We start from the raw sequence: 72,089 nt of genomic DNA on the forward strand, positions 1-72,089 counted from the left end.
GTATGAATCTCTTTACTTCCTTAATTTGGTGTTCAGTGTTTGTCCTCAAATCACTTAGTTGATTGGATATGGTTTCTTTGGACTCCCATTCCTTCTGTTGGGTTCCATTCAGCATTCTCTTTGTGGTCTCCCAGACTTCCTTCAGCTCTTTGGTAATGGATTCTATGGATGCCTTTAGTGATCTTTGTGTGTTCTCTACCTGGTCTCTCAATTCCTGTATTACTCTTTGTTTACCTTCCTCACGTTCATGGGATTCCTGCAGTTCTCTTTGAGTGTTCTCAGCCTGCTCACGGCATTCCTCCCTTTCTCTTTGAGTCTTCTCAAGTTGTCACACAAATCCTGTATCAGTTTTTGAGTAGCTTCCTCACGCTTATGATATTCCTGTATAAACTTCTGTAATGCCTCCTCTCTCTCCCTATCACGCTCATAGAGAGTCCTTTGTAAGTTGTCAAACTTCTCATTTATCATGTTTGCCACCAGTGTTTGTAGAGCTATTTGGGACCTCTCCTCTGGATTGTTCATTATCTGATCTGACCCCTGATTATCAAGATTGGGATTTGAGATACCCGAATTTGCCATTTTTCTTGTGTTTTTCCGGCTTACTCTGCCCATTTGAGATGAAGATAGTACCAGTTTTGTGCTAGAACACTATCTTAAGGCAAACATCAACCTAAGTTTGCATTTGTACAGTCAATAGTCTACAGATACAATCTAGTTCAACAGATACATCTATTCAACATCAAACAACTATATTTTAAAGGACTTCGAACCGCAGAAAAGAATTTGGATAACCAGAAATTATTAGGATTAGGGAGAGATGTGGGTGAAAAATAGGAATAGATTGGTGTGGGGAGGTACAGGGAGAGTTAACTATGTCCTAATCACAATGCAGGAAATGGGTTGGGTAGGATGCAAGTAGAAAGAGAGAGAGAAAAAGAAGAGAGGGATAGGGGAATGAAAAGAGACTAGAAAAAAATAGAAACGTAAAAATTAATGTTATTGTAGAGCTTAAAAGACCATCTATTTAGAGAGGAATGTGAATATGTTGTGAGAAAGGGAGGGACATAGAGGACATGTGAAAAACTTTAAGGATGGGAAAGGGAGAAGAAAAGATCAGAAGTTCAGTAGAGCTAGACAAAAAACAAAAAGATAATTATGAAAGAAAGAAAAAGATAAAGAAGATAAGAAAAGAAAGGAAAATTCTCATTTACATATTCCTAAAATAAAAATTATAAGAGGAGAAAAAAAAAGTTACTGGAAATCAATTATTTTTTCAGAAGAGGCAAAAAATTAAAGAATAATAAATGTTTTAAAAGAGAAAAAAAATTTATATATATATATAAGGTAACAAAAAACAAAAAACAAACAAAAAAAAGAAAAAAAAAGAAAAAAATTTTGGGGAGGAGGGGTGGGAAGAATCCTGTATCTCCCTTTTGTCTATAACCAGCCTTTTGTTGGAGTCTCTGGTCAGCTTGAGCTCCTGTGGCTTGATTGGTTTCTTAAGTCGGTTTGTTGGAAGAGGCAGAAAAATGCTCTGCTTTACCCAAGATTTTCAGATCCCCCTCCCAGGTTAGTTTTCTAGGAGGGTGATCTGCTTTGAGAATCACAAAAGAGGAGGATGCAGTGGTGAGGCTAGGTTCTGGGTAGAGTTGAGGCCTTTCAACAATCAGTAGCTTTTTCCTGGGACTGTTTTGTGCAAAACAAAATCTCCCATAGCCCAGCCTGGAGCCGTTCTCAGGGATTCTGTTTTTCAATTGATTGTTGAGGCTGCTAGAGGGAGGGTCAGCCTCTGGCTCTGGTTACCCAGTGAGGGAAGCCACTCCAATGGCTGGCGCCTGAGCTGGGTGACTTTTCCCTGGATGGAGCCGAGTCTGGCAGGTCACTTTGCCGTTAAGTTCTTGTGACCTGCTAAATGACTTGTTTTATTCCAAGGCCTGGGTTCGAGCTGGCAGCTCCTCCGAGCTTTGTCGGTATCCAAGATGGCGATCACCGGTGCTGGGGGGGAGGGGTGGCCTTCCCTCCTCTGCTCCCTGAGAAGGAGTGAGGACGTCGGGCTTCTACTCACGCCGAGTCTTGGATCCTGGGTCGTCTCTGGTCTGCAAGGTGCAGGATGAAGATGTCCGCTCTTTGTTGGTTCTTGCTGGTGTTGAGTAGAATCCGCTCGCCCGCTGCGTCTGGCTCTGTCGTCCCGGATTCTCTGTGTGAGCGCTCAGGTATGGCCCCTGGCTGCGGTCTCCGCCGCTTCTATACCACATATTCTTGATCCATTCATCTACTGAGGGGCATCTGGTGGGTTCTATATCTTAGATATGATAAATAATGCTGCAATAAACATAGTTGTGGTGGTAGCTTTAGTGTGGTCTTGTTAGTAAACATTTGGGTAAATTCCCAATAGTGGGATTGCTCGGTCATAGGGGAGCTCTATGTGGAGTCTTTTGAGGAACCTCCATACTACTTTATGAAGTGGTTGAACAAGTTTACATTCCCACCAACAATGAAGTACTGTTTCCGTCTGTCCACATTCCCTCCAGCATCTGTTGTTATTAGAGTCCTTGATTTTGCCATTCTAACTGGGGTGAGCTGGTATCTCAATGTTGTTTTGATTTGCATTTCTTTTATGTCTAGGGAGGTTGCGCATTTCTTCATGTGTTTATTGGCCATCCTTCTTTCTTCTTCAGAGAAGTTTCTATTTAAGTCTTTAGCCCACTTATTTATTGGGCAGTTGTTTCTTTGAGGATTTGTTGTTGGGGGTTTTAATTTTTACCCTAGGTCACCTTGGAGCAGGCCAATGTTCTCTTAATAGAGACCTGGAAACACAACAAATCAAAGAATGGTTGGACAAATGGGATTGCATGAGGTTCAGAGCTTCTGCATGCAAAGGGCATAACTAACAAGATCGATAGAAATCCTACGGAATGGGAGAAGATCTTCACTAGCCATACAACAGACAAGAGTCTCATATCTAAAATATACTTGTAACTCAAAAAATTAAATTCCCCAACAACAAATCCTCAAAGGTTAGTCAATTCTTATCAGAAAGAACAGCACTGGAGCAATAGTAGTTCCAAATTTCAAACTATACTAAAAAGCCATAGTAATAAAAACAGCTTGGGACTGGCACAAGAACAGTCCTGAGGACCAATGGAATAGGACTGAAGACTCAGCAGTAAACCCCTAGACCTATAGCCACCTAATCTTTGAAAAGGGAGCTAAAAAAAATAGAATGGAAGAAAGACAGCCTTTTCAGTAAATGGTGCTGGTAAAATTGGTTAAACACCTGTAGAAAACATTATATATATATAATGTATATTATATATATGTATATATATACATATATATACATATATATATATATATATATATATATATATATATATATATATATATATATATATATATATATCACCCTGCATGAGAATCAAGTCAAAACGGATCAAAGACCTCAAAATAAAAGCAGACTTCGTGAAAACATTACATGAAGGACACGAGAAACTCTAGGGCTCTTTAGCACAGGCCAAAAATTTCTTAAGAGAGAACCAGAAACAAAAAGAATTAAAGAGAGGTTGGACAAATGGCATTGCATGAAACAGCAGAGCTTCTGCAAGGTAATGTTCATAGATAGCAAGATCAATGAAAAGCCCAAAATTACTGGGAGAAGTTCTTCATGAGTCATAAAACAGACAAAGTCTTATATCTCAAATATACTTAGGACTCAAAATCATAAATCCCCCAACAACAAATCCTCAAAGGAACAACTGCCCAATAACTAAGTGGGCTGAAGACTTAAAGAGAGACAGACATCTTTGAAGAGGAAATAATAAATGTCCATTAGACACATAAAGAAATGTTCAATTTTTCTAGTCATAAAAGAAATTCAAATCAAAACTTTGAGATTACACCTCACTCCAGTTAGAATGGTTGTAATCAAGAAATATAATAATGACAGATGCTGGTGGGGATGTGGCTAAAAGGGAACCCTGCTGCATTACTTGTAGGAGTGTAAACCTGTTTAACCACTTTGAAAAGCAGTATGGAATTTCTTCAAAAGGCTCCCCAATGACCCAGAAACCCCACTTTTGCACACTTACGCAAATGATCACAAAACTACAAGCACAACCATGTTTATTGCAGTATTATTCACCATAGCTATGATATGCCACTCAGTAGAAGATATGCCACTCAGTAGAAGAGTGGTTCAAGAAAATGCGGTACACACACAAACACACATACACACACACACACATACAAACACACACACACACACACACACACAATGGAATTCTATGCTTCCATCAGAAAGAATGACATTGCCCCATTTGTTAGGAAATGGAAAGACTTGGTAAAAATTATATTGAGTGAAGTAAGCCAGATCCAAAGAAACATAGGTCCCATGGTTTACCTTGTTTTACCTTTGTTTGCAAGGATTAGTACATGTCTAGGACAAGCAGAGATCAAAGGATAGGTACCTATGACCATAAGAGATGATGTTAAGCAAAATGTACCCCAAGCCAGAGACAGAAGTGGTTTTTCCTTTCTTTCTTTTGTTTTTAATATGCTTATAGTACACTGTGTGATTCTTTTGTATGTTATTCCCCAACGGTAAACCCCTGTTTTCACTGAATTTGATTCCAGTGTTCTGCATCATATATATATATATATATATATATATATATATATATATATGAGGAGTGGAAGGGATATAGCAGAATGCTTAAATGGGGATGCAGGTTGACCATTGTGACAATGAGATGTACAGGACACTATGTTGAAAATGAATTTACAATGTCAGGCAGGGTTCGAGGAGGGAGGAGGTGGAGATGTGGGAAGAGAACGGATGGTAGGGGAAAAACAAAGGAGGAGGTAACAATGCTGTATAGTCATAGTCCTGTAACTCTGAGCCCTCTGTACAGTATTTTTACAATAAAAATATATTTAAAAAAATGTCTGCCTGCTGTAGTTTTCCAGTGCTGCCCTCGGAATTGCATTTTCTGCCTATTCTGGCTGTGGTTAAGTCCACCTGCCCAATGGATCAGTAGTCTTCAAGTCATCTTGGTCCTGCACTGGGACTTGGATTATCCAGTGGTGGTTGGAACCAGGCCAAGGACAGGACAAAACCACTTCCAGGCCATAGCTTCGTCATTGCCCATGCAACTAGGATTGCAAGCAGAATTTCTCTGAATTTGAGTTCAGAAAACAATCAGTGAAACAAAAGGCAAGTCACCAAACATCTCACTCCCCCCATTTCCTCCTTTCTCCCTCCCTGGAAAAATATATAAAATAATTTTGCAGGTTTTGACACACACAAAAAATGCCCACCATTTCCCCTGGTAAACTTGGTTTCAAGTCACTGAGTTATGTCAACTGATAATGCTGCACTCATTATTCTGGACAACATCTTCACGTTGTTTGATGCTTTAATTTTTTGTTGTTGTTGATGTTGTTGGTGGGGTGGCCTGAATTCTGCGTCTGGGTGCTGTCCCTGAGCTGTTCCGCTCAAGGCTAGTGCACTACCACTTTAACCACAGTGCCACTTCCGGTTTTTTTCTGCTTATGTGGTGCTGGGGAATTGAACACAGGACCTCATGCATGCAAGACAAGCACTCTACCACTGAGTCTTCTTCCAGCCCTAATGATTTAATTATTTAAAATTTCTTTTTTTTGTCTGTCATGGGCCTTGAACTCAGGGCTTGGGTATTAACATATCCTAGAGTTCTTCAGCTCAAGGGGATCCCTCTCTCAATTGAGCCACAGTGCCACTTCCTGTTTGGAGATAAGTGATTCTCAGACTTTCATGCCAGGATTTGCTTCGAACAGGTGAATTTTAAATTATATTTCTTCTAGGTGTTTATTGGTACATTACAGTTTTTCTGGAATTTAAAGTTTTCTGTAAACCCTTGTCTTCAAGTAATCAAACAGCATTAAATATTACATTTCTAAGCTATCCTTTAGCACATCCATTTTGAAATTATTATCTTAAGATGAAATTCTAATTCTTTGTAGAAAAGACCCATTAAGTCCAAATGGGAAATATGCTAATTTCAGCAGTGATGACTCTCCTTCCTCTTTTTTTTCTCTCCAGTATCTTTTCTTGTTTGGGAGTAAGTATCGTGGACTGTCCAACCATTCAAAAGGAAGATTATTCCGTTAATTTAGTAGAAAAGGAATCCAGCCTGCCTGCATCTCAAGGCAACGTTGAGAATAATGTTAATCTAATAATTCATGTCAGTGGATTTTTAGTCATTTCGATATTTTTTTGTTTAACCACTCAATAAAGAGGTTCCAAAAAGCAAGAATCAAAAAATCATGTTCGGCTTTCTAAGAATGTTTAAAAAACTATTAATTCAACAAGACACATTCTTTTCTTCCAAGAATTCACGGTGAAGGATTTCTCTTTTATCATAGCCCTTACCACTGACACCTTCCCTTCAAACTTGTAGCTTTGTTCAGTTTTCTTGTACTAGCTTTCATTTTGGTATTAGCCTCAGTTATATCCTTGTAGTATTTGACAATGAAATTCCATTTATTGTTAGAGAGCTCACTTCATATTGCCAAAGCCAGACTCATGAGCATATCATAAAGCATAAACTATTGAGTATCATTAACATGATCATATGCAACTCTTCCATAAATTAATATAAGTACCATATAAATGTGCATCTTCATATACTTTTTAAAATGCAAAGTAGTTACATATCTATGTAATAAAATAATTCAGATCACTGGTACAAGTGACTAAGCTAAAACTTTTATTTATATAATCCCCAGTATTTTTGTCAAATTTTCTTTTCTCATTAACTTTCACCTTAAGGCCTGCTTTTCCTAGCAACAAGTTATAAATTGATATCCTTGGATTTTAGTCCCCTCTGAGTAACCTCTTTTCTTTCCACCACTAGTTAGTCCTTCATGTTAAATACCCAAGGAACAACGTCCCATTGTGCCTGCAAGAGGATTACCCAAGTCGACTGTCTGTGCCTACTCTTGCCTTGCTTTGTTTAGGAATGTGGTAGCAAAGACAGGGTTGTCAGGGATCACGTAGCTGGAACCATGGTGTTAACAATTATGGGTAGAAAAATGAGTAGCAGAGAAAGGGAGTACCAGGGAAAGGGTAATTGTGACTGCAATTGCTGAGTTGCAGTGGCAGGAAATTGGGTAGCAGCAACAACTTTGCAGGGGTTGGGGTAGCTAATACAGGCATCCAGAACAATTTAGCAGTGACCAGGAAGCATAGACAAAGTGAAAAATAAAAATTATGCGGCATTGTGGGAATTATTTGTCTACCCATTCTAAAAACATGGAGGAGTGTTATTTTAAACTAAAACAAAAAAAAATTAAGGTTTTGGTGCTAACAAATATGTCCAGGTGTTCTTACATTAAACAGAGAATTCAAAATGGTTTTGCTTCATGAATACAGATTTCAAAGGTATTATAATTCTTATTTCTTTTTTTTAATTTTTAATTTAATTTAATTTTATTTGTGAACATACTGTACAGAGGGGTTACAAGTACATGGGCAGGATAAAGCGTGCATTTCTTACCAAGCATTGCAGCTTCCTCCTTTGGTTTACCCTTCACATCCCTTCCCAGCCTCCCCCCTCCCCCCCAATCCCAATCCTTCTCCTTTCCCCCTTCCCCCCCCCCAGCACCGACGTTGAATGCAAATTAAAGGGGCAAATTAGTCAGGAATTAAAATTAATATTGAATGTTAATATTTAAGAGGAAAAGAAGAACCTAGATGATAGACTAAAGACAAAGCTATATCAGAGCATTATATGTTCAATAATAATTAAGAAACTTTAATTGAAAAATTGAGCTGGAATGAGCAAATCAGGTAAAGGCAAGCAATGAGAGCTTACCTCCAACAAACAAACACCATAATGTATATATCAGAAAAAGGAACCAAGTTCCTTATCCTTGATTTCAATGATACACATAACACCCGTACACACACACACACACACACACACACACACACACACACACACACACACACACACACACACGAATGGATGCAACAGCTCAATCTATTCACATCCATTCAACATGAATCAAAGATCTTCCTATAATATTTGAAACTTTAAAAGTTTGAAGTCTTACTCTGAAAACATTACAGGACGGAATACGAGAAACTCTAGTTCTCCTTGGCACAGGGTGAAATTTTCTTAATAGAGACCCAAAATTAAAAAAAAATCAAAGGCAAATGGGATAAATGGGACTGCATGAAATTTCAGAGCTTCTGCATGGCAAAAGACATAGTTAGCAAGATCACTAGAAAGCCCATGGTTAGGGAGAAGATCTTCACTAGCCATACAAGGGACAAGGCTATCATTTCTAAAACAGACCTGGAAATCAAAAAATTAAATCCCCCAACAACAAATACTCAAAGAAAATACTGTCCAATAAATAAGTGAGCTAAAGACATAAAGAGAAACTTCTCTGAAGAGGAAAGGAGGGTGACCAATAAACACATGCAGAAATGCTCAACCTCCCTAGCCATAAAAGAAATGCAAATCAATCTGTGAAAGGTAAACAAATGAGGAGGCTGCAATGCTTGATAAGAAATGTACTCATTATCTTGCCCATGTAATTGTAACCCCTCTGTACAGTATGTTCACAAAAAATTAAAATTAAAATTAAAAAAAAATTTAAAAAATCAACATTGAGATATCATTTAACCCAAGTTAGAATGGCTATAGTCAAGAACTCTAATAACAACAGATGCTGGAGGGGATGTGGACAGAAAGGAATATTACTTCATTGTTGGTTGAAGTGTAAACTTGTTCATCCACTGTGGAAAGCAGGATGGAGGCTCCTCAAAGAGTCCACATAAGCTCCACTATGACCCAGCAATCCCACTTTTGGGCATTTACCCACATGATCACAAACAAGACCATACTAAAGCTACCAGCACACCTATGTTTATCGTAGAATTATTTACTATAGCTATGACATGGAACCAACCCAGATGGCCCTCAATAGATGAATGGATCAAGAAAATGTGGTATATATACACAATGGAATTCTATGCCTCCATCAGAAAGAATGGCACTGCCCCATTTGTTAGAAAATGGAAAGACTTGGAAAAAATTACATTAATTGAATTAAGCCAGACCCAAAGAAACATAGGTCCCATGGCTTCCCTTATTTGCAATAACTAGTATATGTCTGAGTCAAGCAGTTTAGGTCAGATAAATTGATGCTAGCGGAATGAACCCCATATATTCAATTTTTTTCTTCCATGCAGTTGTTTCTAACATATTTATAAGATGATTTCTATATTGCTTTTTATGTCTCTCCCCCTGCTTTCACTGTATTTGATGTTGGTACAAATTGTGTAGGGGAAGGGCAAAAACAAATCGTTTAAGTAGGGTTACAGGTGGACACATTGCAACAATGAGACATACAAGTCATTATGTCGAAAAATGAACTTTACAAATTTGGTGGGGGAGGAGGGGTTTGGCCATGTACTTTCCATCTGATGTATAGGTGTAGAAGCAAAACGTAATACAAAGCAATACAAACCAGTTCTTACTATAAAGAATTTTTCTCTGAACATCTTAAAAATCAATTCTGACAACATGAAATAAAAAAATCCCTAAGTTTAAAACATTCTTCTAGACAAGTTAAAGAAATAGTGAGAACAAGTATTTTAAGAATAATTTCAGAGAGCTTGAACTCAGGGCCTGGGTTCTGTCTCTGAGATTTATTACTCAAGACTAGTGCTGTCACTTTGAGCCACAGTGCCACTGAAAAGTCTCACCAATTTTCCTCTGTAGCCTGGGTTTGAACTAGGATCTAGAGGTTTCAGCTCTCTGAGTAGCTAGGATTATAGGCATGAGCCCCTTGCACCTGGCTAGAATAATTGCTTACCTGAGACAGAGGCCAGTTAGTATTAAATGTCAATCATGTTTAACTTTGTAAAATAAAGTTAACTGAAATGCCTTCCACTAGAAATAAGGAATTAAATGTGTAGTTGGGTTACAAAGTTCCTACCGAAAGCTACATATTTTCCTTGATTTTTTTTTTCTTCCAAAATTGTTTGCTTTCCAGAATCATACCTTATCTTTCCATGCTGGTTTCTTTAGTTTATTTCATACATGCCCACAGCTCCTTCAACTATCATTTCTTATGTAAAGACCTTGCACATATCTATTTTCAGTCCAAAATCCTTGAATGCACCTCCCATCCATATATGCATCTGACATAAAAACTTGTAAAATAGTAGTCATCCCTTATCATTACTGGGTATTAAAGTGTAAGAAAAATTTAAGAAAATAAAGAATAACATAAATAAATATAACATGATTTTAATAGTAATGCTAAACATAAATACAATGTCGATTATTTTCCCGAGCAATTTAATAAAAACCTCAAGGAAAACAAATCAAGTTTTTTGAGTGCTGATATTATGGTTTAAACTTAGGACCTTACCTTGTCACTTAGGCTTTTTCCCTCAAGAGTGGTGCTCTGTATTTGAATGACAGTTCTCCTTCCAACTTTGTTTGGGGGGATTATATAGAGATAAGAATCTCATGGAATAAAAATCATTTGTGTCCCTATCTTGGGGTTCATTTCACATAACATCCTGTTATATGGTTATATGGTACCATGTACTAATTACTCCAAGTAAGATTAACCATGGAACCTATAGTTATTTGAGCCTGGCTTATTTCACTTAATATAATTTTTTCTGCGTCTTTCCATTTCCTAGCAAATGGGGCGGTGTCATTATCTCTGATGAAGTCATAGAATTTCAGTGGTGTGTGTGTGTGTGTGTGTGTGTGTGTGTGTGTGTGTGTGTGTGTGTGTGTGTGTGTGTGAGTGTGTGTGTGTGTATGTGTGTGTATGTGTATCACATTTTCTTGATCCCTTCATCTACTGAGGGGCATCTGGGTTGGTTCTATATCTTAGCTATGGTAAATAATGCTGCAATAAACATAGTTGTACCGTTAGCTTAGCATGGTCTTGTTTGTGATCATTTGGGTAAATACCCAAAAATGGGGACTGCTGGATCATAGGGGAGCTCTAAGTGAGGTCTTAGAAAACATTATATCAAGTGAAGTAAGCCAAAACCAAAACATTGGTCCTATGGTTTCCCTTATTTGCAATAACTATTACATGTCTGGGACAAGCATGAAAATTCAAAAGCTATGTACATATAACCAGATAAGATGCTGTTAATGAAATGAACCCCAAGATAGGACTTATAATCTATCATGTGTTTCTTTTCTCCCCCATGGTTTAACGCTTGTTTTCACTGTATTAATGTCGGTGCCCTGCATCTTGTACACTCCCTTCTCTAGCTTGGAGAGGGGAAGGGAAAAAAACAAAATAGATAAATAGTGATACAGGCTGGGCCATTGTAACAATGAGATGCACAAGACACTATGTTGAAAAATTATCTTTACAATATAGGCGGGGAAGAAGGGAAGGGAGTAGAGGGGAGTGTAGTTGTGGAGGTGGGAGGGGAGGGTAGGGGAAAAACAAAGAAGGAGGTAACAATGCTTGATAGAAAATGTACTCATTAACTTGCTCATGTAACTATAACCCCTGTACACAGATTTTTACAATGAAAACCTCTTTTAAAAAACAGAAGGTGTGCCTGGCACCGGTGGCTCACGCCTGTAATCCTAACTACTGAGGATTCTGAGATCTGAGGATCACAGTTCAAAAACAGCCCGAGAAAGAAAGACCGTGAGACTCATCGCCAATGAAACCACTAGACAACCGATACTGGTGCTGTGGCTCAAGCCATAGAGCACTCTCCTTGAGCTGAAGAGTGCAGGGACCGTGCCCAAGCCCAGAGTTCAAGCCCCACGACCGACAAAAAAAATCAGAAGGTGTCATGTACACCAAGTGTAGTAGCCCCATCTGTAATCCCAGCTGACTGCGAAGCAGAAATGACAAGAATCTTGGTCTGAGGCCAGGCCAAAGAAATAACTGCCAAGACTCCTATCTCAACAAATGAGCTGGCAATAGTGGTTCACATCTGTAATCCTAGCTATTTATGTTTTGAGGCATAGGTAGCAAGGTTTCAGTCAATCTAAGATCCAACCAGGGCAAAAGTTCAAGACCTCAAATAAATGAAATGGACTAGAAGTATGGCAAAAGTAGTTGAGATGCTCGGTGCTATACAAAGTCCTGTCTAGCAAGCAGAGAACCCCTGAATAGAACCCTAGTAATATGCCTTTCTTCCACCAAAAAGCCTAAATAACTTTGTCCTATTTGAACATCTAATTTCAAGGCCAATGACAGATCAGAGATAGTGATATTATCTCAAAAATTAGTTATTCAAAAGAGACAAAGTCCTTTAGGTTTTGAAACAATTGAAAAGGTAGGAAATTGCATGGGATTTTTGTTAGCTCCATAATTCTTGAAAACATAAAATGTACTCAAGTATTTAATATACTTCCATATGTGTGCATATATCCATGTTTGTATGTATCATATATATACATACATACATATGTATGGTTAATCTCTTTTCTGTGTAGCAAATGGTAAAAATGAATCTGTACAATCACTATTCAAAAGCACGAATAGACAAAGACAATAAGCAGAGAACTCATACTCAGGAATCTATGGTTAGCCCATAACCCTGAAAATCTTTTATATCAGTTTGCATGTGTCAGTTTCTGCAGTATAGGGACAATACGACGGCAATGATATACCAGGCAGATGAAATGAGAAATGAGAGATACAAATGGTACAATATTCATTCTGATGGGTAAGTAGAATTAAAGTGTGTGTGTGTGTGTGTGTGTGTGTGTGTGTGTGTGTGTGTGTGTGTGTGTGTTTATTACATTTACTGGATTCATTTCTCTCTTGAGGAGTATCTGGGCTGATTCAGTAAGCAGGGTTGTGCTGAAACCATTACTATATCCTGGTTTGTAATCTTTTGGGTAAATGCCCAGGAGTAGAGTTGCTGGATCATAGGGAAGTGGGTAGTCAAAAGAGGAGTGAAGTGGGAAAAGGTAGAAGATTGAATAGGAGAAAAGGGAGAAAATACGGAGAGGAATCCAGTAAATATCCTACAAAATTAAGAAGAGTGAAGGAAGAGGTGTATAGGGGAGGGATGGATGAGAATGTTGAAAGAGTTGGCATTGATCAAGGTATATTGTACGCATAAACTGCTTTGTTTAATGATAACTGCTTTGCTACTTAAAATAATAATTAAAAAATCATGCCCCTAAAATGTTATGAAATTAGAAGCAAAGCATGAGAATCTGCTCAGATAATCTCTAGGGTCAATAAATCTTTTTTGGTTAGGATAATTTTAGAACAACACTAATGATCCATATCATCTGAAGAAAATTTAATGATTTCCAGCTACTTAAAATAATCATTTTTGAAGATATGTCTCAAGTGGCAGAGTGCTACTTAGTGAGCAAAGCTGTCAGATAATGAATTCAAGTGTCAGTCTCGAACAAAAGTAAAAACAATCAGTATAATTCAGGCACTTTCCTGGGCACTAGTAGCTCATGCATTAATCCTACCTTAAATCAGAAGGCAGAGATCTGAGGACCTAAGTTCAATGTCAGCTTAGATAGGAACATCTGTGAGAATCTCATCTCCAATTCACGGTCAAAGAAAGCTGGAATTGGACTCAAGTGGTACAATGCTAGCCTACAGCAAAAAGCTCAGGGGCAGAACCCAAGCATTGAGTTCAAGCCTTAGAATATTGCATATACATACACTAACTGTAATCTTGAACAGAACCCTTAGAGTAATCTTGATGATAATAGTAACCCTATCCTAAAATTAATGGAAATTACTCGAGTTTAGACACATTCTAACAGATACTCTTGTCTTTGAAATGATTTGCAGTTTGCTCCAAATCCTACAGATTCCCTCAAATCTTCATATCATGAAAACTATCACAGTTTCCACTGATCTTAACGTTTACTGAACTCCTATATCTGCAAGAAGAAGTTGCAGGTTTATTTAAAATCTACATTAGTACCTACCCCTAATATATAAACCTTACTAGAAACCTAACTCTAAATTTAACCCTATTCAACCTTGAATAGGAAACTTAGGAAAACTCTGTAGCTTTTGTTAAATTTCAAACTTATTTTACTTGAAAATGTTAGCAGAAAACTCAGTTTTACTAAAGTTTACCTTTCCCTAAGCCTAAGTCTAACCTGAAGTAGAACAGTAGCCCTAACCCTAGAACTAATAGCCTTTGGATTCTAAAAGCCATACAAATACATTAGTTTTTATTCATGCTCACTTTGATTCAACTCATCTTTCTTAAAATAGTTTGTAATCTTACTCATTATCTTGCCATTTTTGTAACCCTAAGCCTAACTGGAATATTGAGGCTAACCCTCACACTAATTATACCCTAATCTTAATATTATTAGCAGTTTCTTATTTCACATTCAACCTAATTCTAACTAGACTTTTTCTTCGAAGATTTACTTTGAGTTTGACCTTAAACATTCCATTTCTCTAAGGTTAACTCTAATTTCAGCTGGAATTGAAACCTAACTTTCACTCTAATGATAGTCAAATTCTAATGTTTAAGAAAAAGACTCTAGTTTTTAATCAGTCTAATGGATACTCCAGTTTGCACTCTGGAAATGCGTTTCAATTTGCCCTAATTCCCACAAATTTTCTGACTCTTCCTCTGAAGTTATCTTGTTCCCTAACATGAAGTATTATATTATTTGTCCTCAAATTCTCTTATCAGGAAAAATACTGTAGTTTCCAATGATCCTACCTTTACCTGTACCCTAAAACAATTTCCGATTTACTTACCATCTAATCCATTACTTAACACTAACTCTCAAGCTAAACCTGGCTGGAAAACTCTCATTAATCATTACAAGAATGATCACTGAGAAATAAATATGATGATAATGCTCTAGTTACTATTCAATTTCACATTTTTGCTCCTACTTGTTAGTGAAAACTGAAATTTTTTTGATCAGGCATGGGGCTGATCAGAGATTTTCAGAGTTTAATTGGAGATAAAGGGTTCTCATGCACTTTGCTGCCAAGAGTGGCATCCAACTGCAGTCCCCAGATCTCAGTCTCCTGAGAGGATATGATGATAGTCATTGAAAAATATGTTTTGCTGGGTGCCAGTAGCTCATGGCTGTCATCCTAGGTACTCAGGAGGTGAGATCTGAGAATCATGGTTCAAACCAGACTGGGCAGGAAAGACCCTGAGACTCTTATCTCCAACAAACCACCAGAAAACTGGAAAGGATGCTGTGGCTCAATTAGTAGAGTGCTTGCCTTGAGCTGAAGTGATCAGGGACAGCACCCAGGTCCAGCGTTCAAGCCCATAATCGAACAAAAAAGAAAGACAGTAAAACATCTTTGCTGCAAAGATGTGGAGTTGTGTGTGGGAGGGTGCTGTGATTGAGAGACCAGGTGCTGGCCTCACTTTACAGACATTTCTAAGAATTCCCCAAGTTTGAACCAGTTTTAAGCCATGGTAGAATGGATGGTGCTTTACCAAGAACACAAGTGGTCGAGGCCTAAGGCAGGCAGGGAGTGGGCAAATGGGTGCAGGGGTGGGAGTGTTGTGTCTGTATTCTCCCTAATGAAGGATGGATTTGGATGCTGGGTGTCAAAGTCTGAAGTAAAGGGTTGCAAGAAGTTTGTGGCCTGATGAATTGGGTTTCCTCTGGGTATATAAAGATGGATGAAGTCTGGCACCTCCGGTGGCTCACAACTGTAATCCTAGCTACTCATAAAGCTGAGATGTGAAGACCATGGTTCAAAGCCAGCTTGGGCAGGAAAGGCTGTGGGTCTTGATATCCAATGAGCCACCAGAAAACAGGAAACAGCACTGTGGCTCAAATTGTAGAGTGCTCATCTTCAGCTGAAGAACTGAAGGAGAGCGCTCTGACCGAGTTCAAACCCCATGACCAACCATAAACAAAGAGGTTGGCTGAGTTTTCGACATTGCAGTTTGTACGGTAGGAAATTCCATGCTGGGTAATGAGGCATTCCAGATCTGAGAGGCTCAATGCTGTGTCTACAGTTAGTCTGAGTATGATAGTGCCATCTTCTCCCGGGTTAGATGTGATACTAATAGAGGAAATTTATGGTTTTGTTCCCACGAACAGCTAAGGGCTTGGGATATCCGTGTGTGTGTGTGTGTGTGTGTGTGTGTGTGTGTGTGTGTGTGTGTGTGTGTGTGTGTGTGTGTGTGTGTGTGTCTGTGTGTCTGTGTGTTTGTTTGTTTGTGTAATTTTCTCTCATCTTTTTCTGTCCCCTTCCTGGTTGCTGGTCTGCCTCTTTCTGACCTCAGATGGTGCCCCTCCTTCACACAGACCTTGCCTTTAGCCCCCTATCAGGGTCTACAATGAGTCCTAAATTGTCACAGGTCTGTGTTCCAACTTTTCTCTGGGGTTCAAGTCTGGCTGTCCCAATATTTGGCTGCCTCCAAGGGATTCTGGGTCAGCGATGCCAGCTGGCATAGGGTCTCCTCTGCCTGAGAGGGAGGGCCTCAGTCATGCGGTGTCCTATCCTTTTCCTCATCTGGGCCTCTGACTGCACATCCTTCTCAACAGGCTGGCACTGGAATGCGGAATGGGGGATTGCTGGTGGCTCTAGCCCACTTGAGCTTGACAGCTGAATGAAGGCTGCCCAAGCAAGGAGGATCTAGGGCTACATGGGAGGTGAGGCCAAGGTGGTTTGGAAGTATAAGTCAGTGTCTAGGAAATGTAAATTTACTTTATCACAGGACTATCTTCCGGCCCGATCTGGGCCTCTCAGGTCCTTCTAGAAAATTCCAGATGCTCACAATACAGACTTTAGATTCCAGGGCCTGGGAACTGGGGGATGAGAGACTGGTATGACCAATAACTCATTGTTTTGGGGTATTAGTGTTGACCTGAATATGCACCCCCTTATGTACTTTCACTTCTTTTTTGGGGGGGTCCACTCTTGGGGCCTGAACTCTGGGCCTGAGTGCTTTCCCTCAGCTCCTCAGCTCAAGGCTAGAGCTCTACCACTGGAGCCATAGTGCCACTTCTGGTTTTTTTCTTTTTGCTTATTTGGTGCTGAGGAATCGAACCCAGGGCCATCGGCATGCAAGGCAAGCACTCTACCACTGAGCCACCTTCCCAGCCCCTACTTTCACTTCTTAACCCACTGTTGGCCACACACCGGTCACTAGTGGCAGTATTGTGGAAGTGGAAGGAGTGGAAGTGAGGTCTAGGATGACCAAAATCAGGATTTATGGCCTTTGGGGGGTGGCAAAGGATGTCTTTTAAAAAAATCTTAGAGCTGGGCTTCAGGGCCTAGGCAATGTCCCTGAGCTTCCTTTGCTCAAAGCTAACATTCTACCACTTGAACCAGAGCTCACCTTTCATCTTTTTTAATATAGTTTAGTGGAGATAAGAGTCTCATGGACTTTCCTGCCTGTTCTGGCTTCAAGCTGCCATCCTAATATTTCAGCTCCTTTTGTAGCTAGGATTGCTTGTATAAGCCACTGGCACCTGTTAAGGATGTTTGTGTGTGTTTGTGTGTGTGTGTGTGTGTGTGTGTGTGTGTGTGTGTGTGTGTGTGTGTGTGTGTGTGTGTGTGTGTGTACCGGGACTTGAACTCAGAGCCTAGGTGCTATCCTTTAGCTTGTTTTCACAAGGTTGTGGTTGTATCAGTTGAACTACAGTAGCTCTGCTATCCAGCTTTTTGGTGATTCACTGGACATAAGAGTCTGCCCAGGCTAGCTTTCAATTTTGATTAATCCTCAGGTCTCAGGCTTGAGTAGTTAGGCTGACAGGCATGAGCCACTGGTGCCCAGCTGATAATGGCCTTTCTCCACAGTGGACTGGGATCTCCTGAAAACTTCCTTTATTTTTTTCTGTGCCAGTACCAGGGCTTGATCGCAGGGTCTGAGCTCTGGTCTCTTAACTTTTTCCCTCAATTCTGGTACTCTACCACTTGTGCCACAGCTCCATTTCTGGATTTTGGTAGTTGATTGGCCAAAAAAGTGTCACAAACTTTCCTCCTCTGAGCTGGCTTTGACCAAAGATCTCTGACCTCAGACTTCTGAATACCTAGGATTTACAGGGGTTGAGCCACTGGGGGGATTGGGTAGAAGCTTTTCTTAAGCAAAAGTTCTTCCCTGCATTTGCCCTGACTCCTCCATGCAGAGGGGGTCTGAGGGTCAAGAGCTGTGAAAAATAGGCTTCCAGCCACAAAATTTGCTGGGGTCTTTGGTAAAAAGTCAAGCTAATCTTCCCCTGAGTCCCATTCTGGGACCCCATCCTCTGCCCTACCTGTGACTCAAGTACAAACCTTGACCCAGCCTTCAGTGTTCTGCCAGACTTGTCTGAGGCCACAGAACCTTCATTCCACCCACCCCACCTACTCTACACCACCCCTCAGCACCTTTGCACATGCTCTGTACTTTCTGCCCGAAGCCTTCTGTCCTGCTCCACATCTTAGAACTCCTGTGGAATTTTGGCACTGGTCATATCACCTCCTGGAGCAAGTCTTTCCTTCCCTTCTCTCACTTTTTTTTAATACTGAGTTGCTAGAGATCAAACTTGTGCAGGCTGACTCTCAAATGCTCTATCTTGATGTGTGTGTGTATGTGTGTGTGTGTGTGTGTGTGTGTGCATGCGTGCGCACGTGCACACCTGTCCTGGGGTTTGAATTCATGGCCTGGATGTTATCCCTGAGTTTTTATGCTCAAGGCTAGCATTCTACTACTTGTACCACAGCTGTGGTTTTATGGTGCTTAATTGGAGAAAAGAGTCTCATATAAACTTTCCTGCCTGCACAGGCTTGCAGTTATAACAGATCTCAACTTCCTGAGTGCTATTATCACAGGGGTGAGCCACCAGAACCTTTCCTCTACCTCTTACCTATAACCTTGGCCCTCCTCTGAGTCCCAGAAGAGTATCTCTCACCAAGCTCACATTTTTTTTACCAGTGTTTTGGCTTGAACTCAGGGTGTAGGCATGTTCCTGAGCTGCTTTTGTTCAAGGCTACATTCTATCACGTAAGCCACAGTGACACTTTTGGGTTTTTCTGTTTATGTGGTACTGAGGAATCCAACCCAGGACTTCATTCTTGCTTGGTAAGCATTCTACCACTTAACCACCTTCACAGCCCAAGGCTTACTTCTAACAGGAACTATGAGGGTGGGATTTATTAGCATAAACTTTTCAGCACAGAAATCGCTGGTCATTTCATATCTTTGCCAGGATTTGGGACCAGAGTGAGACTCAGCAATGAGGAATGATGAATGAGTGATAGCCACCAGGCCCCAGAGATCTAGACTCATGTCCTACAGAGGGACTGGGAATATGGAGCCAGAACCTTCCACAAGTCCTACAGCCTAGGAACAGTGGTCTCCCTGGAGGCAGTGGCTGGCTGCTAGGTGTCCCAATGGGACACCTCAGCCAGAATATAATGAACCCGTTGCATACCACAGACAAGGCAAGCCTTCTGGGCTTCAGTTATTAAATGGCAGAAAAGGATGCTTTGTTCAAGCTACTGGCTCAGACAGTACTCTCTGAGGTTTTGTGCCAGCTTGCCCAGGTTGGTGGTCCCATCATCCATACATCATCCATAAATACACAGAGACATGGAGTTACTGCCTTCTTTTTTTCTTTGGCAGGTCTCAGGTTGAAATATGAGCCTAGTCCCTATCCCTGATCTTCTCTTTCTCAAGAGTTGCGCTCTACCCTTGAGCCACAGCCCCAACCCCTGGGCATATTTTCCTGTGATCTCTTAGAAATAAGAGAGTTGCAGACTTTCCTTCCCCTCGCTGAATTCACATTGGCATTCTCTACATCTCAGCCTCCTGAGGAGCTAGGATTACATACAGGAGCCACTGACACCTGGCTTTCTTTTCTTCTTGATGTTATTTTTTTAATCATGACAATCTGAAAACTTCAGTGTCATTCCAATGGTTTGCATTCGTAGTAAACTTCCCAGGCCTGGAGTTCGAATCTCAGGACTGCCACACACAAATGGAGGGAGATCCTGACAAACTCATTCCTGTTTATGTGAATGCTAATGGAATGTTATAAAAGTAATTAAATTTGCAGTTAATTCATGATTCTATTTTGAAAGCCACAGAAAAATCATTGGATTTACATCTTCCATTCTAGCACCAAGTTATGATTCCCCTAATGGAAGGATATTAATTTTTAATTAATGCTTTTATAAGTATTCAACCATGATACTTCATTAAATGGAGACATAACTTAATAACTAATTAGTGGTAACTATATCTACATATATATAATTTAATAATATCATCACATTCTCTCTCTACATATATATATATATATACAGCAATCTACACACACACCCACACACAAGCACACACACACACACACACAAACACACAAACATACACACACACACACACACACACACACACACACATATATATATATATATATATATATATATATATATATATATATATATATATGGCACTACTGTGGCTTGATAACAGGTCATCAGAACTTCCTGGCAACTCAAGTGGCCAGAGGTTCGTGTGCTAAGACTTTGATCCCATTTAAGGATTGGACATTGTAGGCTGTGAATTGAAATCCCAGCATTGCCAAAAATTTATTCATGTAGTAAGAAGCCAATTTTGACACATTCTTTTTCCTGAAAAAAAATCCCGGGTCTCAGTATGATGTATAATTCATATGCAAATACATCCTGTATGATAGGTTGTAATAAATGAAATGTTATATGTGTAATAATACTAAATGAATAAGGGTAATAAAAGTAATACTCACTAAACTCATGTGTGTGTTTTTTCCAGTGCTGGAGCTTCAATTCAGGCCCTGGGTACTGGTCTGAATTTCTTGTCTTCAAGGACAGTGAGCTTCCTTTCACCCACAGTGCCACTAGATACCCAGATGCTGAGTTCAAATCCCAGGCTTGCTAGAAAAATGGTGCAAATTCCAATCCAGGGCCTTATTTTATTTTATAATTTTTTTTGCCAAGCACAGGGCTTGAACTCAGGTCTTGGCATCTGTGCCACAGCTGGCCCAGGGATTCTAGGACCCACGTTGAAATCTCGGGGTTGGCAAGAAATAAAATATAAAGGAAAAAGATAAAACGGAGAAATTCAAGAAGGTGGTTTTACATTTTTTCCCTTTGCATTGTGACCATCTTGCGTGTAAATGACAAAGCCCAGAAAGTGTACATGACATTGCATGCTGATGTTTGGCTGGCTATTAGGGAAGCCATAACCAAAACCATAACTTAGGCCTGGAGGTCGAATCCCAGGGCTGCCACTAAGTATTGGCGGGAGATTCTAAGAAACCCATTTCCATGTACATCCATACGAATGGAATTTTATAAAAGTAACAAATTAGTAGTTAGTGTATGAGTATACTATAAAATTATACACAACGATTTTATTACATTGACTAATTTTCAATTAATACTTTATTATGTATTCAAACATGATACTTAAAAGTGGAAGGAATAATTTGAATGTCAGTAATGGATAGTAATATAATATATGTAATTTCATAATATACAGACAACTTTCTCTTGTTTTATACATATATATGTGTACATATATATATGTATATACATATATGACAATATACACATTTATCTGCTCATACACTTGTCACTCCTGGGGCTCAGTGGTATACTGATGGTTACTACATACAAAACCCTGGATTCGATTCCTCACTACTTACATGCACATAAAAATCCAGAAGTTGTGCTCTTGCTCCAGCAGTCGAGGATTAGCTTTCAGCATAAAAGCTTAGGGACTGTGTCTACACTCATACTCAAGGTCCAGAATGGGCATGAAAAAAAGTTTGAATGTTGTGACTGCAACTCTATAAGGATAGGACTTCAAATACCTCATCACAGAGCAAGCCGGGCGTCTGGTGCTGACAGCTGCCATCTAACTTGACTTAGTCAGAGGTATACAAGTGCAACTCAGCCCCACAGATGCTGCTGGCTTGCTCACCCCTGTCATCCAAGATACTCAGGGGCTTAGATCTTACACTGGTGGGTTTAAAACCCAGCCCTGGCGGGATGTCTGTGAAACTCTGAGCTGTGGATCAAAGTAATAGATCTCTAGCTTTGAGCAAAAGATCTTAAGACAGTACTCCCAACATTTAATGCAATCCCTGTGGCTGACTCCCCCCCCCAAAAAAAAAATAACCCTCTGAATCATTAGATGTGGACTTTGTGCAGTTTGTGATGTGTTTCTGAAAGAATGCTGATACTGATTAAAGCACCCTAATACTAATGACAGCTTGTGTGATACATCTATTTGATGAGTCCTTCCTGGGGTGCTGGGGCCCTCAAAGGATGCTGTGTGCTGAGGCCTGCACAGAATGCTATGTGCTGAGTCCTTCGCAGGGTTCAGTGTGCTGAGTCCTGCATTGGGTGCTGGGTGCTGAGTCTTTCACAGGATGCTGTGTGCTGAGTCATGTAAAGAGGATTATTTGGAGCAGGGCACCAGTGGCTCACGCCTGTAATCCTAACTACTCTGGTGGCTGAGATTTGAGGATAGTGGTTCAAAGCCAGACCAGGCAGGAAAATCACTGAAACTCTGACTCCAATAAACCACCAGACAACTGGAAGTATCACTGTAGCTCAATGGTAGAGCACTAGCCTTGAGCTGAAGAGCTGAAGGACAGAGTTCAGGCCCAGATTTCAAGTCCCATGACTGACAAAAAAAAGAGTGTTATGCATTTTGTCCTTCAAAGCATGCATTCTTTCATCTTGTCTTTATAAGAACTCCACAACTGACATGACTATGCAAAAAAGAATATTGAAGCTCAGATCTGTCCCCATGGCAGGGACAAAATTTTGTATTACTGAAGACTAGTGAGTTGTCTACAGGAGACAATTGTTTTGTCTTATTTTTTCTAAATCATGAACCTTGAACTCAGGGCCTAGGCACTGACCCATACCTCTTGGGCTCATGGCTAGCACTCCAGCACACGGAGCCATGGATCCCCTTGCAGCAGAGTGCCATGGCTTAGGGTTCTATAACCGAGGTCTGTCATCCTGCCTTCTCAAGTAGCTGAAATCTGGGTTCCAAACTATCCCTGGCACAAAAGGTACCATGATACTATTATCTCCAGTTCACCACTAAGAAACTTGAAGTGGAAGTTAGGTGCTTGTGGCTCATGCCGGTCATCCTAGCTACTCAGGAAGATGACATCTGAGGATCATGGTTCAAAGCTAGCCTGGGCAGGAAAGTCCTTGTGGCACTTAGCTCCACTGAACCACCAGAAAACCGGAAGTGGCTCTGTGGCTCAAGTGGTAGAGCACAAGATTTGTGCTGAAGAGCTCAGGGACAGCACCCAGGCCCAGATTTCAACTCCTACAATGACAACAACAACAAAAAAGACAGAAACAAATTAACAAACTTAAAGTAGAGGGCTGTGAATAGGCCTTAGGGTAGAGTGCTTTGCATATATGAAACCCTGGGCTTGATTTCTCAGAACGACAGCACTAGGAAAAGCCTAAAGGGGCTCTATGGTTGAAGTGGGAGAGGGCAAACCTTGTAAAAGAGAAACTAGGTACAGTGCTCTTGTCTTGAGTTCAAGCTCCAGGACTAGTGTATGCACACACAGATGCATGTACACACACTCACACACAGAGAGAAAGCAAAAGTGAAGCTGTGACATAATGGTAAAGCATTAGACTTCATCTCTGAACTCATGGTCATCACCCAGGCCCCATGTTCAACCACAAAACCTAGCCACCAGTGCCCAACTAGGAGAGGTCAAAGGTTTTAAAAGATGATGAGATTCCCCAGTTCTAGATGACAGGAAGGTTTGTGATATCCAACATGTGCTTGGATTTCCCAAGGTCTGGAAACCTAGGAGAGGCTTTATATGCCCATCATTGCCAGCAATGAAACGTTTCGTTATGTTCAGTGCCCTAGTTGTCTGCCTGAAGGACTCCTGAATTATATTGAGCACTGTATCTGAACACCGGAATATTGTCTCATAAAGGCAGGATAAAAGCACAGAACTTGGCCTGCCATGCGAGGTGGCAAATGTGAAGGTCTCCTGGTAAAACAGAGCACTGGGAAGAGAGATAGCCTTTTTCTCCTGACCTTCAGAGCCTGCCCACACATCCTCACTAATTGGCCCAGATGGAGTTACTTGGTACACAGCTCTACAGGAGTGAGGCCTTTTGTGTGCCTATCCAGGCAATGAAAGAGACTTCTCCCAGCTGGCCTGGGATGCAGAGAAACCCTCAGGCTACGTTGGAAGCAGTGAGGGGAGCCCTGGAATATACAATATCATAAAAGCAGTCTCTGTGTTATAAACTCATTGTATTGAATACAATTTTTCTTGCTTGGTGCCCTTCATCATAGCTACTCAGGAGTTTCACCTAGAGGAATACATCCATACATACACAAAGCAATTGAGGTACAGGTTTTTTTTAGGGGGCAGGTCCTGGCGTTGAACTATGAGCCTAGGCCTTGTCCAAGACCTCCTTTTGCTGAAGGGTACTGCATTAAGCTTCAGTCACAGCCCCACTTCTGGGTTTTTCTGTGATCTCATTGAAGTTACATTGTCAAGGACTTTCTTACACTGGCTGGTTTCAAACTCAAATTCTCTACATCTCAGCCTCCTGAGGAGCTGAGATTACACTCAGCAGGCACTTTCACCTTCTTTCTTTTCTTCTTTGCTTTATACTCTAGACTGATTCTTAATAGGGTCATTCCTATGGTTGGGACTTATAAGTAAACTACCAAATGTTCTTTAAAGCTGCTTTCTCTGAGAGTATTTTCTCTCTTCATCTTACCCTCTGGTCACAGGGTTGAAGCCAAAAGTGAGAAATGACTGTTACAGGATTTAGAAGCAAATATCCTGAGGAAATGAGAGTTCTGTCACTTAGCATTGAGCTGCAGTGAATTTACTGTCTCAGGATATGAGGACCGAAAGCTGGAGTGATCCTCATACTATCTGCATTGCTCCTTTTGCCTATAAAATGATCTAATAATTACGAGTGTTTTATAGCTCCAACCTTAATTATCTAGGACACACTAGAAGCATGTTCCTGTTTCCGTTTTTATCAAGTACCTCTCGAGATTTAGACTAAAGGTTTGGGTGGAGCGGCTCTTAGGTGAATCCCTGAGGAAATCCACTTGAAGCCTCCTCAGGTGATCTCCATTCAAAGCCAGCCCTAGCAGGAAAGGTTTATTGTCTCCAATAAACCACCAGAAAACCAGAAGTGGAGCAGTGGCCTAGAGGGTAGAGCTCCAGCTTTGAGAGAGAAAGCCAAGCAGGAGATACAGGCCAGACCAGGCAGGAAAGTGTGGGAGGCGCTTAAGTCCATTGAACAACCAGATGGCTGGAAGTGGAGCTGTGGCAGTGGTAGAACCTCAGCCTTGTGAAAAACAGCTGAGGAATGCATTGCATCCTCAGTTTAAGCCATGGGATGGCCACAAAAAAAATTCAAAAAGAGAAGACCAAGTTTATGTATCATTGTCCTACTTACCTATGTGTGTATATTACTTCCCTAGGTGCAAAGAGGCTGTATGCAAAACTTCTGCTTTTATTTACTGATTTATGTTTTATATATGCTCATTGTACATACTGCATCATTCTCTTCATTTCAGCCCCATTGTTTTTCTCTTCCAGGGTTCTAGCCCTGTTCCCTTATATGATGCACACTGAAGCTCTCAGCAGCCTTTATTTACAATTTATTATGAGGCCAATGCAGGAGCAAACACAAATCAGGCAGGGGAAGAGAAGGTCAGGGTTCATAGAAATAAGCGATATTCAGAAAATTAGACTTGGGGATGCCAAATGGTAACATATATATGTAAAAACTACCATTAAGAAAAAAGAGGAGGGGCTGGGAAGGTGGCTCAGTGGTAGAGCGCTTGCCTTGCAAGCCTGAGGCCCTGGGTTCGATTCCTCAGCACCATATAAGCAAAAAGAAAAAAGCCGGAAGTGGTGCTGTGGCTCAAGTGGTAGAGCGCTAGCCTTGAGCTGAAGAGCTGAGGGACAGCGCCCAGGCCCAGAGTTCAGGCCCCACAACCAGACCCAAAAAAAAAAAAAAAGAAAAAAGAGGAGGGGACTGGGAATGTGGATTAGTGGGAGAGTGCTTGCCTAGCATGCAAGAGTCCCTGGGTTCGATTCCTTAGTAACACATACACAGAAAAATCCAGAATTGGTGCTGTGGCTCAAGTAGCAGAGTGCTAGAGACAGTGCCCAAGCCTTGAGTTCAGCCCAAGAAATGTCAAAGGGATAACTATATAGGTAGGTAGTTAGGTAGGTTGGTAGGTAGGTAGGCAGGTAGGTAGGCAGGCAGGTAGGTATGTTGGTACATAGATAGATAGATAGATAGTTAGATAGATAGATAGATAGATAGATACATACATACATACATACATACATACATACATACATACATACATACATACATACATACATACATACATACATACATAGAAAGACCAAAAGAAAGAAAGAAAGAAAGAAAGAAAGAAAGAAAGAAAGAAAGAAAGAAAGAAAGAAAGAAAGAAAGAAAGAAAGAAAGAGAAAGAAAGAAGAAAGACAGGAAGAAAGAAGGAAAGAAAGAAAGGAAAAAAGAAAGAAAGAAAGAAAGAGATAGAAAGAAAGAAGGAAAGAAAGAAAGGAAGGAAGGAAGAAAGGAAGGAAGGAAGGAAGAAAAAAGAAAAGTAGATAGATAGATAGATAGATAGATAGATAGATAGATAGATAGATAGATAGATACATACATACATACATACATACATACATACATACATACATACATAGAAAGACCAAAAGAAAGAAAGAAAGAAAGAAAGAAAGAAAGAAAGAAAGAAAGAAAGAAAGAAAGAAAGAAAGAAAGAAAGAAAGAAAGAAAGAAAGAAAGAGAAAGAAAGAGAAAGAAAGAAGAAAGACAGGAAGAAAGAAGGAAAGAAAGAAAGAAAGAAAGAAAGAAAGAAAGAAAGAAAGAAAGAAAGAGATAGAAAGAAAGAAGGAAAGAAAGAAAGAAAGGAAGGAAGGAAGAAAGGAAGGAAGGAAGGAAGAAAAAAGAAAAGTAGATAGATAGATAGATAGATAGATAGATAGATAGATAGATAGATAGATAGATAGATAGATAGATAGATAGATAGAAAAATGATAGCTGAATCTGGTCTTGGACTTCAGGAGGAAAGAAGGGAACAATTCCCAGTCATGAGGCTTCTGTAGTGTGCTAGGACACCAGCATCACCTTCACACAACCACAGAGCAGGAAGAATGTCTCTTTCCCACTTCTCAGGTAGCCGAAGGCCCCAGAACCAACAGGGCAGAGCCAGGTTCTAACTCAGCTGCTTGGAGACAAAAGAGAAATGACTCTGCCTTACCTTGGACTGGGGATTAGCATTAATGATGTGGAGAATGAAGGAAGGAGAAAAGACTGTCAGAGGTAGAAGAAGGGCCTTCAAATATGATAGATGGAGAGTAAAAAACCCACTCCCTAAGACCAGAGAGCAGGGTTTTTCTACTCTGTTCCTCCCCTCTCCCTCACTAAACTGGCTCTCTATTGGTAACCTAAAGATCGCCTGAGGGAGGAAGGTTAGTCATTGTTTGAGGAAGCTGAGAAAAGCCTGACCCTCATGTAACTCTAACAAATGTTTCAGGTTTCCCCCATTGCTGGCTGTGCCTGGAATGAATGAAGTGATTTTGCAGCTCACTTCCCTGTTGAGTTTGTATATTCTACCTCCTTGTTCTCTTCACCTAGCCTGGCTTTTCAAACTGTTTTCTGTCCTTCAAATACAGTGTTATACTGGAGTTCTTCCTACTAACTGTGCCAGGGCTTGGATCCTGAGAACTTCATTTGAACCCAGGATGGGTCAATGGGTCAAGAACACTAAGAACATTTAGAGTAACTTCTCATCACCAAGGGAAAAACAAGAAGCTCTTGAACATCTGACATTTCAGACGTGGAAGTCAGGGTATCATAGACTTTCCTGCCCTGGCTCTCTTCAGTGTGATACTGAGACCTCAGCCTCCTGAGCTAGGGTGATGGGCAAGAGCTACTGGTGCTCTGTTAGGTTCAGACGTGTAATGATATTGACAATACAATTCAACTGCTTATCCCAAAGGGCTTGGGGAGCATATTAAGCCTTTCAACATTGAATATTTCAGAACCCTGTGGACAAAAGGTTACAATGCTAGATTCTGTGAGGCTGGGCATATGGATCTGCTACACTTAAGCCTGAAGGTCTGATTCCATTTTCTGGTGTATATCAGCGTTGATTTTCCAGAGAATGTTCTCATAATTAGCAAATAGGAAAAGTACTTTGATTAACCCTCAATTTTTTTCCAGTTGTGTGTATTGTATCTACCCTAGGCACTGTCCCTGAGCAATTCAGTCAAGGCTAACTCTCTACCACTTGAGCCACAGCTCCACATGGGATTTTTTAGTGGTTCATTGGAGATAAGAGTCTAACAGGCTTTTCTTGCCTAGGGTCTCTTTAAACTGTGGTCTTCAAATCTCAGCCACATGAGAAGGTAGTTTTCCAGGTGTGAGCGACTGGTGTCTGGCCTATTGTTTTTGACACTCTTGGGGATTGTTTTTCTCAAGACTAGCCCTCTAACATTTGAGCCACTCCACTGCGTCTAGCTTTTTCTGAGTATGTGGCACTGAGGATTCAAACCCTGGTATTCATGCATGCTGAGTGAGCTTTTTACCACTAAGCCACATTTGTAGCCTCCCCCTTACAATTTTATCCCACAACTTGCCTGTCCTCAAGAAAAGGCTTCTCAGTATAAATCATGTAAAGACATCCCTATAGGAAGGTGTCCAAAGACAAATAAGACAAAGCTCATTCTTGGGAGAAACTCTAAACGTGAGAAGACTGTGACAAATATCTCCATTTAATTATATATCATGTTTCAACACAAAAAGTTTTAATGATAAATGAGTCAATGTCCTAAATTATTGTGTATAATTTTGTAATAGATGTGCAAAATGTAAATAGGAATGATAATACTAAATAAAATAAATAATAAAAGAATGAATCAAATAAAAATAAAATAAATACAAAATCAATAATGAAAATTATAACATGTAATAAACATGCATATGTAAGGATATATCATATATTACACATGTATAGAAATATCTTTTCCATTGCAGGGCCTTCATTCAGGCCATGGGAACTCTAGCCTGAATTTTTTTTCCTCAAGGACAGTAAATTTTTCCTTCACCCATGGTACAAAAGAATTACCTGGATGGTGAGATAAAATCCCACCAATGGTATAAATACTGACCCCAGTTCCAAGACAGTGACTTAATCTTTTAATAGAAGCAGTTAAGTTTATTCAGTTCCATACTGAACATTAAATAAAAAGCAGTGTAGAATTTTGTACATCTATTCAGACATCCTTCCCTTAACCCCAAAGTGCTTCTCAGAATACTACATTGTTTCTTTTTTATATGTTTTTTTATTGTAAAAATGTTGTACAGAATGGTCACAGTTACTTGAGCAAGCTCATGAGTATATTTCATATTGAACATTGCTACCTCCACCTTTGTTTTCCCCTACCATCCCTTACCTCCCATCTCCACTACTAATCCCCCTACCAAGCTCAGTGACTTAATTTTTTAGTTTTGACTTGGCATGGGATTTGAACTCAAGTAGTAGCAAATCTGCACTTTCCCTCACATTGCTACAATTCCCTGAGTTCAAATCCCAGGCTAGGAAAGAAAACTGGCAGAAATTCCAAACGAGAGAGCTCTATTTTTTTAATTTAGTTAAATATTTTTTTCTTTTTTTTTCTTTTTTATGCCTTTTTTAGTACTTGAACTCATGTCGTGGCAACTCTGCCTCAGCTTCGATCATTCTAGGCTGGGTGCAGCCTCAGGACCCATACCCAATCCTGGAATCCTAGGCCCAGAGGGCTTGGGGAAAGAAAAAACATGTGGGATAGTACAAAAAGTGGCAAGCTAGAGAGAGATGGGGGTTTAATTTTTTTTAAATCTTTGCACAGTGACAATCCTGGGTCTGAATGCCACGGGTGCAAAGTACACCTGACCTGCCATTGCTAAAGGCTGGCGGGCTAGCAGGGAAGCCATAAGCCAACCTGTCAACATAGGCCCTGGGTTCAAATCCAGGTCCTGACAACTACCAATGACAGGAGATCACAAGACACTCATTTCAATGCATAGGAATATCAAATGAAAGAGAAGTTTGTGCATTGGTTGAGCCTAAAATTGAATGCAATAATCCTAGGACACTGATTGATCTTAATTTCATGTTTTATTAAGCATGAAAAGAATAGTATTCCTTTAATTGTGGTATAATAAATACCCAAGAGTTAGTAGGAATGTAGTATATGTCATTGCATCATAGATAGGCGGCTATGGTGCTTTTTACCAATATATATTAATTTGTATACTACTGTCTGCTTATCCTTGTATGGCTGTTTTGGCCAATCCTGGGTCACAATCTCAGCACCTAGGAACCACCTCACAGCTTCATTGGCTATAGGCTGTTGTGCTCACACTCACCCATTCATGAATTGGACCTGCTAGGCACTAAGTTCAGATCCCAGCACTGCCAAAAATTTAATCTTGGAGTAAGAAGCCAAGTGCGACACCTGTTTTCCTTTTCTGGGAGAGTCCTGGGTGTCAGGCATGATGGAGAACACATCTACAAATCTATATGGTATGTGATAGGATGTAAACAATGTAATACATAGGAGTCATCACAGTCAATAAAATAAACGGTAAATAAATGAAAAAATAAAAAATACAATGAATAACCACACCAAACATAATATAGACTGAACATGTGTATGGAAGTTCAATCCTATCTTTAAAATGCATATAAGGAGTACGTTTTCCAGGTCTGGGGCTTGAATTCAGGCCTAGGGAACAGGAATGACTTACTGGTCTTCAAGCAGGGCGAGCTTCCCCTTCCCCCAGAGTACAACAGAGTTACCCAGACCCCGGGTTCAAATTCCAGGACTTGCAGACAAAAAAATGGCACACATTCCAAGCCAGGGAGCTTCTTTAGCATTTTTAATATTTTTTTAAGTTCACTTCACATTTATTTGATACATATTGATTTTATAACATGAGAGTTTTTCAAAAAAGGGGTCTAAACTTTTACATTTCAGCATAGCACATTGGTATTTCTATTTTGACCATCTGCCCTGAACAGTGAGAATGAAAATAAGGACATCATTTCTCCCTAGAAGGTCGGGACAGTTGAGTTTATTTCTATTTAGAGTTATTTCTACAATTATAAACTGTCTGCATTTGTGTCATATGAGTTTTCCTCAGTGCCTACCACGAAATACACTAGGGGAGTCCTCATAGCACAAAAGGTAGGGTTTCTGAATAAAACCTCACTTCTGTGAGGACAGTAGGTAATTCTAAGCATTTTGGGAATAAACTGGATCGTAAAATGAAAAACAAAAGCAATGGAACTGTGATGGTATCTCAATAGTGGAGTATTTATAAGACCCTGGCAGAAAAGTTTCCTAAAGCTCAGCATGTTAGAATTTTATGATCTGCATGAACAAAACTTTTTTTTTTTTGGTCCTGGGGCTTGATCTCAGGGGTTATTTCTGTGCTCTTCAGCTCAAGGCAAGTGATCTACTGCTTGAGTCACAATGCCACTTCGGTTTTCTGGTGGTTTATTGCCGATAAGAGTCTCACGGACTTTTCTGCCTGGGCTGACTTTGAACCGCCAACCTCAGAGCACAGCCTCCTGAGTAGCTAGGATTATAGGCATGAGCCACCGGTGCCAGGCATATGAAAAAACTACTTAAAGATTGATTCTGAGAAAAGAAACTTGGAAAACACTTTTAGTATAAATAATTTATAATGCCATGGTTAAGGCACTAATTCAGAAGTATTTATTCATTGGCTGGTTTATTAGTTTATTTAAATATATATATGCATTATCTATCTATCGATCTATCTATTTATATATATATATATATTATTAAACATAGCTTTGAAGTGTACTTAAGAGCATATGTGCTCATGTAAAGTTATACAAATGAAAAAGCTTCATTTTTCTTTTCAGTTTGGTTGGTACCATAAATTAGGTAGGATTTGTGTATTGTTTTGTACTCTGTTTTTGGAGTATTTCTCTCCCTTTTATCCCCGTACCCCCTCTCCTCACATTTGAACTCAGCTTGTTCTTTCTTGATTTTCTACCACTTCAGCTATACCTGTAGCCTGGTTTTTTGCCAGTTAATTGGAGATGATGTCTCTCAGGCTTTTCTGCCTTCACTGGTTTTGACAGTTAATCTTCCAGTTCTCAGCCTCCTGAGTAGCTATTATTAAAGATGTGAGCCACTGGGGTAAATTAGACTTTGGTTGGTGTATTCTTTCTGTTTTTCTTAGCATGGGATCATCTACTATAAAATTTCTGTGAATGACCTGGGTCTGAAGTAAGATATATATAATACATATGTAAATGTGTATAATTTTCATAAGATGTAATAAATTTAATACCTGTTATAAGTGTAATAATAATCAATAAATATAATGAATTAATAACACAAAAAATAAATACACTCAAAGCAATATGCACTAAATATAAGTATGTAGATATTAATCATTTCAAATGTTGATGAATATTAATTAACAGGGCTGGGGATTGAATTAAGGCCTAGGGAACAAGCCTGAATTGCTTGTATTCAAAGAGGGTGAGAGTTTCCCAGACTCCAAGAGCAACTCCCAGGCCGGGCAGAAAAAAAACGAGCATGAAATCCAACCCAGGGAGCACCACTAGTATTTTTACATTTTTAAAATTCATTTTAGTTTATTTTCTATATATTTTATTTGTTTGTTTGTTTGTTTGTTTTGCCAAGCACAGGACTTTAACTTAGTTCATGGCAATTCTGCCTCAGCTTCCATCACCCTAGGCTGGGTTGGTGCAGCCTTTGGATCCATAGCCCATCGTGGGATCCTAGGCCTCAGGGGCTGACACGAAAAAGAAAACAAAATGGCAAGGAAAAATAGCCAGGAATTGTGAACAGTTAGAGGTTTCTCGGTTTTCCTTCCATGCATGGTGACCATCCCGGGTCCAAATGACACAACTGCAACCTGTAGGTCACCTGGCATTGCTTTCAGCAGGCTGTCAGTGAAGCCACAGGCCAATCTGCACACCTAGGCCCTGAGTTTGAATCCCAGTCATGCCACTTACAAAGGGCTGGAGAGCTTAAGAAACTATTGCCTGTCCATAGGAACACCAGAGGAATGTGATTTATGTCATGGTTGGATGATTAGTTGGTCAATTCGTCTAGCAAAAATTAAATCCAGTATTCACAAGATGTGGATTGATTTTAATTTATAGTTTATTATGCATTAAAAGAATACATTGTTTGTGTGTGTGTTTGTGTGTGTGCGTGTGTGTGTGTGTGTGTGTGTTTTGTCAGTAGTGGGGACTGAACTCTGGGCCTGGGCGTTGTCCCTCAGCTTTTCACCTCTGGTTTAGCGCGGTACCATGTGAGACACAGTGCCATTCGTGGCTTTTTCTGATCATGTGTTGCTGAGGAATCGAATCCGGGACTCATGCATGCAAGATAAGCACTCTCCCAATGAGCCACCTTCCCATCCCCTAAAAGAATACTATTGATTAAATGGAGTCCTCACTAAATACCTGAGAATCACTAGGAAGGTAGTATATGCCATTGAATACTAGATAGACATCACTGGCAGTATCTAAATATCTAAATATATATTTATTTGTATACCACCCTCTGCAAAGAAAGGTATTGCTATTTTGGCCAAACCTGTGTCTCCATCCTAGGTCCTGGGATCCACCTGGCAGCTGAATGTGCTAGATGCTGCCGTGCTGACATTCACCCATTCATAATTGGGCCTCTAGGGCCTCAGTTCAGGTCCCAGCATTGCTAAAAATGTCTTCCTGGAGTAAGATTGCAAGTGTGATACCTGTTTTCCTTTTCTGTGCAAGTGTTTGGTGTCAGGTATGATATTTATAATATGTCTGCAAAGCTACATGCTATGGAATAGATTTGAATGAATATAATAAATGTTAGAGGTGCACTCATAGTCCATAAAATAAATGGTAAACAAATAAATATATAATAAAATATAATGAATCATTCCAACAAACAAGATATAGACTGAATGTATGGATGTAAGTATAAATGATAAAATGAAAATGCCTATAAATGTTATGTTCTCCAGGGCTCGGGCTTGAGTTCAGGCCTAGGGAACAGGCCTGAATTGTTTGTCTTCAAGGGAGGAGAGCTTCCCTTTCCTCCCCCTCCCCCAAGTGCATCAGAGTTTCCCAGATCCCAAGGTGACAGCCCTCGCCTGTCAGATAACAAAATGGCATGAAATCCAAGATAGGGAGCTTCAATAGTGTTGTTAATTAATTAATTAATTTATTTATTTATTATTTTTTGCCAAGCACTGGGTTTGAACTCAGGTTGTGGCAACTCCTCCTAATTTTCTATAAACTTGGCCTGGGATGGTACAGCCTCTGGACCCAGAGCCCATCCTGTGGTTCTAGGCCTCAGGGGCTCACAGGAAAAGAAAATGAAAACAGCACCGAAAAAAAAGCCACAAACCGCAGATGGTCAGCAGTTTCTGATTTCCTTCCTTGCATGTTGACCATACTGGATGGTAATGATATGGCTGCAACCTGTAGTAATCTGGCATTTCTGAAGGCTGGTTCTATCAGCGAAGCCATAGGCCAACGTGGACACTAGGCCCTGAGTTCGAATCCCAGTCATGCCACTTACAGGGGGCTGAATAGCCTAAAAAACTAGGCCTTGTCCATAGGAACACCAGAGGAATGTGATCAATGTCATGGTTGGATGAGTAGTCCGTCAATCAGTCTTGCATAAAATTAGACCCAATAATCACTGGACAGGGATTGACTTTATTTCATAGTTTATTATGCATCAAAAGAATACTATTGATTAAATGGAGTTCTCACTAAATACATGAGAATTGGTATGAAGATAATATATGTCATTGAATACTAGTAGACAGACATCTATGGCAGTACCTAAATATCTAAATTTATATTTGGGCTGGAAAAGTGGCTCAGTTGTAGATCTCTTACCTTGCATGCCTGAGGCCCTGGGTTCGATTCTTCAGCACCACATAAGCAAAACGAAAAAAGCCAGAAGTGACACTGTGGCTCAAGTGATAGAGTGCTAGCCTTGAGCTGAGGGACAGCACCCAGGCCCAGAGTTCAGGCCCCATGACTAGACACCAAAATAAATATATAATTTTATTTATTTATAAATCAACATGGTCATAGAAAGTTACTGCTGTTTTGGCCAAACCTGGGGCTTCATCCCAGGTCCTGAGATCCACTTCGCAGCTGAATGGGCAAGAGGCTGCTGTGCTGACACTCACCTATTCATGAATTGGGCCTCTCAGGCCTTCTTCACATCAGGTCCCATCATTGCCAAAAATTTCTTCCTAGTATAAGATTTCAAGGTTGACACCTGTTTTCCTTTTCTGTACAAGTTCAAAATATGTCTGCAAAGCTACATGCTATGGGATAGATGGGAATAAATGTAATAAATGTTATAGGTGCACTCACGGTCCATAAAATTAATGCTAAATAAATAAATGATAAAATATAATGTGTCACTCAAAAAATATGTTATAGACTGAATATATTGATTTAAGTATAAATCATATATTTAACATGTCTATAAATGTTATGAGGTGCTTGAATTCAGGCCTAGGGAAGAGTTTAGTTCATGCATGATTCTCATAGAAAATGATAGACAAGATGTATGGTACAACAATTAGTTTTAATTAAGAGTTCATGAAGTGTGACAATAGGAATCACATTCAGGAATTGGAGGCATTGGGAAAGATCCAAGAATCAGTACTCAAATGGTAGATAGGATTCGAACACAGATGTCTACATCTCCTACTCTATCCAAATAGGTAATTAGCATACTAGCTTTAGCTTAGGAATGGATGAATATTGTGCCCCATCCCCACCCTCTGGCTCTATCTCAGGTCCTGTGTATGGCCTAGCTCCTTAGTGGCTCACAAGTTGTTGGGCTCATATGGACCCATTTGGCTTTTGGTATTCCTAGACCCAAGTTCAAATCCCAGCACTACCAAAAGGTTTATCCTGACGTGAGAAGCCAAACCTTGCACCTGTTTTCCTGTACTGTGTAAGTGCTGGGTCTCAGCAAGAATCAAGAAAGCACGGGCATAAAAACAAACACATTTTCAAAGTTAAAAGCTGGAACAAAATCTACCAAGCAAACGGCCCCCATAAACAGGCGGGAGTTGCAATCCTAATATCAGATAAAATAGACTTCAAATTAAAATTCGTGAGAAGAGATAAAGAAGGTCGCTACACATTAATTAAAGGATCTCTCCTTCAGGAGGATATTACAATTCTAAATATCTATTCGCCAAAAAATGGAGCACCCAAATTTATCAAAGAAACACTACTTTCCCTCAAATCCCATATAGATCCAAAGACATTAATTGTTGGGGATTTTAACACACCACTCTCCCCACTAGATAGATCAACTCGGCAAAAACTCAACAGAGAAACCGCAGACCTAAACAGCTCCATAGATCAACTAGACTTAACAGATATCTATCGAACATTTCACCCAGCAGCATCAGAATACCCGTTTTTCTCAGCAGCACATGGAACATTTTGGAAAATAGACCACATTTTAGGCCACAAAGCAAACTTGTCTAAATTCAGAAACATTGAAGTTATACCTTGCATTCTCTCTGACCACAAGGGAATAAAATTAGAACTCAACACAAAAAGCCACCAAAGAGTGTCCGGCATCACATGGAGGCTCAACAACACACTGCTGAATCATGAGTGGGTCATGGAAGAGATTAGAAAGGAAATTCAAATGTTCATGCTATTCAACAAAAATGAACACACAAATTACCAGCTCCTCTGGGAAACAGCAAAGGCAGTACTCAGAGACAAGTTTATAGCTCTGAGCTCCTACATCAACAAATTGAAGGGATCTGAAACTAACAATTTAATGACACATCTAAACCACTTTGAAAAAGAGCAGCAAGATAAACCCCAATCCAGTAGATGGAAAGAAATAATCAAAATTAAATCAGAATTAAATGAATTAGAATACAAAAAAACTATAGAAAGAATCAACAAAACAAAGAGTTGGTTCTTTGAAAAACTTAACAAAATTGACAGACCCTTAGCAAATCTTATCAGAAAAAGAAGAGAACACACCCAAGTTAATAAACTCAGAGATGAGAATGGAAACATCACCACGGAAACAACCAAGATTCAGAATATTATAAGGGAATACTTCTCAAAACTTTATGCTAATAAGTTTGAGAACTTGACAGAAATGGACCTTTTCCTAGCAAATATTGACATGCCAAAACTAAACCATGATGAGTTAAACTATTTTAACAGGCCCATATCAAGCACTGAAATAGAAACAGCAATAAGAGACCTCCCAGCTAAGAAAAGTCCAGGACCAGATGGCTTTACAGCGGAATTTTACAAGGCCTTCAAAGCAGAGCTCACACCAATTCTCCTCCAACTATTCAATGAAATTGAAAGAGAAAGCTCACTACCGAACACATTCTATGAAGCCATCATAACCCTCATCCCAAAACCAGGCAGGGACTCATCAAAGAAAGAGAACTATAGACCCATTTCTTTGATGAATATTGATGCAAAACTTCTCAACAAAATTTTGGCCAATCGACTTCAACAATTCATCCAAAAAATCATACACCACGATCAAACAGGATTCATTTCAGGGATGCAAAGCTGGTTCAATATACGCTAATCAATTAGTATTATTCATCACATCAACAGAAGCATGAATAAGAACCACATGGTTATCTCAATAGATGCAGAAAAAGCATTCGACAAGATCCAACACCCCTTCATGATGAAGGTTTTGGAAAAATTAGGAATCCATGGATCATTCCTCAATACAATAAAGGCTGTATATGACAAACCTACAGCCAGCATTTTACTCAATGGTGAATAACTAAAGCCATTTCCTCTTAACTCAGGAACAAGGCAAGGATGCCCACTCTCTCCACTTCCCTTCAATCTACTATTAGAATGCTTAGCTGCAGCAATAAGACAAGATGCAGAAATAAAGGGGATCCAAATAGGGAAAGAAGAAATAAAACTCTCCCTCTTTGCAGATGACATGATCTTGTATTTAAAGAACCCCATGGACTCCACTCCCAAATTACTCAAGCTGATTCAAAACTTTGGTAAAGTAGCAGGTTATAAAATTAACCCCCCAAAATCAATGGCTTTCCTGTATGCCAACAATGAGAAAATTGTGGCTGAAATTAGGAAAGCAACTCCATTTGTAATAGCCCCACAAAAAATAAATTACCTAGGAATTAACTTAACCAAAGAAGTGAAGGACCTCTATGATGAATACTTTAAAATCTTGAAAAAGGAAATCAACACAGAACTTAAAAAATGGCAAAATCTCCCATGCTCCTGGATTGGAAAGATTAACATCGTGAAAATGGCAATACTTCCCCAGGCTATCTACAAATTCAATGCAATACCTATCAAAATTCCACCCTCATTCTTCAAGGAAATAGAAGAGGCAATCCAAAAATTCATATGGAACAATAAAAGACCGCGAATAGCAAAAATGCTCCTCAACGGAAAGAATACTGTTGGAGGAATATCAATACCAAATTTCAAACTCTACTATAAAGCCATAGTAATCAAAACAGCTTGGTATTGGCATAAGAACAGACCTCAGGACCAATGGAATAGAATTGAAAACCCAGAAATGAACCTACAGACCTATAGCCATCTAATCTTCGATAAGGGAGCTAAAACAATAGAATGGAAGAAAGACAGCCTCTTCAGTAAATGGTGCTGGCAAAATTGGTTAACTACATGTAGAAAACTAAAGCTACATCCTTATATATCACCCTGCACTAGAATCAACTCCAAATGGATCAAAGACCTTGAACTCAAAGCAGACACTCTGAAAACATTACAGGATGGAATAGGAGAAACCCTAGGTCTCTTTGGCTGAGGCCGAAATTTTCTGAATAGAGACCCGGAAACACAACAAATCAAAGAAAAGTTGGACAAATGGAATTGCATGAGGTTGCAGAGCTTCTGCAGGGCAAATGACATAGCTAGCAAGATCAATAGAAAGCCTACGGATTGGGAGACGATCTTTACTAGCCATACAACAGACAAGGATCTCATATCTCAAATATATTTGGAACTCTAAAAATTAAACCCCCCAACAACAAATCCACAAAGAAACAACTGCCCAATAAATAAGTGGGCGGAAGACTTAAATTGAAACTTCTCTGAACAAGAAAGAAGGATGGCCAATAGACACATGAAGAAATGTTCAACATCCCTAGCCATAAAAGAAATGCAAATCAAAACAACATTGAGATATCACCTCACTCCAGTTAGAACGGCAAAAATCCTGAACTCTAACAACAACAGTTGCTGGAGGGGATGTGGACAGAAAGGAACCTTACTTCATTGTTGGTGGGAATGTAAACTTGTTCAACCACTTTGGAAAGCAGTATGGAGGTTCCTCAAAAGACTTCACATACATCTCCCCTATGACCCAGCAATCCCACTTTTGGGCATTTACCCAAATGTTTACAAACAAGACCACACTAAAGCTACCAGCACAACTATGTTTGTTGCAGCATTATTTACCATAGCTGAGATATGGAACCAACCCAGATGCCCCTCAGTAGATGAATGGATCAAGAAAATGTGGTATATATACACAATGGAATTCTATGCCTCCATCAGAAATAATGACATTGCCCCATTTGTTAGGAAATGGAAAAACTTGGAAAAAATTATATTAAGTGAAGTAAGCCAGGCCCAAAGAAACATAGGTCCCATGGATTCCCTTATTTTCAATATCTAGTATATGTATGAGTCAAGCAGAAAAGGTCAGTTAATGTGATGTCAGGAAAATGAACCCTTAGATATGTATTTTAATTTTTTTTTTCTTTCATGCATGTGTTATTAATGCATCTATAAGATTATCTCTTTGTTGCTTTTATGTCCCTCCCCCATAGTATAACCCCTGCTTTCACTATATTTGATGTCAGTATAACTTGTTGAGGAGATGGGGAAAAACCAGTTGTTTAAGGATACAGGTGGACCTGTTGCAACAATGAGAAATACAAATTGTCATGTCCAAAATGAGCTTTACAACCTTACAACGTCAGTGCGGGGGGGGGGGGAGGGGGGAAGGAGAAGGATTGGGATTGGGGGGGAGGGGTGAGGCTGGGAAGTGATGTGAAGTGTAAACAAAAGAGGAGGCTGCAGTGCTTGGTAAGAAATGTACGCATTATCCTGCCCATGCAATTGTAACCCCTCTGTACAGTATGTTCACAAATAAAATTAAATTAAATTAAAAAAAAACAATACAAAAAAAAATAAAGCACGGGCAACTCTACACCCATGGGAATTGGTTGTCATCTATGTCAGCACAGTTTTATATGTCATTCTATGCTCAATAAAATATACAACACATCCTTGAAAAAGACACAAAATAAAAAGAATAACCAAACTGAATGCAAAATGCATACCACACCTGTATGTAAATAGAGATCCTATGTTTAAAAGAGCTGGGCTTCTTACTTTGTCCAGTGCTGGGATTTCAAATCAGGCCCCGGACCTGGCCTGACATTCTAGTCTTCAAGGATGGTGAGCCTCCCCTTCCCCCACAGTGCAACAGAGCTATCCACACCTCAGTTCAAATCCCAGCACTGGCAAAAGGTTCATCCTGATGTCAGAAGCCAGTCGTTGCACCTGTTTTCCTCTCCTGTGAAAGTCTTGGGTCTCAACTAGGCTGGAGAATGAATGCATAGGCAACATGAGAACAGGTTGTGATCCATGTCAGCACAGTTATAGCTGTCACCATACTCAGTAAAATACACAATACCTCCATGAATTAGACACAAAATAAGGAGAATTGCACCGAATGCAAAATGCTGTCTGCACATGTATGTCAGTATAGATCCCATGTTTAAATTATGAATTTAGTACTATCCTGGCCCTCCCTGGGGTTTGATGTCAGGTCCTGGGAAAGGTCTAGCTCCTTAGTTGCTCACAGGCTGGTATCCTCACCTAGACCCTTTCGCCAATTGGGCCTGCTAGGCTCTGAGTTAAAATCTCAATAGTGGCAATAGATGAACCCTCATGTGAGAAGCCCATCGATACACCTGTTTTCCTTTGAAAGTCCAGGTTCTCAGGGAGGATGGAGAATGCTATATAGGCAAGTCTATATCCATGGGAATAAGTTGTCATCCGTTTCGGCACAGTTATGTCTGTCATCATGCTCAATAAAACACAAAATGCATACATGATTAAGACACAAAATAAAAAGAGTAACTACACTGAATGCATGAGGCATTCCACACATGTATGTAAATAGAGATCCTATATGTAAAATAGGTGGTTATATTATTTTTGCCAATACTGGGGCTTCAATTCAGGCCCTGTGACCTAGCGTGATATTGTAGTCTTCAAGGATGGTGAGCTTCCCTTTCCTATACAGTGGTATAGATTTACCCAGACCTGAGTTGGTAACCCAGCTGTGGCAGAAAAATGGTGCGAGTTCTGACCCAGGGTGCTTTATTGTTGTTGTTGTTATTATTATTATTATTATTATTATTATTATTATTATTATTATTATTATTATTATTATTATTATTATTATTTGCCAAGGAAGGGATTTGAACTCAGTTTGTGGTAACTCTGCCTCAGCTTTAATCACCTCAGGGTGACAGGCTGCCATGGGCCCACAGCCAATCCTGTAAACCTAGGCCTTGAAGTCTTGCAGGAAAACACACACACACACACACACACACAGAAAAAAAGCCACAGGATGGACTTTTAAAATTAATTTTTCCTTTCCATGGTGACCATCCTGGGTCTGAATGACACGCCTACAAAGGGTACTTCACCTTGCATTGGCAAAGGCCAGTGGGCTATCAGGGAAGCCATAGGCCCATGCCGCAATGTAGGCCCTGAGTTCAAATGCTGGTCATGACACCTACCAGTCGGGGGATTTTGCAAGAGACTCATTCCTATGCATCGGAATACTGATGGAATTTTAGCAAACTATGATTGAGAATTTTCTGTATGCAGTGGTCTAGTCTAAAATTAGACGCATTGATCTTATTGAATAGTTTATTAAGCATGAAAAGAATCCTATTTCTTCAATGGTGCATAATAACTACCTAAGAGTTGGTATGAGTGTACTTGATGTCATTGAATCCTAGGTAGATGTCTCTGGCACTCTATACAAATATATATTTATTGGTACACTATCACCTGCCTATCCATGTATGGCTATTATGTCCATCCCTGTGGTTCGATGTCAGGGTCTGGGAACTGCCTGGCAATTCCTAGGCTAGAGGTTGCCGTTTTGACACAACCATTCATGAATTGGGTCTGCTAGGCCCTGAGTTCAGATCCCAGCACTGACAACAATTGGATTGTGGAGTAAGAAGCCGAGTGTGACACCTGTTTTCCTTTACTCTGAGCGTTATGGGTGTCAGACATGATGGAGAACATGTCTACAAACCTAGATACTATGTGATAGGATGTCATCAAAATAATAAATGGAATGTGTGTTATTACAGTCAATAGAATAAATGGTAAATAAATGAATAAAACAGAAATACAATAAATAACCACAACAAACAGGATATGTACTGAACATCTATAAGTAAGTACAAATCCTATCATTAAAATGTATATACATAGTATGTTTCCCAGGGCTGGGGCTTGAATTCAAGCCTAGGGAGTAAGCCTGATTTTCTTGTGTTCAAGCATGGTGAGCTTCCCCTTTGTTCACAGTGCTGCAAAGTTACCCAGACCCTGTGTTCAAATCCAAAGCCTGGCAGAAAATACAGAACCAATTGCAAGCCAGGGAGATTATTTATTTATTTATTTATTTATTTTTATTTTATTTTTTTGCAAAGCAAGGTCTTGAGGCAACTCTGCCTCAGCTTCCATCATACTAGTCTGGGGTGGAGCCACTGGAACCACAGGCGATCCTGGGATCCTAGACATCCAGGCCTTGTGGGAGGGAAAACGCACAGAGAAGTGGTAGGATGAAGTTTTAACATTTTGTAGCATGACCATTGGGGTCTGAATGACACGGCTCCAAAGGGTATTCACCTTGTATTGCTGAAGGCTGGCAGGGTACTGGGGAAGACATAGTCCTGCAGGCAATATAAGCCTAGACTCGAATTCCAGTCATGTCACTTCCAGATAGTGGAAGATCCTAAGAGACTCATTCCCATTTATAGGAATAATGATTGAATGTTGTAAGTGTCATGGTTGAATGAGTTGCTCATGAGTGATACTCGTATAAAAATAGACATTATGATTTCAGTAGGATGATTGATTTTATTTAATATGAAGCATTAAAAGACTACAGACTACTATTTCTGGAAGTGGTGCTGTGGCTCAAGTGGTAGAGGGCTCGCTTTGAGCTGAAGAGTGCAGGGACAGCGCCCAAGACCAGAGTTCAAGCCCCACGACCGACAAAAAAAAAAAAAAAAGGTTTCTGTTTCTAAAAAGACTACTATTTCTTACAGGGACAAATTGATTTCACGACACTGATTTACTTAAAAGTTTATTAATGATGAAAACAATAACATTAATTATATAGAGGCATAAAAATACCCAAGAATTGTTAGGATTGTAGTCTATATAACTGAATAATAGATAGACATCTCTGGCACACTATAAATATATATATTTATAAACATACTACCATCTGCGTGTCAATCTGTTCTTATTTTGTCAATCCCTGGGGCTCAGTCTCAGGTCCTGGGAAATGCCTGTCAGCTCTGTTTGCCCCAGGATGGCATGCTGACACTCAATCATTCATGAATTTCGCCCTGTTGGCCATGAGTTCAGATGCCAGCACTCCCAAAAAATGAATCGTGGAGTAAGAAGAAGATTGTGACACGTTTTCCTTTTCTCTGAAAGTCCTGTGTGTCAAGTATGAAGTGGAATACATATGCAGACCTATATCCTATCTAATTAATATTTTATGTGCCATAATAGTGAATAAAATAAATGGTCACTACATGAACAAAACAAAAAATAAAATTAATAACTACACTAAATGCAATACGGAGTCAATATATGTATGTAAATATAAATCATATATTTAAAATATACACAAATTGGATGTTTTCTATGGGTGGGGATAAATTTCAGGCCTAAGGAACAGACATGAATTTCTTGACTTCAAGAAAGCAAGCTTCCCCTTGCTACACAGTGCAACAGATTACCCAGACCATGAGTTCCAATCTCAGTCCTGGCAGAAAAAAATGGCATCTCTATGCCAATTCTTAGGTATTTCATTATTTCTCCATTTAATGAATGTAATTTTTAAATGCTCCATAAAGTGTTGATTAAAATCAATCAGTGTCCTAGAATATAATTGTGTATAATTTTATCCTAGAATCATTCAAGAACTGCCCATTCAATCATGGTATACATCACATTCCATTGGTATTCATATGGATAGAAATGAGTTTTTTAGGATCTTCTGCCATTTGGAGGTGGCAGGACCAGGATTCGAATTGTGGGCTCCAGCTCCCACCACTTAAACCCAAAGATAGGGAACTCACCAGTCTGTCCAAGAACATTATCAAGACCAATGATTAAGCAGACACCAGGGGCTCTCAGCAGTCCTCCATGATACTTACAAGGCTGTGAAAAGAGATTCATGGTCAAAGTCACCCTAGGCTGGAAAGTACTTGAGACCCCTGTCCAACTTCAGTGTCAACAAAACCAGAAGTAGAGCCATGTGGTTCCAGTGGTAGAGGGGTAGCCTTGAGCAAAAGCAGCTCACGAACTGTGCCTAGGTCCTGAGTTCTATGTCCGGGACTGGCAACGGACAGGCATACACAACAATCTGTGCAACTATCCTGCTAAAGCAGGTCACCCTCTTGTTCCAACTGTATTGGACAGAGTTCCCTGGGAAAGGGGCTGCTGTCATCTTGACTCTCCCCATTCTGCCTGCATCACAGGATACCAGCCACACCCCCATTCTTTCAGGGTTCTTTCTGACCAATGGGATAGAAGAATCGTGGCCACACCCACATTCCATGCTGCCCTGTAGCACCAAGATTCCCTCTGTTGGTTGACACCACTACCAGCAGTTGAGGAAGGTAGAGGTAACTGAGTGCTAAACAAGAGTCTCGAGGCGAATTTGGAGTACAGTAGGAAATTAATGACCTAGTCAGAGAGTGGGAGAATAGAGGATTTCCCAGAGCCTGGGAATGTGGCCAGCCAATCTTTCCCATCCCAGCGCTCAGATGTCTCAAACATCAAGACTCCATGAGAGAGCTGCGGGCAACAAACTACTGCCAGAACACCAGCAGAGGAATCCTCCAATCAGACCTTCAGCATTTAAGAAAACAAAGAATACATAAAAGGGAAGGATCCCAAAGACAAATACCACTGGACAGGGAGATTCAACGGACGGTCTGGCCAAAGGTGATGCCGACCACAGGCCTCCCCTGCCTTTGGACACAGTCACAGCCACCAGGGTCCAGAGTGTCAAGGGTCCCAATACCACCAAGAATATGCAGAGGTGCTACCGACATGTGGTGCCTGGCCTGGACCACAGCAAATGAAGGAACCAGGTGCTATATGCCAAGATCCAACCACTGAAGCAGGAAAACACAGACCTGCAGGATTGACAAGAGAAAGAGAAGGAGAAGGTAGTCCAAGTACAAGAAACACCAAAAACAGAGCTAGATATCCACAAGCCACCCATACAGAGGTTGGTTTCAGCAGAAAGTGATTTACAATTTGCACCAGCCCACATGCAGCTCACAGCCAATGACAGAGAAATGGAGCACAAAGCTCTCACCAGCTGCCTACAGGCCACAGAGCAGCACATGGCAGAGCTGGAGATGGTTGCTTCTGTGGTTATTACTTACAGAAGGAGACCGAAATGTTGTTTGAACAGCTGAATGATGTAACACTACAGCTCAAGAAAGAGATCAAAAGCTTTTATGACCTACAGCAAGTGAACACAAAGTTTTAGGAGAAGCAGGAAGCATTCTGGACATAGAGGAGCAACAGGAAGAACAGAATCTGCAAGTTCCAAAAGTGCTGGAAGGGTGTGAGGTACGAAAGAGACTTCAGGACGACCTGAGCTGAATGGTGACCACAGCGAATCTGGAGGCAGACACCTTCTCGCAGAACCTGAGCATTGAGAGGTCCATGCAGAAGGAGGAGCCCTGGTGGCTGACCGAACAGGTGAACCAACTGACAGAGGAGAAGGAGTGAGAATGGGGGTAGGTGCTGCACCTAGCAAATGAGCTGGGGGAACTGAGAAGGAAGCTGGCAGAGCCATGGCCCTCCACGAGTCCATCTCAGGAGGAGCAGCACCTGCAGGCCCATGCCTACTGCACGCAGATGGGGTTGAAAAACCTGGAGGTACAACTTCACATCCAGGTCCAGGAAAACTAGATGCTACTTCTCCAGAATGCAGAGCAGCGGGAGCAACTGGGAAGATTGGAGGAGAAAACCAAGGATCGACAGGAGACCCCGAGACCCCACGATGTGCATGTGTGTGCAACCCACAGGTGGAGGAACAGCTGGCCTTGCTGCTGGACACTGTCCACAGGGTGAGCAGTGAGAAAAAGGAGCTCACCAGTATCGTGGACTCAGAGCAGCAAGTGAAGAAACATCTGCGGCAACAGCTGCACTGCTCAGAGGAGAAGATAGAGGAAGGGAAAGAGGTGGCTGAGAGAGAGAGAGCCAAACGACTCGGGAGCACCAGGAGCAGCACGAGCAGTCCCTGGCCCAGTTTCCAGAGCTCAGAGTCACCTGTGAGCAGCACATCGCCTCCAATAAGCAGCTGTGCTCCAAGTAGTAGGTCCTGCAGTAGCACCTGCAGAGGCAGACCCAGCTGTTGGACCAGCTGAAACAAGTGCAGGGTCTGACCAACTGGGGGGCCTAGGTGGTGCCCCCAAAGTGGCAGGACAGTTTCAAGTGCCTGGAGGTGACCAGTCCACAGGAGGAGCGCCTGCAGGCACAGCTGAGCTTCCTGGCTTTCCCTGGGGAAGGGGAAGCTGTGAACCCTGGAGAAGCAAAAGCTGAGGAATAGACTCTCCTCGAAGTGCCCATGGCAGAGGATGGAATTGTCCCTCAAACTGAGTGGGACATGGCTGGGATAGTAATCTCAGAGGCTGAGATCCACAGGGGGAAATTCCTGCCACAGGAGCGGCAGGACACTTGCAGGCACTCCCCCCTCCCCTCAACAGCACAGTGCCAGATAGAGCTGGAGCCACAGGTCCCCCGCCTCATGAACTGCCACCACAGCATGTGTGAGGATGGGAAGTAGGACACATGGGTGTCCGAGAAGAAAATCTGCTTGATCCACAACCTGCCTGATGAGGTGCACTTCCAGAGTCCTGCAAATGAGCTCTACCATCAATGCAACCAGCTGTCCGCATATATCTGCATCATCCAGGAGTCCCTCCTGGCATGTAAAGGACAGATATTCATTCTGGATCAGCTGTGTCGGCTGTCCCAGGAGAAGATGAAGAGTGGATAGCTGCAGGAGCTGCTGTCGCTCCTACACGGGGCTTCAGATGCCGACACAGGCTGAGCTCCCCACCAGTGCAGCTGCTTCAGAGGCCTCAGGCTCCTGGGTGGTCAAAATGAGGGAGAAGCAGAAAGGTTTTGAAGAATTGCAACTTCAGGATAGTGTGGAAACTGCAAGAGGAGAGGTCAGGGTTTCCTGCCCCGTACAGGACTCCCCCACAGAGCATGTCCTGCTGCAGATCCCCACATCCAGAACTGCCCACAGTTGGTGAGCTCAGGCTTGCAGTGCTCTGTCCCTTTTTTCTGTAGACAGATGGAGATGATGACTCCCTATGTGACATACTGAGACCCAAAATCCTTAGCAGCCACCAGAACTAGGTGGCCAGATGGGCTTCTCTAGGCCTCAATCTGCCTGGGGATAGCAAGGGTAAACTACGGGCCTGGTAGAGCAGAGGCTGCTGGGAAGAGGCCCAAATTCCAGGGACATCTAATGGCCCCTTGGTTGCCAGGGAAGAGCCCATGTTATGCTTATAAAAAGAATAAATTGTTTCCAAAGGGGAAAAAAAAGCCTTCACAAAGATTTGTTCTTCCAGTCATGGGGCTTGAACTCCGGGCCTGTCCACTGTCCTTGAGTTCAATTTGATCAAGACTCGGGGTCTAAAAGTTGAGCCAGATCTCCTCTTGCAGCTTTTTGTTTGTGGAATTGAACCCTCGATCCCAGGGCTTCAGGCTTCCTAGGCGACCACTCTATCACTGAGCCACATTCTCAGCTAGAATTATCCCCCGCCCCCAAACCCTTAGGGCCATTCCTCAGATAAATAGGAATTAGGGGCTAGGATTAATATGAAGCACAAGTCTGGTTCACACGGAAATACTTCCCTGTCCCCTCTTCGACACCCTTATTTAAAGATTCTCTTTTACTATTGAGGGATGAGAGAGGGAGAGGGACGACTGAAAAGGAGTACCAAGAACAGTGGCCCCCTGAGCCCCACAGCCTCCCCCACACTACTGGTCCTATAAATTCCCATCTTACCTGACTCAATGTTGTGTCTACACTGTCTCCCTACCCCTTCAAGGCTCAGAATGAAATAAATGTCAGCCCTAGCCTCATCCCACACCCAGGGTAGATACTCCTAGTCCCAAACTGATTTTCACCTCTGACTTCCCCGAGTTAGGCTGGACCCACCACTCACCACTATGTTGGTGTCAATGATCTCATGGATGGATTTCAGGAAGAAGGTCTATGGCAAAGAGCAGAAGCAGCAGGATGAGCAGGGAGAAAGGAGCCAAGGCAATTGGTCTGGGATCCTCCTCCTTGGACCCCTCCCGTCAAGCCAGAGTCATCCTGACCCAAAGCACGGCCAAGGCCAGGGGGTGGAGAAGATAGAGGAGCACGGAACTAGAGGAGGTACTGCTTTATCTTTGTGCAATTGAAATTTCCAATATTTGGCCCATGCCAATCCCAAAGCCAACATTCAATACCTGTCCTTGTTGTTGTTGTCCATGAGCATTGTCCCTGAGCTCTTTTTCTCAAGGCTTGCACTCTACCACTTGAGCCACAGGGACACTTCTTGTTTTCTCATGGTTCTTCGAGGATAAGAGTCTCAAACACTTTCCTGCCCAAGCTGGCTTGGAAGCCAGAACTCACCTTCCTGAGTAGCTAGCGTATCAGGCATGAGCCACCAGTTCTCAGCATGTGATTCCTTTTTAAAGGATATTGGCAAGTCTGTAAAAGGAACAACAAAGGGCCTGGATAGACCATGACCCAATCAAGGAGCTGGGATTGGGGAAGGCTGATATTCTAGCATATGGGTTGTGTGTGTGTGTGTGTGTGTGTGTGTGTTTGTGTGTGTGTGTGTTTGTGTGTGTGTGTGTTTACCAAGGGTTGAAGAGCCTAGGTGGTAACCCTTAGCTTGTTTGCACAAGTTTGGTGCTCTAAAACTTGAACTATAGTATTTCTTCTTCCCAGCTTTTTGGTGATTCATTGGAGATAAGAGTATGCCCAGGCTAGGTTTGAATCTTGATTGATCCTCCAGTGTCAGCCTTGAGTAGCTAGGATTATAGGCATGAGCCACTGACATCCAGCTGCATGGATATCTTTTCATACTTTCTGTTCTAACAGCTGTCTACTTGCCCTGGTCTAGATCGCTGACCTCTACATCAGCTCCCAGCAGCCAATGACTGTGTGGAGACCATAATGTTCAAACTTTTCAGTGCATCCTATTTCTTTGTCCTCAGGGGAGGGTATGTTTCCTCTGAAGCCTGGAGGGGTAGGGGAAGGGGTTCGAGGGATAGCTGTAGATGGGTGCATGGCTAGGAAATAGGTACTCTGTTTTATCCAAGAAGGAAAGCGTGCCCAGATGCTAATGGCTCTTGCTCTCATATTCCTAGCTAGCTCAGCAGGCTGAGATTGGAGGATTAACATTCAGATGCAACCCAGTAAGAATTGTCTGTGAGACTCTCCTCTCCTAATAACCACCTGAAAGCTGGAAGAAAAGCTGTGGCTTAAGTGGTAGAGTGGTATCCTTGACTGAAAAAACTGAGGGACAGAGCACAGGCCCTGGATTCAAGCCCTACTACCAAGATGCACTCATACACACGTACACACACACACACACACACACACACACACACACACACACACACACACACACACACACACAAACACACACACACACAGAGGAAGGTAGTAATGATGAGCTGAGCTAGAACTGGGGGGCAGTCCTGAGGCATAATCATAGTAAACTCTCAAGCCACATCAGTTGTTTCTCCTTAAGTCCTTCTTGGCCTGAGGGGTCTGGGCTATGGTAGTAAGTTCCATGGAACCTGCCCCTCCATCCCAGCATGGGGACATAGAAACAAGGGAGGTACACTATGGATGCTCCTTTGTAGTTGTCCCATGATTGCAGACCTTCATCTGTCCCTGTTCCGGGACTCCTGGAATATAGTGACTGCTACAAGCAGCAGGCAGCCTGCTTTGGATTCCTCAGTCTACAAGTCTTTCATGAGCCCAACTCAAAACATGCCCAAGGTGTGCCTGACATATTCACATTCTTGTGATTCCCTTGTGAGCCGGCGTTAACTGGTCTACCCCTTCTGGCCCAGAACCGTGGTCTGAGACGTCGAATTAGTGCTCAGATCCACACTGCACTCATGACAGATGCCCTTCTGTTGACTGGCCGATGACCTGAATGCCACAAGGCTTGGTCCTTATCTGGTACTGTGTCCTGCTCTGTAAGCAAAGGCCTTCGAGGAGGCTGCTCTCAAGACTTGTAGGACACACAGACATTGGAAGACCATCAGGAGCCCATTGGAATGTACTCTGCCTAGAGCCACAATATGAGGTCAAAGCAGGCCAGGTATTGGTCATGGGTCTCTAAGTCTGGGCTTGGGCACCATCTCTCAGCTCTTTAGCTTAGCACTTCAGCCACATCGCCGCTTCTGGTTTTCTGGTGGATCCTTGGAGATCAGAGTCTCCCGGACATTCCTGCCCAGGCTGGATTTGAACGGCAATCCTCACATCTCAGCTTCCTGAGAAGCTAGGAGAACCAGCATAAGCCACCCATGCCTGGCTTATCTGACCTTTCACCACAGTGGTCTAGGAGCTCCTGAAAGCTTTTCTTTATTTATTAGGTGCCACTACTGGGGCCTGAACTCAGGGTCTGGCCTGAAGTATCTTAACATTTTGTCTCAATGCAGACATGCTATCACTTGAGCCACAGCTCCATTTCTGGCTTTTGGGCAAGAAAGTCTCACAAACTTTCCTCCCTTAAGGTAGCTTAGACCCTTGATCTCTGATCTCGTCTCCTGAGTAGCTAGGATTTACAGGGGTTGAGCCACTGGTGGGATTGAGCTAGAAGCTTTTCTTAAGCAAGAGTTCTTCCCTGCATTTGCCCTGACTCCTCCATGCAAAGAAGGCCTGAGGGTCAGGAGCTGTGAAAAATAGGCTTCCAGCCACAGAAATTGGCTGGGGTCTTTGGTGAAATATCAAGCTAATATTTCCCTGGGCCTCATTCTGGGACCCAAACCTCTGCCCTACTTGTGACTCAAGTACAAACCTTGACCCAGCCTTCGGTGTTCAGCCAGATTTGTCTGAAACCACAGAACATTCATTCCATCCACACCAACTGCTCTACACCACACCTCAAGACCTTTGACCATGCTGTACCTTGGGCCTAAAGCTCTCTGTCCTGTTCCACATCTTACAACTCCTGTGGAATTTTGGCACTGATTATATCACTTCATGGAGCAAGTCTTTCCTTCCTTTCTCCCTCTTTTTTTTAAAAAAATACTAAGTTTCTAGAGGTGGAATTTGTGCAGGCTGACTGTCAAATTCTCTATCTTGGTGTGTGTATGTATGTGTATGTGTGTGTGTGTGTATGTGTGTGTATGTGTGTATGTATGTGTGTGCATGTGCATGTGCCACTCATGGGGTTTGAATTCAGGGCCTGGATGTTATCCCTGACCTTTTGTGCTCAAGACTAGCACTCTACTACTTCAACCACAGCTCTACTTCTGGCTTTTTGGTTGCTTAATTGGAGAAAAGAGTTTCATATAGACTTTACTGCTTGCATTTGGGATCTTCAGATCTCAGCCTCCTGAGTAGCTAAGGTTGCAGGGATGAGCAAACAGCACCTGCCCTCTACCTATTACCCATAAGCTCGGGCTCCTCTAAGTCCCAGAAGAATATGTCTCAGTATGCTCACGTTTTTTGTTGCTGTTGTTTTTTAATTTTGTTTTCTTTTTTTTTTGTTTTGTTTTGTTTTTTGTTTTTTGGGTTTTTTTTTTTTTTTGGCCAATCTTGGGGCTTGAACTCAGGGTCTGGGCATGTTCCTGAGCTTCTTTTGCTCAAGGTTAGCACTTTTATTGCTTAAGCCACAGTGTCACTTTTGGCTTTTTCTGTTTCTGTGGTAGGGAGGAATCGAACTCAGGGTTCCATGTGTGCTAAGTAAGCACTCTACCAGTAAACCATATTGAAGCCCAAGCCTTACTTCTAAGGGGAGTTATGACGGTGGGATTTATTGGATTACCTCTTTTGGCACAGAAATTTCTATTTCCTATCTTTCCCAGGATTTGGGACGAGCCTGAGACTCAGCAATGAGGAATGATGTTTGAGTGATTGCCACCAGGCCCCAGAGGTCTAGGCTCACATCCTAATGAGGGATAGAGGATATGAAGCCACAACCTTCAACAAAGCCTACAGCCTAAGAATTGTGGTTTCCCTTGAGAAGTGCCAGGACATAATGCACCCATTGTACACACCAGTTGCACACACCAGCCCAGGCAAAGCCTTCGTGGCTTCAGTTCTTAAATTGCAGTGAAGGATTCTTGTTCAACCTCCCTGCTCAGACTTAGTACTCTCTGAGGGCTTATTCCAACTTTCCCCAGCTTGTTCCAGGTTGGGGGGCTGGGTATGGGCAACCTGCTGAATGCCCATCATCCAGGCCCTGTCCCTGAGCCCTTTTTCTCAAGGGTAGTGCTCTGCAATTTGAGCCACAGGGCCACTCAGGGATTTTTTTGTTGTTATTTTGTTTTGATTTCCTGTGATCTCTTAAGAAATATGAGTGTATTGGTCCTTCCTACCCAGGCTGAATTCAAATTGGCATCTCAGCCTCCTGAGGAGCTAGGATTACAGGCAAGAGCCACTGACACTTGGCTTCCATTTCTTCTTGTTGTTCTTTTTTTTTCGTGACAATCTGAAATCTTTAAGGTGTCATTCCAATGATTTGCATTCAAATTAAACTTCCCAGGCCTGGAATTTGAATGCTAAGACTACCACCCACAAATGGAGGGAGATCCAGAAAAACTGATTCCTATTCATGTGAATGCTAATGGTATGTTATGAAAGTAATAATTAAATTTGCATTTAATTCATGATTCTATTTTAGAATGCCACACAAAAATTACTGAATTTATATCTTCCAATCTAGCACCATGGTATGATTAAGGATATTGACTGATTTTTTTATTAATGATTTCATATGTATTAGATGATGATACTAAAGTGCCCCCATCGCAGGACCCCCACCAAGAAGACCACCTAGAGTCAGATGTTCCGAAATGCAGAAAGCAAGGCTTTATTCAGTCGGGCTACAGCTCAGGTTTTGTCCTACACACTGACACTGCGGATTCTAGGAGGAAGCCCCGAGCTGGAATTTCATAGGGCTTATGAAGGCAAAAACTACAAAGTTACAGTAACCAGATATGTTAACAGGACATTCTAGGGTGATAAGGGGTGATAGGCGGTGATCAGGGTGATCAGACCATTTGGGCTAGGGCAATAAAGGGCAGGGGGTCATCAGACCAATTGGGATAGGAAAATAAAGGGCAGGGGTTATCAAACCATTTGGGCTAGGGCAATAAAGGGCAGGGGTTATCTGTGAAGCAAGGGAAGTTTGTGGCCAAAGATAACTCTGTCCTTGGGATTTATGTGAACTCTGGTTAACTGCAACATGGACACGTCAGTTCCTGGAATTTATGTTTGCTCTGGGTCACTCATAATTTAACATAAAGAACAGAATGGCTGCTGCCTCAAAATGGAGTTACTTCAACTCTTCAATACTTCATTAAATGGAAGCATAATTTAATAACTAATCATTTGTAATAATATATAATTTAATAATATCCTCACATTCTCTCTGTCAGTATATAAATATATATTTACATATAATATAATAATATAATATACTATAATATATATTATATTATATATATGTAAATATATATATATATATATTTGGAGCTACTGTGGCTAGATCACAGGTCCTCATACCTTCCTGGCAGCTCAGTTTTCTGGAGGCTAGTGTGCTAAGACTGTTACCTCATTTATGGATTGGGCATTGTAGGTCATGAGTTGAAATCCCAGCATGGCCAATAATGTATTCATGGAGTAAGAAGCCAATTTTGACACATTTTTTTTCCTTCTCTGTGAAAGTCCTGGGTCTCAGTATATGTGAGATGATATAATAAAATAAATGATTTATGTGTAATAATACTAAATAAATAAGGGTAATAAATGTCATATGGAGTAAACCCATGTATGTAAATAAATCTCATAAATGAGTATTATTTTTTCCAATAATGGGGCTTCAATTCAGGCCCTTGGAACTTTTCTCAACTTCTCTTCAAGGACGGCGATCTTCCCCTTCACCCACAGTGCCACAGAGTTACGCAGACTCTGAGTTTAAATGCCAGGCCTGCCAAAATGGAGTTACCATTGGTGCAAATAGCAAGCCAGGGTCATATTATTATTGTTATTGTTGTTGTTGTTATCATTATTATTATTATTTGGTTTTAGGCCAAGTACCGAGCTTGAACTCAGGTCTTGGCCTCTCTACCAAAGTCGATCCTGGGATCCTAGGTCCTGAGTTCAAATCTCAGGGCTGGAAAAAAATAAAAAGGAAAAGGATAAAACTGAGAAGTTCAATCAGGTGATTTCACTTTTTTTCCCTTTGTATTGTACCTTCCTGGGTCTAAATAACAATGCTCATAGAAGTGGCACTGTGGCTCAAGTGGTAGAGTGCTAGCCTTGAGCTGAAGAGCACAGGGACAGCGCCCAGGCCCAGAGTTCAAGCCTCATGACTGAACAAAAAAAAATTGACTCTAAATAACAATGCTCAGACAATGTACATGACCTTACATTGCTGATGTTTGGCGGGCTATTAGGGAAGCCAAGCCAAAATCGGCAACTTAGGCCTGGAGGTTGAATCCCCAGATGCCACTAATGAATGGCTGGTGGGAGATTCTAAGAAACGCTTCCAATAGACAGCTGTACAAATGGAATGTTGTAAAAGTAACAATTAAATTAGTAGTTAGTGTACGATTATATTATAAAATTATACACAACAGGTATACTACATTGACTAATTTTCAATTAATATTTATTATGTATTCAATCATGATACTTTCAAAAGGAAGGAATAATTTAATTGGCAATATTTGATAGAAATATCATATATGCAATTTCATAATTTCCAGACATCTCTTGTTAAATATATCTACATCTATCTATGTATCTATGTATCTATGTATCTATGTATCTATGTATCTATCTATCTATCTATCTATCTATCTACCAATCTACACATTTATCTGTTTATTCACTTGTCATTATGGGGGCTCAGTGGTAGAGTGCTTGCCTAGTAAGTATGAAGCCCTGGGTTTGATTCCTCACTACCATTTGCATAGAAAAATCCAGAAGTTGTGCTGTACTTCAAACACTCGAGCACTAGCTTTGAGCATAAAGGCTTAGGGCCTGTGTCTAGACCCATACTCAAGACCCAGGACTGGCAACAAAACAAAACAAAACAAAAAAAAAGGAAATGATAGAATGTTCTGACTGCAACTATATAAGGATAGGTCTGCAAATACCTCTTCACAGAGCAAGCTGGGAGTCTAGTGCTGACATTTACCATCTAACCTGAATTAGGCAGAGGTAAACCACTTCAACCCAGTTCTATGGACTAGATGCTGCTGGCTTTCTCAACCCTGTCATCCAAGATACTCAGGAGCTGAGATATGACACTGGTGGTTTTAAAACCCAGCCCTGGCAGGAAGTCTACGAAACTCTGAGCTGTAGCTCAAAGTGGTAGAGTTCTAGCCTGAGCAAAAGATTTTAGGACAGTACCCCAAACTTTCAGTGCAATCCCCATTGCTGACTCCCCTCCAAAAAATCTCACCCCTCTAAAATCTAAATTTGGACTGTTTGTGATGAGTTTCTGAAAGAATGGTGATACTGATGAAAGCACCCTAATTATAATGGCATTATGTGGGTTAAAGCTATGTGATGAGTCATTCATGAATTGTGTGCTGAGTCCTTCATAGGGTGCATTTTTTCATCTGGTTCTTGTAAGAGCTCCACAAGTAAGATGATTATGCAGATGAGAAACTTGTGGCCCCATTTCATGGCCAAAATTATGTATGTACCTAACTCTAGTGAGTTGTCTCCTGCAGACAATTGTTTTGGTTTATGTTTCTTGATCATGAACTTTGAACTCAAGGCCTAGCCACTGACACTTACCTGTGGGGATCATGGGTAGCGCCCTACCACATGAAGCCAAGGACCCCCTTGCAACCGAGTGTTACAGTCTAGGTGTGTAGTAGCTGAGGTCTGTCATCCTGTCTACTCAGGAAGCTGAGATGTCACAATCTGGGCTCAAAACTATCCCAGACACAAAAGGTCCCATTAGTCTTTTATCCTCTATTCACTACTTAGAAACTTGAAGTGGAAGATAGTTGCTGCTGACTCGTGCCTGTCATCCTAGGTACTCAGAATGCTGAGAGCTGATGATCATGGTCCTAAGCTAGCCTGGGCAGGAAATTCCTTAAGACGCTTCTCTCCAATGACCCATCAAAAAACTCAAGTGGTGCTGTTGCTCAAGTGGTAGAGCGATTGGCTTTAGCTATAAAGAGCTCAAGGACAGCACCCAGGACTAGACTTAAATTCCTCCAAATTCCAACAAAAGAAAGAAAGAAACCTGAAGTAGAGTGCTGGGAATGTGTCTTAGGAGTAGAGTGCTTTGCATGTATGAATCCCTGGGTTTGATTCCTTAGTACTACACTAGAAAATAGCCTGAAGTGACTGTGTGCCTCAAGTTGTAGAGTGCTATCCTTGTACAGGAAAAACTCAGGTAGAGTGTTCAGGTCCTGAGTTGAAGCTCCAGGACAAGTGTATGAACACACATACATGCACACACGCACACACACACACACACACACACACACACACACACACACACACACACACACACACACAGATAACAGAAGTGAAGCTGTGACACGAAATGATAAAGCACTGAGCTTCTGCTCTGAGCTCATGGTCAGTATCCAGGTACTGTGTTCAACCCTGAAACACAGTCACCCAGGACCCAACTAGGAGAGGTCAAAGTTTCAAAACCTGATGAGTTTCACCAGCCTTAGATGACAGGAAGCATAGTGATATTACACATATGCTTTGATTTAGCAAGCTTCTGGAAACCCAGGGAGGCATCATTGCCAATAATGAATCATTTCATTAGGTTCAGCTCCCTAGTTGTCTTCCAGAAGGACCCTTGAATTAATTGTAGCAGGTTATTTCAACACTGGAACATAGTCTAACAAAGACAGAATAAGTGCAGGAAACGGCCTGCCACGGGAGGTGGCACAAATGAAGACTCCCTGTCACAACAGAGCTCTGGGCAGAGAGATAGGTTGAGGTACAAAGAGGCCTTTTTCTCCTGGCCTTCAGAGCACACCCACACTCCTCACTAATTGGCCTAGAAGGAGTTTTTTGTCACTCAGCTGTACAGGAGAGAGGCCTTTTGTCTGTCTGTTCCAACAATGAGGAAGACTTCTTCCAGCAGTCCCCGATGTGGAGAAACCTCAGGCTACAATGGGAACAGTGAGAGGAGCCCCGGATGATGCACTGTCTTGAAAACTCTCTCTGTGCTATGAAATCATTCTATTCAAAGCAAATTTCCTAGCTGGATGCCTTTCATCATAGGGATTCTGGTCCTTCACCAATAGAAATACATGCATACATACATGGGGAGACATGATATTACTGGTTTTTTTTATTGCCATGTCCGGGGGTTTTACTATGAGCCTAGGCACTGTCCCTGAGTTCTTGTGCTTAAGGTTAGCACTCTGCCATTGAGCCATAGCCCCATTCATGGGGATTTTTTATTCCTGTAATCCCTCAGAAATAAGAGTGTGGTGGATTTTCCTGTCCTGGCTGAATTCAAATTGGCATTCTCTACCTCTCAGCCTCCTGAAGAGCTAGGATTATAGGTGGGATCCACTGACACTTGGCTTTCTTTTCTTCTCATTCGTTTCTTTCATCTTGACAATCTGAAATCTTCACAGTGTCATTCCAATGGTTTGCATTTCGAAGTAAAATACCAAAGCTTGGAGTTGAAGTGCCAGTACTGCCACCTATAAATGGAGGGAGATCTTGAGAAAATCATTCCTATCCATGGGAATGCCTAATGAAATGTTATAAAAGTAACAATTAAATTTGCATTTAGTTCATGATTCTCTTATAGAATGCCACACAAAAAGTATTGTATAATGTCTTCCATTCTACCACCATAGTATGAAGTATGATTCTCCCAATTATAGTATACTGACTTCTTTTACATTAATGTTTAATAAGTATTCAACCATGATACTTCATTAAAAGGAGGCATAATTTAATAACTAACAATTCATAATATATATAATTTAATCTTCTCACATTCTCTCTCATATACATAACAAACTACACATCTATCTATCAATCTATCTATCAATCTATCAATCAATCAATCTATCTATCTATCTATCTATCTATCTATCTATCTATCTATCTATCTATCTATCTATCTATCTATCTATCTATCTATCTATCTATCTATCTGTCTGTCTGTCTGTCTGTCTGTCTGTCTGTCTATCTATCTATCCGCCACTACTATTGCTTGATCGTAGGTCCTCAGAACTGGCTGGCAGTTCAGTTTGCCAAAAGCTTTTGTTTTACAACTGACCCATTCATGATTTGTGCATTGTGGGCTGGGAATTCAAATCCTAGCATGGCCAAAAGTTTATATGTGGAGTCAGAAACCAATTTGACCTATTTTTTTTCCTTCTCTGTGAAAGTTGTGGGTCTCAGTATGATGTATAATCCATATGTAAATAAATCCATGTGATAAAATGTAATAAATGAAATAAATGTTATATATGTAATAATACTAAATAAAATAAATAAAAAATAAATAAGGGTAATAAATGTCATAGGGAGTATACACATGTATGTAAATAGATTTCATGTATAAATATTATTTTTTCCAGTGCTGGGGCTTGAATTTAGGCCCTGGAAACTGGTCTGAAATTCTTGTCTTCAACAATGGTGAGTTTCCCCTCCCCTACAGTGCCACAAAGTTAATCAGACACTGAGTTGAAATCCCAGGCCTGCCAGAAAAATGGTGCAAATTCCAAGCCAGGGTCTTAATTTTTTTTTTTTTTGACAAGGAACATGCACTGTCTTGAAAGCACTCTCTGTGCTATGACATCATTCTATTCAACGAAAATTTCTTAGCTGGGTGCTATTCTTCCTAAGAACTATGAAATATTCACTGATAGAAATACATGCATATATACACAGACACATGTAATTACTGGCTCTTTCTTTTTAGGGCAGGTCCTGAGGCTTGAACTATGAGCCTAGAAATTGTCCCTGAGCTCCATTTACACAAGGAAGTACTTTATTGTGCCTCAATCCATGATACTTCATTAAATGGAGGAATAATTTAATACCTAATAATTATTAGTAATATATTACTTGTAATTTAGTTATATATAGACATCTCACATTCTATAAATATATTTATATTTAAATGTACAGTGGAATATACATATACATCTCTATCTCTTTTTCTCTGTAAATACATATTTATATACATGTATTTGCAGCAATTTACACGTTTATCTATTTATATATTGAGCACTCTTGCGGCTAGAACTCAGGTCTTGGGAACTGCCTGGCATTGAATTTGTTTGAGGCTGCTGTGCTTAAACTGACCCCTTGATGAATTAGATATTCCAGGCCCTGAGTTCAAATCCCAGCAGTGCCGAAGTCAATAGGTGGAGTAAGAAGCCAATGTTGACCTGATTTCCTTTCTATGGAAATATTGTGTCCTAGGTACAATATGTAATATCTATGTAAATACATATATATGATATATATTATACATGTATATAAATATTTTTGCCAGTTCTAGGGCTGGAATTCACACATTGGGAAATGCTCCGGATTTTTTTTTCTTCTAGGAGGTTAGCTTTCACTTCACCTAGAGCACAATAGAGTTACAAAGTCCCTGAGTTCAAATTCCAGGTATGGCAAATAAAATGGCCCAAACTCCTAGCCAGGACCTTAACTTTTTGGGGTGGCAGGCATGGAACTTGAACTCTGGTCGCCACAACTCTGCCTCAGCCTTGATTACCCTAGGCTGGGATGCATTTTTTACACCCACAGATGATCCAGGTATCCTAGGACCGGAGTTCAACTCCCAGCTCTGACAAAAAAATAAACCAACTAAGATGGAGGAGGAAAAACCAGGAAGTTTTAGACAACAGTTTTACTTTTGTTTCCTTTTCACTGTGACCATCCTGGGTCTCAATGACTCGGCTTAAAAATTGTACATGATCTTTCATGGCTGAAGGCTGTCAGGCTGTCAGTGAAGCTTGAGCCAAACCCACAAACCAAGGCCCTGAGTTTGATACTGGGAATTCCACCTACTCGTTCCTATCTATAGGAACAATAATAGAATCTTTGTAATGTACGAATTGAACTACTAATTAGCTAGTCATTGGAGTATAAGATTGTACACAATAAATATAGGTCATTGTTTAAATTAATTAATACATTATTAAGTCTCCCACTGTGATTAATTAATGGAGACATAATTTTAGACCAAATAATTCATAGTATTAGAATATATAAAAATAAGATATAGACATCACTATTTATATAGAGTTATACACTAGAATGTACATAAATGTCTACGTGTCTCTCTATAACTTTATTTATAGATGCATATACATATGTAAATACACACGCTGCAATCTACATATCTATCTGTTCATATATTGGCCACTCCTAGGGCTTCATCTCAGGTCCTCAAATTTGCCTGACAACTTCACTTGTGACCAACTGGTGTGCTAACATTGACCCATTCATGAAGTGGGCTTTCTAGGCCCGGAGTTCAAATCACATAACTGCCAAAAACTTAATCCTGGTAGAAGAAGCCAATTGTCCCACTTGTTTTCCTTATCAGTGAAAGTCCTGGGTCTCAGGAATGATGTATAATACATAGGCAAATCTATGTTCTATTTAATAGGATGTAAAAAAATTTATACATGTAATCATACTCTCTAAAATATTTAATAAATAAATAAAAAACAAAATAAAATGAATAACTACACTAACTGCAATATGTAGTAAACATGTGTATGTAAATATAAATCGTGTATTTTAAATGCAGATGAATATTATTTTTGCGAATGCTAGGGCTTGAATTCAGCCCCTGGGAACAGGCCTGTCTTTCTTTTCTTCCAGCATTGTGAGCTTTCCCTTCCTCCACAGTACTGCAGATTTATCCAGACCCTGAGTTCAAATCCCAGGCCTGGCAGAAAAAAATGGCATGAATACGCCAAGTAGCCTCATAATTATTTAAATATTTTTAATGTATCTATGTATATATGTATGTATGCATGTATGTATTATGTTTTTTAATTTGTCAAGCTCAATGGCAGCTCTGCCTCAACTTTGATCACTCTAGGCTGGGTTGCAGCCACTGGACCCACAGGCGAACCTAGTTTCCTGGGCCTCAAAGGCTGAGAGGAAAAATAAATAAATAAAACGACACAGAAAAAACCCCAGTAACTTGCAGATGTCTGCCGGTTTTACATTTGTTTTCTTTTCAAGGTGACCATCCTGGGTCTAAATGACAGGGCTGAAAAGTGTTGTTAACCTGCCATTGCTGAAGGCTGTTGGGCTTCCAGGGAAGCCATGGGCCAACACGACGACATAGGTTCTGTGTTTGAAGTTGGGTCCTGACCCCTACCAATGGAGGGAGATCCTAAGAGTCTCATTCCTATTCACAGGAATACCGATGGAAGGTTATGAATGTCAAGGTTGAATTAGTTGTTCCTGAATGATACTAGTATAAAATTAGAGAGTGATTTTAGTAGGCCGATGGATTTTAGTGAATACTTTTTGGCACATCAAAAGAATGCTATTTATTACATCGACACAATAGTTTCAGGACAGTGGTCGATATAAGTAATAATTCATTAAGGATGAAAACAGTAATATTAATTACATGGAGGCATAATAAGTACCCAAGAATTAGTAGAAATGTAGCCTATATAACAGAATAATGTAGAGACATCTCTGGCACTCTATAAGAATCCCTATTTATTTGTGTACTAGCATCTGCATGTCAATCTGTTCTTGCTTTGTCAACCCCTGGGGCTCAATCTCAGGTGCTAGGAACTGCTTGTTGGCCTAATATGCACCAGGCTGCTGTGCTGACACTCACCCATTCATGAATTGGGCCTAGTAGGCTGTGAATTCAGATGCCAGCACTCACAAAAATTGAATCGTGCAGTACGACACAGGGTGACACATGTTTTCTTTTTCTGTGAAACTCCTGGGTGTCAGGTGTGAAGTTTCATACATAGACAATTCTATATCCTATGTAATAAATGTAGTAAATATTCCATGTGTTATAGCAGTCAATAAAACAAATGGTAAATGAATAAAAAAATAAAATCAATAACTTCATTAAGCACAATTTGGAGTCAACATACAGCACTCAATCTCAGGCCCTGGGCCTGCCTGGCAGCTGAATTGGCTAGTGGCTGCTGTGCTGGCAGTCACCCATTCATGAATTGAGCCTTCTTTGCCCTGAGTTCTGATCCCAGCACTGCCAAAATGTAATTTTGGAGTGAGAAGCTGAGCGTGACACATGTTGTCCTTTTCTGTGAAAGTGCTCGCTGTCAGGTAGGATGTATAATTTGGATGCAAATCTATATGCTATGTAATAGGATGTAATAAAGGTTAAAAAATCATAGGTCGAAAAATTGCCACTACAGTAAATGATAAACAGATTGAATTATTAGTGAATCATTCTAGGATAAAATTAGATGCAGTAAGTGTAAGATGTGCACTAAGTTTAATTAATATTTTATTAAGCATTAACAGGATAAAAATTACATGTAGACAATTAAATAACTAATAATTGGTAGTAACACATGATGCATAATTTAATAATATATAGACATTGGTGTCATTCTATGAAATATCTAATTATATGTATGGATATATGTACATATATGATAAACAATTATAGGATATTGAGTAATTATTAATTAATGCTTTATTAATTGTTAACTGGGACACATCATTAAATGGAGACATAATTTAATACCTAATAATTGGTAGTAATATTATCTATAATTTAATAATATGCAGAAATCTCTTTTTGTGTATATAATATTTATATACAGCAATCTCTATCTATTTGTACCTCGTTCACTCTTGGGGCTCAGTGGTTGAGTGCTCCCCTAATAAGCACAAAGCCCTGGGTTCGATTCCTCAGTGCCACAAAACAGAAAACCCAGAAGTTCTGCTGTCTTTCAGTCAATTGAGTGCTAGCCTTGAGCACAAACGTTTAAGGACAATGCCTAAGCTCTTAGTCAAGCCCCAGGTCTGATGCCAAAAAAAGGTAGAATGTTCTAACTACAATTATAGAAGGACAGAACTTCAAATACCTCATTACAGATCAAGCTAGGAGTCTTGTGCTGACAGCTGCCACCTAACCTGACTTAGCCACATGTAAACCGCTGCAACCCAGCTCCATGGGTTACCCATGTCATCCTGGCTTATGCCCGTCATCCTAGCTGCTCAGGGGCTTTAAAACCCAGTCCTGGCAGGAAGTCTGAGAGACACCTCAAAATGTGGCTCCAAGAGGTAGAGCTCTAGTCCTGAGCAAATGTTATTAGAACAGTATCCCCATGCTTTGACTTCAAGCCCCATGGCTAACACCCCCTGTCCCCCAAAATACCCCACTAAACCATTAGATGTGACCTTGTATGGTTTGTAAAATTTTCCTCAAAGAATGGAGATACTGATGAAAGCACCCTAATTCTAATGACAGCTTGTGGGAGCTATGTGCTGAGTACTCCATAGGGTGCTCCGTTCTGAGTCCCGCACAGGATGCTATGTGCTGAGTCTTTCATAGGATGCAGTGTGCTGAGTCCTGCATTGGGTGCTGGGTGCTGAGTCTTTAACAGGATCTTGTGTGCCGAGTGGTGCAGAGTGCCATGTGCTGTGTCTTTAACCAGGTGCATTCTTACATCTTGTCTATGTAAGAACTCCACAACTTAGATGATTATGCAGACAAGAATATTGAGGCTCAGATAGGTCCCCATGTCAGGGACAAAATTATGTATTACTGAAGACTCGTGAGTTGTCTACAGCAGACAATGGTTTGCTTTGGTTTTTTCTTGGTTATGAACCTTGAACTGGGGGCTGAGGCACTGACCCTTACCTCTTGGGCTCATGGCTAGCACTCCACCACGTGGAGCCATGGACCCCCTTGCAGCAGAGGCCACAGCCAAAGGGTCAGTAGCTGAAATCTGTCATTCTGCCTTCTCGGGAAGCTGAGTGCTAAAGATCTGGGTTCCAAACTGTCTCAGACACAAAAGGTACCATGAGACTATTATCTCCCATTTACTACTAAGTACCTGAAGGGGAAGTTGGGTGCTTTTGGCTCATGTCTCTCATCCTAGCTACTCAGGAGGATGAGATCTGAGGATCATGCTTCAAAGCTAGCCTAGGCAGGAAAGTCTTTGAGAAACTTAGCTCCAGTGAACCACCAGAAAAACAGAAGTAGCTCTGTGGCTCAAGTGGTAGAGCACAAGATTTGAGCTGAAGAGGTCAGGGACAGCACCCAGGCCAAGACTTAAACTCCTTCAACTGACAACATCAACAATAAAAAATACAGAAATAAACTAACAAAGCTGAAGTAAAAGGCTGGGAATGTTCTTTAGTGGTAGAGTTCTTTCTGTATATGAAATCCTGGGCTTCATTTCTCAGGACCACATCACTAGGACAAAGCCTGAAGTGGCTCTGTGGCTCAAGTGGGAGAGGGATATCATTATACAAGAGAAACTAGGTACAGTGCTCAGGTCCTGAGGTCAAGCTTCAGGACTAATGTATGTGTGTGCATGCAAACACACACCCGCTCACACACCCACCATGGTGCACACACACATACACACACACACACACATACACACACATTCACAGACCAACACACACACACACACACATACACACACATTCACAGACCAGAAGTGATGTTGTTACACAAAATGGTAAAGCACTGGGCTTCTGCACTGAGCTCATGGTCATCACCCAGGCCCTGTGTTCAACCCCCAAATCTAGCCCAGGGCCCAACTAGGAGAAGTCAAAGGTTTCAAAACCTGATGAGCTTCACCAGTCCTAGATGACAGGAAGCTTTGTGATATCCAACATGTGCTTGGATTTCCCAAGCTTCCAGAAACATAGGATAGGCATCATAGGCCCAATATTGCCTACAATAAAACGTTTCATTATGTTCAGTGCCCTAGTTGTCTGCCTAAAGCACTCCTGAATTTTATTGAGCACTGTAACTGAACAGCGGAATATAGTCTCATAAAGGCATGATAAGTGCACAGAACTTGGCCTTCCATGGGAGGTGGCAAAAATGAAGGCCTCCTGTTAAAACAGAGCACTGGGGAGAGAGAAAGCTAAGGTTACAAACAGGCTTTTTTTCCCTGATCTTCAGAGTCCACCCACACTAATCCTCACTAACTGGCCCAGATGGAGTTGTTTGTTACCCAGCTGTACAGGAGTGAGGTCTTTTGTGTGCCTGTCCAGACAAGGAGAGACTCCCTACAGCAGGCCTGGGATGCAGAGAAACTCTCAGGTTACACTGTGAACAGTGAATGGAGCCTCGGAACATGCATTGTCTTGAAAGAAGTCTCTCTGTTATGAACTCATTGTATTGAATAAAATTTCCTAGGTTGGTGCCATTCATCATAGCTACTCGGGAATTTCACCTATAGGATAGACAAAGACATGGAAATACAAGCTCTTTTTGAGGGGGCAGGTCCTGGGGTGGAAATATGAGCCTATGCGTGGTCCCTGAGCTCCTTTTGCTCAAGGATAGTGCATTAAGCTTGAGTCACAGACTCACTTCTGGGTATTTCTATGATCTCTTTGAAATAACTGTGTCATAGACTTTCCTTCACTGGCTGGATTCAAACTAAGTTTCTCTACATCTCAGCCTCCTGAGGACCTGGGATTACAGACAGCAGCCACTGGCACCTTATTTCTTCTCATCTTCACGTTTTTAATCTGGACAATCTGTCTTCATAACAGGGTCATTCCCATGGTTTGAATTTATAAGTAATCTACCCAATGTTCTTTATAGGTGCTTTCTCTGAGAAGGATTTTCTCTCCTCATCTTAACCTCTGGTCCCAGGTTTGAGGCCAAAAGTGAGAAATGAGTGTCACAGGATTTGGGAGCAAATATCCACAGTACATGCCAGTTCTGTCACTTAGTATTGAGCTCTGTGAATTTATTGCCTCAGGATATGAGGAGCAATCCTCATAGAGTCTGAATCTCTCCTTTTACCTATAAAATGATTTAATAATTTTGAGTGTTTTGTGTCTCCACCTTAAGTGTATAGAAAATACTAGTAGCATCTTCATGTGAAGGGTTAAAGTTTTGTTGCTTGTTTCTAGCAGAGCAACATGTGGTGGTAATCCAAACACCTGGTTGGTTGTGTGCCTTTATAAACCCTGCAAATCTTTAGCTCAGGGTTCTCCTCCTAGGCTCTGCTGTGTTGGAGTGTAGGACTAGACCCAAGCTGCAGCCCGTTAAAATAAAACTTTAAAACAACTGTAAAGTATGACTCTCGATGGTCTTCTTGGTGGGGATCCTGCAACCTGGGTATAACATTAGTGGGGCCCTCCGGGATCCCCCCAAAGACCCCCGAGATCTCAGACTCCAAAAGTAAAACAGCGCTATCTTTGTTCATTTGTCTTGTCCTGTCATTTGTCTGTTTTACTTTCATTTTCCTTTGTGAGGATGGCCGCTCCGATTAGTAAAGGGTTGTCCAAGCAGACGCGCTTGCACAACAACCCTGAAGGAACTGGGAGAAGTCCCAGATCCTCTTGTGGGGAGGGGGTCCTTGGAACCCTGCCGTGTGGGGAGGGAGTTGGAACCCCACTGAGTGGGGCAGGCAAGCTGGGGGCTTGGTTCTTGAAACACCGCCGTGTGAATTTTGGGAAGGGGGTTGTTTCTGTGTTGGGCCTGAACTGACCAAGAGGGCCTCCTAACCGAGGCCTAACTTGCCCCTCTGGCTCTGCTCCTTCTGCTGTGGGGTATGGGTGTGGAACCCCGCCATGACAGGACTCAGTGTACCAATTTGGGAAATCTCCACTTCGTAAGCTTTTTTTGATAACTGTCAGGCCTGCGTGTGTTTTGTTTGTACTGTTTGTTGATGACTGTACAACTGATGGGACTGGAAACCATGAGCACGACTCCATCTAGCCCCCGAGACTTACAAAAAGAAACTGGGAGAGGTAAAGAAGAGGTAACCTCCAGTTTTTCAGGGAGATAACTTGGAAGAAGAAATGTTTCAACCCCCATAATCTCCTTTCCAGGTTCTTTTTGCAGAATCTGAGAATGGTCAAGAGGAGGAGGGAGCTATAGAATCCTCGGCACCTGCGCTTAAACTTTCTGAGGGGCCAGTCACTCCACGGTGCCATGGGATCAATCCCCCTTCTAATGCAGCTGTTTTTCCCTTATGCACTGTAGGTCCTGTGTATGTAGATGGTCAACAGCAACTCCAATATTGGTCATTTTCTACCAGTGCCCTATACAATTGGCACACACAAAATGCCCCCTTTTCTGAGAAACACCAGGATTTAATTAGTTTGCTTGAAACTATTCACTTTACTCATCAGCCCACTTGGGATGATTGTAGTCAGCTTTTCCAAGTCTTTTTTTTACCACCAAAGAGAGAGACTGTATCCAAGAGGTGGCCCAGAAACATATACCTGGCCCCACAGGAGCACCTGTCATGGATCCTGCCATGATCCCTGCCTATTTTCCTGTGATCCAACCAACATGGGACTACAATATGGTTCAAGGTAGGGAGCGACTCCTCATCTATCGTGAGGCTCTGTTGGCAGGTTTCAAGGCGGCAGCTTGCCAACCTACTAATATGGCCAAAGTTTATTATCTTAGACAGGGAGGAAGTGAAAGTCCGGCAGCATATCTTGAACGGCTCATAGAAGCTTGTAGTCAATATACCCCCTATGATCTCGAGACCCAGGAGTCAGCTCAGATGATTGTTTGCCTATATAAGTCAAGCTGCACCAGACATAGAGTGAAAGTTGCAGGCTCTAGACAGTCTTGGTGAAAAGTCTATTAGGGATCTAGTAGCTGCGGCAGAAAAGGTTTACAATAAGAGAGAGACAGAGTAGCAAAGACAGGAAAGGAAGGACAGAGAACATGAAATTGAGCATGAAAAGAGCAACCAGTCCAAGGAAAAGAGGCCAGACTTGTTGGACTGGCCACTATCGCATGCCGAGCATACCTGGTTCACAGACAGCAGCAGTTTCATTTGAGATGGAAAAAGGTACGCCGGTGCAGCAGTCACCACGGACACTGAGATAGTGTGGGCAGAAGCACTCCCCCAGGAAACGTCTGCACAAAGAGCAGAACTAGTGGCACTAACAAAAGCCCTACAGATGTAAAAAGGGAAGAGACTAAACATTTACACACAGTCAGTATGCTTTTGCCACTGTGCATGTCCATGGAACCATTTACCAAGAGAGGGGGCTGTTGACTACTGAGGGAAAGGCTATTAAAAACAAACAAGAAATTTTAAGCCTCATCCAGGCCTTATGGGAACCAGCAAAGATTGCCATTATGCACTCTCCTGGCCATCAAAAGATAACTGATTCAATAACCAAAGGAAATAACTTGGCCGATCAGGCAGCTAAAGAGGCGGCCCTCAAGCCCAGAGTGGAAGTAGACCCAGGGCCACGAGCTATGCCTCTTGAGCCTCAGTACTCACAAGAAGTCTTGGAGTGAATAAAGAAAATTTTCATGGCCTATAAACCCCCGAACAGAGAAAGAAATGAAGACTGATGGAAAACTGGTGAGGGGAAACTTATCTTGACACAAAGATTGGGCAAGGGAATTCTTATGAGAATCTATCGGGTGTCTCACATAGGAACCCGAAGAATGCAGGACTTGCTGACACTCAGAAGTAAAAATCAGGCAAGGAAATCAACTCATTGAGGACATTGTTAAAAATTTTAAAGCCTGTCAGCTCACCAATTGCCCCAATCAACTGGTTACAAAAGGAGCTCACCTCCATGGAGACAGGCCAGGTGTGTATTGGGAAGTAGACCACAGAAATTATAACTGGAAAATTTGGATATAAATACTTGCTACTTTTTGTAGACACCTTTTCAGGATGGGTCAAAGCCTACCCAACAAAGCATGAGACTAAGAAGATCATGTCTAAGAAGATCCTGGAAGAAATCCTACACATGTATGGCTTCCCATCCACCATCTGGCAGGACAATGGACTGGCCTTGGTCTCAAAAGTAAGTCAGGGAATAGCCGCTGCACTGGAGATGGATTGGAAATTGCACTGTGCTTATAGACCCGAGAGTTCAGGGCAAGTAGAAAGAATGAATAGGACTCTAAAAGAGACCTTAACTAAATTGGCCTTGGAGATTGGTGCAGACTGGGTATCGCTGCTTCCTTTTGCCCTGTTTAGAGTAAGAAATTTACCCTATCAGCTTGGCTTTACACCTTCTGAAATAATGTATGGACACTTTCCAACCTAGCCTCCAGACTGAATTGCTTGCTGATTTGGATGATACTGAATTTCTGTGTAAGCTTGACTATTTACAGCTGGTGCATAAGAAGATGGGGCCCCAGCTTAGAGCATTATATGATTCTGCTTCTATTCCTACCCCCAATTTGTTTAAACCAGGGGACTGGGTGTTTGTTTGAAGGCACAACGTGAGATCTCTGGAACCTTGATGGAAGGGACCTTACATGGTACTACTGGATACACCTACTGCCCTTAAGGTGGATGGCATTGCTGCTTGGATCCACTGCTCCCAAACCAGAACAGCTGACCGCTTTGCCGTGGACAACTGTGGGAAACATGGGGAAGTCTCCAAGCATCCTACCCAACCACTCCGCATACGCCTCAAGAAAAGAAAAATGAACTGATTGTTATTGGTATTGTTGTTTAATAGAATGGCTAAGGTCAGAGAGGGACCCTACTCATTCAAAATCAAGAGCTGTTGGAGTTTAGTTTTGGGCCAGAGCCACAAGATGGTGTCTCAGGACCATAATTCAAGGGGAGGAATGAAGGGTTAAAGTTTTGAGGCATTGACCATTTGTTGCTTGTTTCCAGCAGAGCAACATGTGGTGGTAATCCAAACACCTGATTGGTTGTGTGCCTTTATAAACCCTGCAAATCTTCAGCTTGATGCTTTCCGCCTAGGCTATGCTGTGTCAGAGTGTAGGATGAGGCCCGAGCTGCAGCTCGTTTCAGTAAAACCTTAAAACAGCTGTAATGTCTGACTCTTTGTGGTCTTTCTGGTGGGGGTCCTGCGACTTGGGTATAACAATGTTTCCATTTTTTCTCTAGCAGCCCTCGATATTTCGACTAAGGTTTTATGTGGAGAGGCTCCTCAGTGAATCCCTGAGGAAACGACTTGAAGCCTCCTCAGAATATCGCCATTCAAGCCAGCCGAGCAGTAGAGTCTCTGAGACAATTTTCTCCAAAAAAACCACCAGAGAACCAGAAGTGGAGCAGTTGCCCAGAGGACTGAGCTCCTGCTTTCAGAGAAAAAACTGAGCAGGAGATACAATCCAGACCAGACAGGAAAGCCTGGGAATTGCTTATGTCCAATTAACTATGAGATGGTGATAAGTGGAGCTGTGGTTGTGGTAGGGTCTCAGCCTTGAGCAAAGCAGCTCAGGAACACATGGGGCCCTGAGTTTAAACCCTGAGATGGCCACAAAAAATTCAAAAAGAGAAGGCCAAGTTTATGTATCAGTGCCCTACCTACTTATGTGTGTATGTATATTACCTCCCATAGTGCAAACAGACCTATGCAATGCTTCTGCTTTTATTTAGTGGTTTATTTTTCAGATATGCTAGCTGTGCATACTGCATCATTCTCTTCATTTCAGGTCCATTGCTTTTCTCTTCCAGGGTTCTAGGCCTCTGTCTTTATATTATGCACACTGAAGCTCTCAGCAGCCTTTATTTACAAATTTATTATGAGGCCAATGCAGGAACAGTCACAAATTAGGCAGGGGAAGAGCAGATCAGGTTTCTTAGAAGTAACCGGTATTCAGAAAATTAAACTTGAGAACATAAAATGGTAGCATACTTATGTAAAACCTATCATTAAGAAAAAAATGAAAGGGCTGGGAATATGGATTATTGAGAGAGTGCTTGCCTAGCATGCAAGAAGCCCTGGGTTTGCTTCCTCAGGCACCCGTACACAGACAAAGCCAGAATATGTGCTTTTGCTCAAGTAGCAGAGTGCTAGAGACAGTGCCCAGGCCTTGAGTTCAACCCAACAACTGACAAAGAGATAGCTACCAAGAAAGAAAGAAAGAAAGAAAGGAAGGAAGGAAGGAAGGAAGGAAGGAAGGAAGGAAGGAAGGAAGGAAGGAAGGAAGGAAGGAAGAAAGAAAGAAAGAAAGAAAGAAAGAAAGAAAGAAAGACAGAAAGAAAGACAGAAAGAAAGACAGAAAGAAAGACAGAAAAAAGACAGAAAAAAGACAGAAAAAAGACAGAAAAAAGACAGAAAGAAAGACAGAAAGAAAGACAGAAAGAAAGACAGAAAGAAAGACAGAAAGAAAGACAGAAAGAAAGAAAGAAAGAAAGAAAGAAAGAAAGAAAGAAAGAAAGAAAGAAAGAAAGAAAGAAAGAAAGGAAGGAAGGAAGGAAGGAAGGAAGGAAGGAA

This window comes from Dipodomys merriami, unplaced genomic scaffold (genome assembly GCF_024711535.1).
Source record: "Dipodomys merriami isolate MVZ:Mamm:240054 unplaced genomic scaffold, mDipMer1.0.p SCAF_1061, whole genome shotgun sequence".
Classification (NCBI taxonomy): Eukaryota; Metazoa; Chordata; class Mammalia; order Rodentia; family Heteromyidae; genus Dipodomys; species Dipodomys merriami.